At 35.4% G+C, this 67975-nt stretch overlaps 3 protein-coding genes across 3 annotated transcripts; all 3 read right to left on the bottom strand.

Moving 5' to 3' along the window:
• Window positions 1-47991: 47991 nt before the first annotated feature.
• On the bottom strand, window positions 47992-48592 carry LOC141685170 (uncharacterized). Its single transcript, XM_074490289.1, has 2 exons — window positions 48448-48592; window positions 47992-48290 (listed from the first exon to the last, which is right to left on the bottom strand). Exons 1-2 carry the CDS (start codon window positions 48590-48592, stop codon window positions 47992-47994), a joined length of 444 nt encoding a protein of 147 aa, XP_074346390.1.
• A 1103-nt stretch (window positions 48593-49695) lies between these two features.
• LOC141685168 (uncharacterized) lies at window positions 49696-51220 on the bottom strand. The gene is made up of 2 exons (XM_074490288.1): window positions 51157-51220; window positions 49696-50147 (listed from the first exon to the last, which is right to left on the bottom strand). Exons 1-2 carry the CDS (start codon window positions 51218-51220, stop codon window positions 49696-49698), a joined length of 516 nt encoding a protein of 171 aa, XP_074346389.1.
• Window positions 51221-51674: 454 nt separating this feature from the next.
• Window positions 51675-52112, bottom strand: LOC141685167 (uncharacterized). The gene has a single exon (XM_074490287.1). The coding sequence runs from the start codon at window positions 52110-52112 to the stop codon at window positions 51675-51677; it is 438 nt and encodes a 145-aa protein (XP_074346388.1).
• Between the last annotated feature and the right edge of the window lie 15863 nt (window positions 52113-67975).

Here is a 67975-nt window from a genome sequence, read left to right as displayed (position 1 = left end):
GTTTGCTCATTTATATGAGTTGCTGACTCACACCTTAAGACTCAATTTTGTACCTATTCGACATAATCCCTAACTTGAATCAGGGACTTGAACCTGTAGCTCTGATACCAACTGTGACGGCCTCAACCCCTGGGTCAGGAGTTAACGTCACTCAACACAAACACCAGAAATATAAACAACAAGATTATTATTATTATTATTATTATTATTATTATTATTATTATTATTATTATATGCTAATTCGACCCCGAACCAAGATCCGATCTAGGTTCAAGTATGATTCAGGTTCACATTATTACAACCCATTTATTCAAAAGTCTGACACATTCTAGCTTTATTCAGCAACTCATCAGACCGCATGTGGCCTGATATACACTACCTCTGAGGAGCTGGGTCCTAAAGGGGCGGGAATACGGGTCTGTCTTACTGGTCTTCTAGGCATCTGTGACATATATACATAACAGATTGCAAGGGTGAGCATTATCGCTCAGCAGTACCAACATATGAATAACAAGATAAAAATAGTAATGTAAACAATGATAGGAACATAGTTGTAATCATATGAACGACGTTATATAATGAAAAGCTTAGATAACTGGATATCACTGACTAGCATGCTTTTACAAAGCAACGTAGTAGTGTGTTATGTAAGTACCGGAGTCCAATTTTAGCATGTTATTCACATTTATAAAACCACTGTATCAAGTACCCTTATGGGAATCACAAAGCCAAATCAGATACGTAACGGATATGTGAAGATAGCTGATCAGGCTATCAACACCAGACGGCTCTAACTGCCATCCCATTTACCTGTTCTGGAATTCAGAGACTAGCCAGGTCTCTCACCTGCTGGACTAATCAGTTATAATTTGTGCGCAACCGAATTAGCCTCTTACGCCACCTCAATAGGTCTACTCTGGCCCCTACGTATCCCATATCTGATCGTTTTATCCAGTTTTCAAAACACTTGTACCTATCTCATTTCAAAATCATTCATTTTAACAGCACACATATAATAATCTAGTTCGCAAATCATTTCATTCGAGATAGGTTCCTTTCGAAGTTACTTTTCCCCATAACATATTTAAAACGGTGATTTATAACTATAGGGGATACATAACTTAAAACATTTATGTTCCATTACGAGATTAAAACATTAGCTATTCATACGTACTGAACCATAAAAGAATGGTCAGGGGTACTGCCTTACAACGCTTTCGGAAATTCTAAGTAGCTTTTATGTTGACTTCGGTCCTGGTGAGACTTGACTGGGATCTACAAATACAGAATACCCTAATCAATTATATCGACATGCTTGATATCCTCAAATCCTAATAACCCAACTGATAACCCGACTCGTATAGCAATTACACGCAATCATGTAATCACGTAATCTGAACACAAATAGGGGTAACACATATAATATAAATAAGTACATTTTTAAAGTAAATTTTTATATTTTTTTTGCAGCAACTCTTTTGTTTATAAGCCTACCTGTCGATTACAATCGACGTCAACAATCACAATAATCCACAAGTTTCGTCACAACACCAATTCCAAAATCACGTATTTATTTATGTACAATTCCAATATACGATTTATTTTCGAAAACATTTTATACAAATCATTTTATTTATTTATAAAAATTAGAACTCTGAACAATGTCATCACCGTCCACCGTCCGTTCGTAACGAGACATCACAGTACGGCGGCAAAATTCTCGGGGTACCCGATAATTCGAATTCCAACCAAAAATTTTGCTGATTAATTACTAAAATTTTCCCGCATAAATTCATTTTTATCACGAATATTACTCAATAATTCCCTGCAATAAAAGGAATTAAAAATTAAAATTAAAAATCTGCATAGTCCAAACTAACAGCACACAAGCGGCCCAACAAGGCCCAAACCAAAAGCCCAACTAAGCAGCCCAAACTGAGCAACCCAACGGAGCAATACAACAGAGCAGCCAAGTAACCACACGCGGCCACGCGGCGCCACACACACATAAACACACTAATGCGCACACACAAATATACAGAGCACACACATATATACAGGTAAATATATATATATATATATATGCATACCAACTGAACAAAACAGAAACAAACCAAACCGGAGTACAGTGGCGGCTCACCGGAAAAACAGGCCAGAAAACCGAGGAGAACAGGTGAACAAGAACCCAGGAAGGAGGAGGGAGAAATAAAAGAAACAGAGAAGAAGATCGAGAGAGAGAACCTGGGATTTCGAGAGAGAAAGAAAAAGAAATCAGTCGAAGCCGAGAATGAGAGACAAAGGAGGGGGTTATGTGTTTATTTTCCCAAATAAGGAGCTGCAGACACGTATCCTTAATTGTGATATGTGTCGCCCTATTATCTCAGCAATTTCCGGGTTCTATAATCTCATTTTATCTCGGATTTACGAAACAAAGAGCGGTTAAAAACATTTCGAAATAAATCCTAATTAGTTTTAAAATATCAGAAATATCCCGGAGTACATAAAAACATAATTTTCGAAATTTTAAAATAATTTTTAAGGTGCAATTTAAACCCGCTTTTTAATAATTAAACGAAATAAGCGGGTGAAATTAATCCCAAAAATTTCTAAAATAATTTTAAAATTACCAGAATATTATAACCTTATTAAAATATGAATTCCATGGTTTTTGAAGAATTCTGGAATTAAATATGGAATTTATAAATAAACACACTCAGAAAATCATTTAAAGATAAATAATTAGTGAAATATTGATTTCCCAATTTTATAAAATCCTAAAAAATAATGATTAAAATTATAAAATTATAAAACAGATGTTAGAGGCAATCCAAATATTTATTAAATTAAAACTGTAATAAAATCACTTTTACAAGCATAACAAAACCATATATCTCGATAATAAATCACAAAAATCAATACCATTTATCAATAGATCACAAATAATTAGTAAAAATTAACACACTACTGTAAAAAATCAATACACACATTTTATTTATTTATTTATTCAATTATTACACTTTCAAATATTGAAAATAAAAAGAAAATACACGAGTCGTTATATTAGGACAAGAAGCCCAAATGTAATTAATGTGATATTTAATGTGTCTTTAGGATGTGTATTCTATCCATATCATTTGCCCCCCAACTTTCATGAATACTACTCAAGTTTCCGTGGAAGTTAAAATGATCTTTTTCGCGACTCGGGGTACTCTCGCCCCCTTTTGAGTATCGGCCCTTCATGGGTATCATCGTTTTATCGAAAAGTATGGAGCGACCTATACGTCTACAATGACATATATAGTGTAAATCGTTGAAGGGTACTCTGATGCCATGGAAGGGTTTCGAGCACATAAATGCAACGAAAATAGCAATTAAAAATGTGAAAAACCAGAATTTTCGAAACCACCGCAGGATCCATGCGAAATATAGATATTTAATTCGTAGATCGGATTGTTTACCTTAAGAAGCTTTACAAATTGGTTGAATAATGGAAATCCAAAGATTGTGCAATCACCACGCATCCCGCTCTTGTGATCTACGCTCTATCGGTATCCACACGAATGCTTGAACTCAAGGATTGGATTTGTACTAGCACAAATTTGAATCTTCTTGTTCTCTCCATCTTCTCTCTTGGTGACTAGGGTTTTAGTAAAAGTCTTGCGCACAAAATCAGCCACACAAGAGATATTATATAGAGAGTAGAAAAAAATTATAACTCTTAACTAATTAGGAGTTATTATTAATTTGAAATTCCTATTTGTATGATAATTAAGTCACACTTAATTATTTAACAACTGAATTTCATAATTGATATTAGTAAATTCGAATATCATTATTTATCTAATTAATTAAGTTATACTTAATTAATATTATAAATAATTAGAACTACTTTAATTTAATTTAAATCCAATTTAAATTAAATAATCCTTCAAACATTTTTTGTGTGTGACCCTATAGGTTATTATTACATTGGCAACAACTTTTAAATCTAATATAAAATCGTAAATAATGAGTGACATCTAGTAATACAACATTGCTACCCAAGTAATAATAATTGCATCGGTGATCGACTAAACCTTTCTTGAATAATATATAATGTAATATAATCACTTTAACCAAATATTATAGATTAAACTAGAGGCATGTAATGTCTCATCCTCATCATAGTTTAATCCAAGTTTTCTTGATCAATGAGTAGACTATCATATCAAATCAACATTTGAGCATGGTCACGCATTTCATAGTCTAGCTCACACAAGAGGCCAATAATATCACTCCTAAAATAGGATGGTTAAATCTTATCTAGATCATTCATATTTCTCATACGATTCATAATATACCCAATGTGCACTTTTATCATTACCCGGTCAAGGATAACTTTTAATGGAATCAATGTATATTAATTCCCGTATAAAAATATATTGACCTCAGGTTTAAGGACCATTACATCATTATCATTGTGAGAATTACTTATGACACAACAGACATGTAGAATCTCACATCGGGTCTGTCCAGCACCATGTACATTTACATATGCCCGAGTTTTTGACATTAGTATCACTATACCTATGATCAATGAGATGTGATCATCGGTCAATAAACACACTAGTCTTAATGCATTATTATTGTCCCTTAATAATAATACTCGACTAGGAACTGTTAGGAATATTGATACTGTTAAGAAATGAATAACACACAGAGGGGGGGTGAATGTGTTTTACTGTTTATATGCTTTTCTTGAGATTTTTATGGTTGAACAAAGTAAATTAAATATTGTAGTGAAATGTGTTACTGCAGAAATTAAACATGCAATAATAAAGAACACATATCTTTTCAAAACTCACTTAATTTTATATTAAAATTAATAATATTTTGCTACAAAATTTCTAGGCTCTTTGTTGATAAAAAAGCTTAGCTTCTTCTAGAGAGTGTTACAATATTTTTTGTAACGCCCTCCAAACCCGGGTCAGAAGTTTGGGGCCTACAACACACACACACAATATATAAACTTGTATATAAAATATTATATACATTGACCCTTCTTTTCATAACCATGGATCACATCAGGTTCAAGTATGAAAACAAGCCATCACCTTAACTTTCATTACATCATACCAAACCCAACTAGTTCAACTTACAACTGATAATGATATCGATCTTACAGTCTTGCATAACTCGTCTACAGTATAAAGCTCCTGCTAGCTCGATCCAACTTAACCTGGAATCATAGCTCGCACACTGGACTGGGAATCCTCATTACCAATAATTTCCTTTTCAACTGTTGAAAACATAAAAAGGTTTGCAAGAGTGAGCTAACTAGCTCAGCAAGTCATAATAGCAATAACTGAGGTTAAACAATAACCAATTGAAATGATTCAGAAGAATCAAGTTTCTGAATAAGCAATGATTAGAATTGGATATTCACTTTTCATTTTTTAAAAAACCAAGGTTAGGCTGCTGATCAGTCACGCACTAGCCCCGAGCAAGGCTCCCAACTTTGCTCTTTATACTGGATCCAAGGCATGCACTGGCCTATTATGACCACGAATCTGGTCCGACCCCGAATCTGGTCCAATTCAATATGATAACCAATGTAATTCAATAAGATAAATCATAAACAACAATTATCTTAAAGCATAGGGTGATTCACAATACCATGAAGGTATAACAAGGAATTCAAAAAGATTGGCTTTCAATCAAGGAAAGAATCAGAAGGTAGAAGACCAAGGGTTCAAGGGTTACAAGAATTGGTCTTTTGTTAAACAAGGAATAAGGGTTGGTATGTCAAGCAATTCAATATCAGAAATCCGTATGTGGTAGATATGTATTTGTGGAGTAGTATCGTATGTGTTTGTCTCGTATCTGAGAATTCAACAATCAATGGTTTATGAAGAATAAGGCTTATGGCTCAAGATCAATAAGAATCAGGGTTCAAGGTTGAATAGTTTAAAGCGCTTGCAATATAAAACATGAGTTATTTTGAATAATAGCAACATGTTAAGAGAAAGTTCAAAAATATTTGCAATATATCTTGAAGAAGGTTCAGAAGTACTTGCCTTATCACCGATGATTTTCAACTTTACTTGTACACATCTAACAGTTTTACTTTTCCATCACTTTCCTTCTTTTTCTATGCCTTACTTCTATTCATCGATTACTTGCTTTCTTTTTCTACACTTCAGTTCTATTTACTAATCACTGGCTTTCTTTTCTATGCCTCGCTTACTCAGATAGGCATCACAAGTATCTATCAATACTCAATCTCATATCATTCTAATCATCACATAGACGTCATAAGTTTTTATCTACCCTTCGTTTTACCCAAATCCGATTTACGGATTGAAAGTTATGACAAAAATAGTCAAACAATAACCACATAGGCATATAACACATCAATCAGATAGCACGTAGCACATAGCATACAGGATATTCGATCAAAATAATTTTTCAAAGAAGATTCGGGCTTAAAATGATTTTCCATGTATTTAATACGAATTTTTGAAAATTTTTCAGAATTAAAACGGGTCTCCGAATCATTTTATAATTAAATAAAAGGGTTCGAACACCCAAATCTGACTTTAAAATAATTTAATACTAGTTATTGAGCTTTGGAAATAATTTAAAATAATATTTTAAAGCTCGATACTATTTTTCGGGATTTTTAAATCCAAATAAATAATTAAATCTAATTAAATAATCAATTAAAATTAATTAATATCTAATTAAATTAATTAATCAATTAATATTTAAATTAATTAACTAATTAAATAATTAATTATTAACCAAAATTAATTAATTAAATAATTAAGATTTATTTTTAAATTAAAAATAATTTTCAGAAATTAAAAAATATTGATTTTTGGAATTTAAAATAAATAAAAATATTTTCTGGAAATAATTGTAAAAAGAAAATACCATTTTTGTAAACAATTAAAACATGAATATAGTTTTTGAATTTTCTGGAAAAGCCAGGGATCAAAATGTAAAGTTTTGCAAAATAGGGGTTAAATGGTAATTTCGCCGTCCTCCCTCTTCTCCACCAGGCCGATCGGAACTCCATGGCTGCCACCATGGAGCTTTTCCGGCAGCTCCCCGATTGCCCAGAAACACACCATAACAACATGAAATGTTCCTTGGCGATCCATAAGCACAATTTTATAATTTATTTGTTCAAATCACCGACGATAAGCCCGGAAAACAGGACGGAACTCTCCGCCGCCGCCATGCCCGACTTTCCGGCCAATAGGAACCATTCACCCTCCGGTTAATTCATTTATTCCAAACTATTGCCGGTTTAACGATATATCTAATGACATGAACGAATTAAACTAATAATCCTTATTTCAAAAATACCCAAAAATCAATCAAGAACATAAACCCTAATTTAATCCCGAGAATCAAACCACAATTTGGAAATATTATTGAACTCGGTTTTTGACATATAATATACCAAAATGACCAGGAAGAAAAGATCTACATGATTATGCCATCAAATCATATCAAAAACATCAATAACGAAAATTCCTAATTTAGTCCATAAATAATTCGAATTAAAACAATTAAATAAGAAAAATACCTTGATTTTTGCACAAAAATAGATGGTTGATTCAGAAAGAGTTTTTTGCGAGCTTCGTTTTGATATATTGCATGCCCGAATCGGAGTTCGATAACGCCTTCGTTTGTGCGTTTGATTATGAAGAACACAACATTTTTAGGATTTTTCTCTGTAAATTCTATATTTTAACTGATCGATTTTGATTATACGAATAAAATGAAATAATAGAAGGGCTATATATATTTATGAAATATTGGTTCATTTTGGATCGATAAATTAGTTACTTAGCCGCTAAGTAACTACAAAACGGTTCGATTTGATACCCGTATTGGATAATTATCCAAACCGGCTTCTAATAAAATACTTTATACGAAAATAATGTAATAATATCCCGCCTTTCGAGAATACGGGTATTGTTGCTTTATCGAAATGATTATCGTATCGAATATTATGCGTTGGGACGCGCACAGGTCATACCGTAATCCGGATCGAAAAAGTCAAAACACGGAAAATGTCCGGAATTACCAAATTAGGTTAGGAAGCAGTTTTCGGAAGAGTTTCGGGTTGTAAAAAAATAAAAATGGTTGAAGTTGTATGATTCCGGCTTTATAAAATAATTTTATAATTATTCAGAAAATAATTAATAAATTCATAAATCAATATAAAATCATATAACAGTCCAAAAATTACCAGAAAAATACTGTAATTATCTATATTTTATTCTGGTCATAATAAAATTAACATACTTATACTTTACCACATATAAGCATCCACATATCCACACCGATCATTAGATAACTCACTAAAAATTACATAATAATCACATAAAAATCTTTTATTGATAAAAATAATTACATGCAATATCCCGGATATTACGGTCTTCCCCACTTAAAAGGATTCTGTCCTCAAAATCACAATAAGGATCAGATAATGATACATTCAAGTATCTCACTTTCATTTTCTCAGGTTATCCCTCAATCTTACAACTTTTCATAAATTTTACTCGCGACATCACTCATTACTTAACAGTCTCTTGCTGACATCAAATTCTATTAGTTGCTCATATAAGTCAATTCAAGTCCCCATTTTATATATAACAGAGCTCAATTATTCTTCCTGAGTATACCCGTATAAACACCATATGAACCTGCTATACGTGTGGCGGGGAAGCCAACTCACTTACACTTATCTTGCTTATTTTACTGTTTCAAAAGGATCAATATAATGCATATTAATTCTCTTTTTTTTTCTAATTTTAGTAATTCATGCTCATGAACGTTTGCAATAGTTACTGGTTGTTGAACCTCATTCCCACATATTTCTTTGTTCAATTAACCTAGTTTGAAATCGCTTCCAATCGCATTCGAGGCTCTTTAATCGTTCTCTTAATCTTTCTGTCCATCTGCGAATCATATATTGAGACCATGGCGTATTCAATTTCTAACGTTCTCAAAATATATCAGGATTAAGAATTAACGAGAAAATCTTGTCTGGATATGATTGCCGCACAAACTTATCACCATATCTTATTTTCCTTGAATCACAATCGAGTATATTTATCGAGCGAAAATCTCTTACTATTTAGAAAAAAATATACTAACCTGGAGGCACTACCAGCATATTCTAACCCATATTATCATTTATTTTGATTCTAAGAAGTTTTCATACGAAACTGACTGCAATACTTTCCTTGACATCTAGTCACATGTAACATTTATTCTTTCTTTGTGCTATACTATCAAAAAGTCTTCTTTGACATCTATGTCTCGTATCATATTCTCGGAGTAGCTTGAATCCTTTGAGTTATTGATGTTTAACCAGATTTCTATCTTTTAGTTATGCCTTACTTAATGCCCGTTCATCTAGGAGTGGTATATACTATTCTTGTTCGACATAATTCATCATATTCTGAATACTCCTGTCAAATCTCACATCAAACAATATTGATCATTTACAATAAATTTCTGGATTTGATGACGTATCACCATTTCTTCAAGCAAAAACTAACCCACTTATTGGGCGAACTATTTATAAATAAAAGAAAATGATTAGGTTTGGATAACCTATCGATAATGATGCAATAAATGCTTTCCTCACCTTTAATTCTCAGGCGATTTCACTACGAAGTCTCCTAGCGAAATGTATCCATCTAGCCTTTGATGCTCCGTCCTAATTCTTGGGTAGGTATAACATTTACTTACATGTTTCTCCCATTTTCTCTTCATGTCTGGTCACTAGATATTTTCTTTCAGCCTTCGGTATTTAATCGTACTTCTGAGATGCACTCCATATCTCAATTTACAATTTTTTCCTCAAACTCTTCACTTTACTCTTGTCCCACATAATATCCATATCTTACCTATATCCTGGCATCTTATAAAGTTTCTTTATCATCCTTTTGATTTCACTTCCTTTCCTATTTTCGTTCTTCATTCTCATAGCTTATTCAAAATCGAACTCTTGACATTAATACTCATTTTGATGTCATATCAAATTAGATATCAATACGAACTTTGATGCTCACAACGTCCCATTCTGAAGTAAACATCAATCATCTATATTAATACCACTTTTGATATTTAACAATAGCTTAAGTATCACATAAATCAGAAACTGAATTAAAATTGTATCTCACACTTTATCCAAAACAGAAATTCTTGGTAAATCATTTATTATATGATAATAAAAAAAATTAGAGACAAGACGTCTTTTAATAAACTTTATTGCAGATGATAAAATCTCTTTAGTTGTCTAATAAAATCCGTATTGGTGTAGTTATTAACCTCTTCTTTATTCCACCTCCCTTCTTCCTTTCCTTCTTTCCTTCTCTTTGCTCTATCTTCAATCTTTAGCTCTTGAAAATATTTTTCCCACTTGTCCATACCAATAACTTTTTACTTCTTTTGTTCATTATAAAGGGCATATTCATCCAAGTAAAAACTCACACATTTGCAGCAATTTCTGAATTCTACCGGCATCCTTACTTTTCCCCAATTCCTCATTACTTTGATTTTGGATTTGAAAGTCACATCCAAAATTTGACTTAATCTAATTGGAATCGATTTCCATCTAACTGACCATTAATTGGTAAAATTAACAAATTAACTCACTTAAATGATCAATTGCACCAAGTGATGACTAGCTAAATGAAATCAAAGACCAATTATATATAGTAGAATTGGATGTAACAACCTTTTTCAAGAACCGAGATCACCACTATTAGGAGTATCAACATGAATATCAATAACAAACGGAAATATACTTTCTATTTTTAAGAGTAGGGTATTTTCTGAAAAATTTGAGCAGCATCTCTTTATATTATCGACTACCAGTCGGGCTCAAGCTGACACCAACAATCAATCAAATAACCAACAATCCACCCTCACATATACCAATCCACTGCCACTTTCTAAACTCACCATTTCACCACCTCATGTAATATTAATCAGTACATCACATGTCTCTAGTTTAGCTTAAGATTATAGCGAACAATTCTTATTATACCATACATTTTTCTCATATTTTCTGATTATAACAGAATATCACTACTAAGTACAATTACAAATTAAAAATTCTTTTAGTTCGTGTTTCAATTCAAGCTCTCTAATTAACAATTTATCCATCCTTGAAAACATACACTTATTCTTATTAGTCAACTTGTTCAACTTCTGATAACCAACACCTAGTCACAACCAACATTATCATAACCTTGTGAAAGAATTTATTTGGTTTTAAAGCATCACTTCGTAAAAATTATAGCAGTCAAACCACCATACCATCATCTCCCCTTATATCTTTCCATACTAAACCTTTTTCACTGGCTCATTTATACGTATCGAACTTACCATAACTCACTTACTTGAGTGGGAAAGCCCAACCATTCTTTGATGAACACACTCAAAGTTTGTTCGTAACTAGCATTTCTTCGATCTTGAATCTTCATGACATATATCTCCCACCTGATTGAGGTATGCTTCATATTCACAATGTTTTAATCGAGTATATGGGTATTATTAAGAATTTCTTCATTCACTTCCATTGTCCAGTCAATCATTTGCCTTATCCGATATACGCATCTTTACTTTCTTATCCCTATAGTTAATTTACTTCATACGGTTCGCTAACCATTCCAATCCATGCCAAGATCTCATACTTGTAACATATCGTGAATACAGATTTCCACCTCTGATGTGATGTCCTCGTAAAAATCCCGTTACCGGCATAATGGTTCTTCTCTGAACGTAAATGTCCACCATTTATTGGCTTGCAATTGTCCATACTCATCCTATAACTCCATCTGCTACACGGGTTCATTTCACTTCCTTTTAAAAATATTCACAAGATAGACCTTACACAAGAAGGAATTTGTGTAAATGATTCTGATTGGAAACCTTTTATAAGGGATAAGAGTACAAGGAAATAATCGGAAGGATCCATAAATCAACAAATCATGATTGAAGAAGAAAGAATGAATAATGATTTAGATATGAATGAGACAACCATATATGTACTCAAGATGGTCAGTCTTTCATACTATATGGTATACAATACATGATTAGGTGGCGTCCCACCAGACTTTTTATCATTTCGATAAAGCGTCACATCCTAACACTATTTGTCCCAATCAGAAAACAATATTTTGGAGAAGGAATAATTTGAAAGGGATTCAACAATTTTCTTACCGCCTTATAGAGCTGATCATGAAAGAAATTCATACTTTACTCGAGATTTATAAGAATATATAGGATTATTGGGAAGAATGATATCATTGGTCGCCATATACATTTCATCTGTTTATAGCTTTAATGCTTTAGGTCTTGTATCTTTAGCATCACGCTTCCATATTTATAATTCGACTTTATTTACAGTCTTACGAGATTTATACCCATAACTTCAGATTTCACTTATGCTGCTGATCGTTCAACATATCGCCTCTTTTGCTAATAATGTTCTTCCTTTAGGAAATTTTGGAAATTTCTCAATCTTCTTTGATCCTAATCAACTTCTTTTAGATCGACGTACCCTTTGAACTCTAATAGTCTCAAAAATTGGATGAATAGTTTCTCCGTACATTGATTCTGTCATTAAACTTATCAAACAACATTTGCATTCTTCTGCTAGGAACAATCAAATCTTTCCTGTAATAGCGGGTCCACTTGGCCTTCTAAATGAACCATACTAACTTCTAGAACCAGCATTCTTCTCGGTAATCCAAATCTTGTAACAATCGATAAACTCAAGGAGTAATTGGACAACCAAGTTTTAAAACTTGTTTTGTTTAAAGGACTTTTTAGAAAAAAATTGTTAAGAAAATCTCTTTTGAAAACTGGTTTAAAATTTTGAAAATCATACACCTGGCCGTCATTACTATATGAGTTGGTTGTCGTCCTTCTTAACTATCACAAGGAATTCCATTAGGAAAACAATCAGATAAGAGCCCATTCATTTCCGTATATCTTCTACCCCTTATTGGGTCCATTTTACTTTCATTGATCGTCAAAAATTTCAGTTACCATTGCATATTATCTTATTCATAGCTTCTCTTCAAATCTTTCATAGTGGTAACACTCCCATCATCATTTCTTACGATTAATAATTATAACAAGTCTATCCAGTAATCATCAGATCTATTTTATAACACAAAGTCAATTTATATCACGTTACTTCTATACGTATCATGTTTGGTTATTACATCATCATCTAATTCCAAGAAAACTCTCGATCTCCAATCCTCTCAGATTTCTTTTTAAAAATACATCTAGCTTACTCCATAAGATAATCGTGGGTGGCATACTCATTATTAGCTCCATATAACCTGGTAGCAGCTATCCTTCAGAATAATTAAATTCTTTCTCTAGGTTTCTTCTTACCCCTCTTAATATCTCGTGTATTCACCATATGTTGTAGCTCTCGAATCCATCCTCCTAGGTACTATTACTTCATAAGACGAGTTTGAAACGGATGTTATAGAACAGGGTGAAGAGTAGACAGTAAAGATGCACTCACAGTTGAGTATCTGATAGAACCAGAATCAGCATCTAGTAATACATCATTTGTACCCAAGTTATAATAATTGAATCGGTGATCGATTAAACCTTTCGTGAATAATGTATAATGTAATATAATCCCTTTAACCAAATATTATATATTAAACTAGAGGCATGTAATGTGTCATCATCATCATAGTTTAATCCAAGTTTCCTTGATCAATGTGTAGACTATCATATCAAATCAACATTTGAGCGTGGTCACGCATTTCATAGTCTAGCTCACACAAGAGGCCATAATATCACTCCTAAAATAGGAGGGTTAAATCTCATCTAGATCATTCATATTTCTCATACGATTCATAATATACCCAATGTGCACTTTTATCATTACCCGGTCAAGGATAACTTTTAATGGAATCAATGTATATTAATTCTCGTATAAAAATATAATGACTTCAGTTTAAGGACCATTACATCATTATCATTGTGAGAATTACTTATGATACAACAGACATGTAGAATCTCACATCGGGTCTGTCCAGCACCATGTACATTTACATATGCCTGTGTTTTTGACTTTAGTATCACTAGACCTACGATCAATGAGATGTGATCATCAGTCAACAAACACACTAGTCTTAATACATTATTATTGTCCCTTAATAATAATACTCGACTAGGGACCTTTAGGAATATTGATACTGTTAAGAAATGAATAACACACGGGGGTGAATATGTTTTACTGTTTATATGCTTTTCTTGAGCTTTTTATGGTTGAACAAAGTAAATTAAATCTTGTAGTGAAATGTGTTATTGCAGAAATTAAACATGCAATAATAAAGAACACAGATCTTTTCAAAACTCACCTAATTTTATATTAAAATTAAGAATGTTTTGCTATAAAATTTCTAGGCTCTTTGTTGATAAAGAGCTTAGCTTCTTCTTGAGAGTGTTACAAGAGTTTTTGTAACGCCCTCCAAACCCGGGTCAGAAGTTTGGGACTCACAACACACACACAATATATAAACCTGTATATAAAATATTATATACATTGACCTTTCTTTTCACAACGATGGATCACATCAGGTTCAAGTATGAAAACAAGCCATCACCTTAACTTTCATTACATCATACCAAACCCAACTAGTTCAACTTACAACCGATAATGATATCGATCTTACAATCTTGCATAACTCGTCTACAGTATAAAGCTCCTGCTAGCTCGATCCAACTTAACCTAGAATTTTAGCTCGCACACTAGACTGAGAATCCTCGTTACAAATAATTTTCTTTTCAACTGTTGAAAACATAAAAAGGTTTGCAAGAGTGAGCTAACTAGCTCAGCAAGTCATAATAGAAATAACTGAGGTTAAACAATAACCAATTGAAATGATTCAGAAGAATCAAGTTTCTGGATAAGCAATGATTAGAATTGGATATTCACTTTTCATTTTAAAAAAAACCAAGGTTAGGCTGCTGATCAGTCATACACTAACCCCGAGCAAGGCTCCCAGCTTTGCTCTTTATACTGGATCCAAGGCACGCATTGGCCTATTATGACCACAAATCTGGCCCGACCACGAATCTGGTCCATATTTATAAAACCATCCAATTTTAAAATAATTCAATATGATAACCAATGTAATTCAATAAGCTGAATCACAAACAACATTTATCTTGAAGCATAGGGTGATTCACAATACCATGAAGGTATAACAAGGAATTCAAAAAGATTGGCTTTCAATCAAGGAAAGAATCAGAAGGTAGAAGACCAAGGGTTCAAGGGTTACAAGGATTGGTCTTCTCTTAAACAAGGAATAAGGGTTGGTATGTCAAGCAATTCAATATCAGAAATCAGTATGTGGTAGATATGTATTTGTGGAGTAGTATCGTATGTGTTTGGCTCGTATCTGAGAATTCAATAATTAATGGTTTATGAAGAATAAGGCTTATGGCTCAAGATCAATAAGAATCAGGGTTCAAGGTTGAATAGTTTAAAGCGTTTGCAATATAAAACATGAGTTATTTTGAATAATAGAAACATGTTATGAGAAAGTTCAAAATATTTGCAATATATCTTGAAGAAGGTTCAGAAGTACTTGCCTTATCACCGATGATTTCCAACTTTACTTGTACCCATCTAACAGTTTTACGTTTCCATCATTTTTCTTCTTTTTCTATGTCTTGCTTCTATTCATCGATCACTTGCTTTCTTTTTCTACACTTCAGTTCTATTTACTGATCACTGGATTTCTTTTCTATGCCTTACTTACTCAGATAGGCATCACAAGTATCTTTCAATACTCAATCTCATATCATTCTAATCGTCATATAGACGTCATAAGCTTTTATCTACCCTTCGTTTTACCCAAATCCGATTTACGGATTGAAAGTTATGACTAAAACAGTCAAACAATAACCACATAGGCATATAACACAACAATCAGATAGCACGTAGCACATAGCATACATGATATTCGATCAAAATAATTTTTCAAAGAAGATTCGGGGTTAAAATGATTTTCCATGTATTTAATACGAATTTTTGAACATTTTTCGGAATTAAAATGGGTCTCCGAATTATTTTATAATTAAATAACAGGGTTCGAACACCCGAATCTGACTTTAAAATAATTTAATACTAGTTATCCAGCTTTGGAAATAATTTAAAATAATATTTTAAAGCTCGATACTATTTTTCGGAATTTTTAAATCCAAATAAATAATTAAATCTAATTAAATAATCAATTAAAATTAATTAATAACTAATTACATTAATTAATAAATTAATATTTAAATTAATTGACTAATAAATAATTATTATCAACTAAAATTAATTAATTAAATAATTAAGATTTATTTTTAAATTAAAAATAATTTTCAAAAACTAAAAATATTGATTTTTGGAATTTAAAATAAATAAAAACATATTCTGAAATAATTATAAAAGGAGAATACCATTTTGCAAATAATTAAAACAGGAATATAATTTTTGAATTTTCTGGAAAAGCCAGGGATCAAAATGTAAAGTTTTGCAAAATAGGGGGATTAAATGGTAATTTCACCATCCCCCCTCTTCTCCACCAGGCGATCGGAACTCCATGGCTGCCGCCATGGAGCTTTTCTGGCAGCTACCCGATTGCCCAAAAACACACCATAACAACAGGAAATGTTCCTTGGCGATCCAGAAGCACAATTCTACAATTTATTCGTTCAAATCAGTGACAATAAGCCCGGAAAACGGGCCGGAACTCTCCGCCGCCGCCATGCCCGACTTTCCGGTCGACAGGAACCATTCACCCTCCGGTTAATTCATTTATACTAATCAATTGCTGGTTCAACGATCTATCTAATAACATGAACGAATTAAACTAATAATCCTTATTTCAAAAATACCCAAAAATCAATCAAGAACATAAACCCTAGTTTTTAATCCCGAGAATCAAACCACAATTTGGACATGTTATTGAACTCGGTTTTTGACATATAATATACCAAAATGACCAGGAAGAAAAGATCTAGATGATTATACTATCAAATCATATCAAAAATATCAAGAACGAAAATTCCTAATTTAATCCATAAATAATTCGAATTAAAACAATTAAATAAGAGAAATACCTTAATTTCTGCACAAAAATAGATGGTTGATTCAAAGAGTTTTTCGAGAGCTTCGTTTTGATATATTGCACGCACGAATCAGAGTTCTTTAATGTCTTTGTTTCTGCGTTTGATTATGAAGAACGCAACATTTTTAGGGTTTTCTCCGTAAATTCTATATTTTTACTGATCGATTATACGAATAAAATGAAATAATAAAAGGTCTATATATATTTATGGAATATTGGTTCATTTTGGATCGATAAATTAGTTACTTAGCCGCTAAGTAACTGCAAAAACGATCCGATTTGATACCCATATTGGATAATTATCCAAACCGGCTTCTAATAAAATTCATAAATTCATAAATCAATATAAAATCATATACCGTAAAATAATTTATCGAAAATAATCATAATTATTCAGAAAATAATTCCCGGCTTTATAAAATTAATAAATTCATAAATCATAAATATTCAGAAACAATTCAGAAAATAGTCCAAAAATTACCAGAAAAATACCGTAATTATCTATATTTTATTCTGGTCATAATAAAATTAACATGCTTATACTTTACCATATATAAGCATCCACATATCCACACCGATCATCAGATAATTCACCAAAAATCACATAAAAATCACATAAAAATCATTTATTGATAAAAATAATTACACGCAATATCCCGGATATTACATTTTTGATCTAAATTGTTACAACTGACTAAAGGACCAGTGTTAACTTTATAATTTAGTTAATTGCTGGTTTATACAGTGTACAATATGACATGCTATTAACTTTAGTAAACTGTCACTTGTCATTTCCATTTTAGGAAAGGTGTATCTTACATTTCTGGCTTAGCATATCTTAGCATCCTGTGTTTACTTTGATCTTCCTTTGTCAGTTAATCTTCACCATTGATCTTGCACATCCTTCAAGCTGCTTTTTGTAGACTTGTCAATCCAGCTGTTTGGATTGTTTATTTATTGTAGATCTAGGATATTGAACTGGTATGCAATTTTGTACTTTGAGATTTTACCTCGAGATCTCCATTTGGTCTATAGAGAACTTGACATCTCGATAAGTATATTGGCTTATCGAGATCTCTAATACTCCATATTAAATTTGACTTGTAGAGGTCTCTGAGTTCTCTATAAGAGAATTTGGCTTGTCGAGATCTCTAGTCTTCATATCTTCACTTTGACTTATCGATATCTCTGAGTTCTCTAGTGGCTTATTGACTTATCGATAACTCATAGTTCTCTAGTCAAATTTGACTTATCGATAAGTCAGAGTTCTCTAGTGAATTTTGGCTTATCGATATCTCTGAGTTCTCTAGTGGAATTTGACTAATCGATAACTCAGAGTTCTCTAATTAATGTTGACTTGTCGATAACTATGAGTTCTCTAGTGAAGAAATGACTTGTCGATATCTCCAATCTTCATGTCTTCAATTTGGCTTGTCGATATCTCTGTGAGTTCTCTATAAGCTTTTCTGACTTCTCGATAAGTCATTTGGAGTTCTCGAGTGACTTCTCTATAACACTAAATCTGTGACTTGTAGAGATCTTGACTTATAATATTTTTATCCAAACAGATTTATTTAACTCCAAGCTTCTTCAAAATTCTTCAGAGGTATGATCTTGTTGATCTTCTTCCAAATAGAATCATTAGGCTTGATAGTGTTTAAACAAAAAGACTCCAGTCTGCTCTTTTACATTTTTACAGACTTTAAATATAAGTACAAATGCAAACTAAGATTACAATACAACTTACTTAGGGTTGTCAATTTGACTTAGTCTTGTTAAAGTACAGGCATGTATTGCATAACAATCTCCCCCAATTTATGAGAAGATTGCTTAACACAAATTCATGCTTGTTAACAAGACTAACCCCAAGTTAAAAAAAATATGGAAAATGAAATCATTACATAAAGCTTGATAGAATTACAACTTTTATACAACATGAGATTTACAAAGTTCAATGGTTACAAGTATCAGGTAAAGACAGTTTTTGTATCTGCTTCTTCCCTAAGAACATCCTTCAAGTGATCAAGAATTTATAGTTCTTCTACAATAGGTGTTCCACTTAGAGCTTCTACAAGTTTTTGTCTTGCAACCTTTGGATAACCACTGTCTAGTAAATCAATCCTAAATTTTGAGAATCCACCAGCTTTGATGTTTAGAAATTTCCCATCCTTAGAGATTCTACTCATTCCTTTGGCCTTGAGCTCTTCTGATCTTTTTATGAACATCTCAATTTCTTCATCATACTTCCTCCTTATCTCTTCAGATTCAGCCTCATTTCTTTTTCTTGTTTCTTCCCTTTCAATCAACCATTCAGCTATAACTGATCTCCATGCCCTTGTAGCAGTATCCTTGTCCTTTAGCAAACTTATTATTCTATTTATTTCCGTGAAAGAAAAAGAATCCATTAAATCATTACCAAGAAAGGTGAAGTACCCATCCTCATAGAAAATTCTAACTTCCCTAAGAGATACAATCCAGACTCTGACTATTTCCCCAACAAGTTGTTGAAAATGATCTTCATCTGAGATGCACCAATTCAAAGGTAGAAAGTCAGATTGCTTGAAACAGTTCCAGATGGCCCTTTCAGTGACTTCTCATTTCTTTGTAAGCTTTGCTTTCTTAGGCTTTCTTCCAACAGATTTGAGATTGACTTTTAGTGAAGGCTTGGCTAATGGCAGAGTTGTAATTTTCTTGAGACTTGTCTGGCTTGTGGTGATTGGAATTTTTAGGAAAGAGTTCGCAGTAAGCTTGGCTTTGAGGTTTGAGGTGGTTTGATGGTTAAGATATTTAATTTTGTAGGTTGAGCTGAGGTTTGATCTAGTTGTGTTTGGATTTTTAGGGTTAGGTGTGATTCTGAGCCATCATGAATCTTTTTGGTTCTCCTCTCACTTCCTCTTTTCTTTTCATCATTCTTTTTCTCTTCCTGCTTTTTGTCCTTGCTACTTGTTGCCTTAGAGGATTGACTTGGATTTAAGCCGGAAGGTTTTTGATCATCTTTCTGCTCATCATCATCCTCATCTTTCCTTGGATTGTACTTAGTAGTTGGCAACATGTTATTATAATCAACAATATATCTGTCCAAGATCTTTATCATCTCCACATCCACATCCTCATGCTTTTTGCTCTTCTTGATCTTTAAATCAGACTGAAGAGTCATGAACAGCCTTAAGTTTGATCTGACATAATATTTGGGAATGTAGAGATGCTTGGCATGCTTGGTTGAAGGGCAGACATAAACCATTCCCTTGTTTGAAGATAGATAGGCTTCTGGAAAAGCTGCTATCTGTGCCTTTTTAAGCTCATGTAGAAGTTGAGTGTCTTCAGGAATTACTTGGTGTACTTTGTCAATCATAACATCCAATTTAGATGCTCTCAATGTTTGGAGATTTTCCAAGGTAATCTGAAGACACCTGTCCAACCCACCATCATTTATATTCATCACAATTCTTTTCTCTAGGAAGTTGTTGATCTTTATCACCACTGCTCTTACAAAATTGATGTTCTTGCCTAAAGCTTTCTTGCAACTCATATAGTTGTGTTGAAGAGACACTCTTAGTGCTGCAAGAAGGTCATTGGATTCTTGATCTTGATGAGGTGTTTCTGCAGCCCTTAGTAGTCTTTCTTTTCCAACATTAACTTGAGTATTTGAGCTTTGTCCCAAAGAACAGGCTTTTGAGATTGTGTCTTAGCATCCCTAGATTGTGCAATCCTAGCCTCAATCTCCCCCTTAGTCTTGGAAACAGGCATGATCAGGGGAGTTGGAAGTTCTAGCCTAATTTGTTCAGGTAAGGCAGGCAGTGAAATATTGAGCTTTCCCATGATGGCTCCCAAAGCAACATAATTCTGCATTTGAAGATGCTTATGAGAGTCCACCAGGGTCCGGATGTCAGTTTGTTGACTTTTGAAGGCTTGAACTTGTGCAGTGAGAGATGCATTGGAGTCTTGCAGTGCTGTGACTTGAGTTTGAAGAGATTGGATTTGCAGATTTGTAGAAGTGGATCCAGGCTGATAAGAGCTAGTAGATGTTGAGGTTCCAAAAGTTTCTTCTACATCCTGTTTGATGCCTTCCATTAGCAAAGCTGAAGGCTCATATCTAGTCTGGTGAAGCTGGTCCAACTTGACCTTTGAGTCATTTGCATTTGTGATTTGTTGTTGGACCACTTCATGAAGAACAATGAAGGACTATTTCAGATTCTTGACTTCATTTTCCATAGTGGTCAAATCTAAAATTTTCATTTGATCAGCAAAGTGTTAAAACCTTGAGGTGATCTTGACCTGAGAAGGTATAATTTCATCCATCTTTTCATTTACCAGCTTCCTGATTTTGTCTTCATGACCAGTTATCTTGACTTCAAGAGCTTTACCAAAAAGATGAAATGCTTTGAGCTGAGCTTTGTACACTTCTGTAATTGCATCATATATATTTTGTGGAGTCAAGGCCTTTGCATTGCTTCCCAGAATAGTGATGTATTCTTCCCTAAATCTGGCCAGGACTTGATCCATCTCCAATACAAAGTCCCGAGAAAGCCATGCATCCACATTCCCATCTTGTTCTGCATCATTGACAATTTTCTCTTTTTACTTCTCAACTTCTTCATTGTATGTAAGCATGATAGCTTGATAATCTTGATTGCTCATGTTGTAAGTCAATAGATGTTGGGAAATGTTTGCCAGTCCAGAAATTTTCTCTACTAGTAGATCATCTACAGATGTGGGTTGAGATCCAGATTCTTGTAGCTAGTGAGAGAGAATGTGTGGTTGTTGAGGTCGTGAAGTTTAGGGTTCAAAAACATCTGTGACTAAAGTCACAGTCTTACTCACATATTGCTCTGTGGTTATGGCTAGTTGTTGTTCCATACTAGTTGTGGGAACCTCCAATTGAATTAGAAGGGATTTGACTGGGTTACTACCATGTGCACCAGTCTCAAACCCTTGCATGTCTTGCACTACACTGTCATCTGAATGTGTTATACTTGCCTCCCCTAGGACATGATCACTGTCAATTGTACTCATAGCATTAACTGCCAAAGCAATTTCTGCTAGGGTTTTGAGGGGAGTTGTTCCTACATGAGGAACCTCTAATTGAATTGGAGAGAATTTAGATAGCTCCCCCTCGAGAGTACTACCCTCAAACCTAATAGTCTGTGAAGACTGATTTGCACAAGAAGGTGCATTTAGAGTTTCCATGGGGACTTTAGTATAAACTGATGAATCCCCCATATTTTTTATGGTGTCATCAAGGTCTACCCCAGCTAGTAGCCTCTCACCATCTAAATGTAGTGTCTGGGTGGTGAGAAAGGTTTCTTGAACCAAGTCACTTGATTTTTCTTGCACTTGAGAATTAGATTCAAGTGTAGTTGGAAGAGAAGAAATTTGAGAGATTAAGGAGTATTGCTCAGATGTGAGTGTTGGCAGCTCCCCCTGAATGGATGAGGGAGCTTTAAGAGATGTTCCCTCACAGTGTGTGCCATCCTTATTCCTCCTACCATGCACTTGAATTGCTTCATGTGCAGGTTGTGCAGACTCAATAAAAGGTGTTTTTACAACTGCATCATGTTGGGAGGATACAGGGGTGACTTGAGTGGTCAGCTCAGATTTCTTAATCTTCTTTGGTCTTTTGAGCAAGGATGACTCAGCTTCAATTTGATCCTCACCACTCTCTTGCAAAACTATAATGGTCACCCCCTTTCTCTTCTTTTTATTCACCTCATCCTTTTGAGAGGATGAGGTGGTTGGTTTCCTAGCTTCTACAGGTTTTGAAGGAACAGTCTTAACATGGGTAGGTTCCTGTGAGTGTGCCTGTATTTGTGCTTCCACAGGCTCATGAACCATTGTTGTACTGGGTTGATTTCCACTACTTATCATGTCATGCATAGAATAAAGGTAAGTCTTAAATCTTTCAATCATAAAAGGTGTTAACTTAAGACTTACTGGAACCTTATTCTTAGTAAAAAGTGATCCAAATAAAATTTGGATACTTGCTTACAGTTGCCAATTAATGTCCAGTTTACACCTTCTAGCATATGTATGTCATTAACTTTATAATTTAAAGCTGACATAATAAATCTAGGTAAAAAAATCTCCTTACCTCTTGACTCCAATGGCATTGTGAGTCTGGTGCTCAGCTCCGCCAGAATGTAGTGTCCTATATTTATTTGTTTATTGAAGGCCATTAAGTAGAACAGCTTCTGGACAACACTTAAAATGTTGTCAAATCCTGACTTTCTGCAAGTGAATGCTCTTATCACAGAATCAAACAGGAATGACCATTCCCTCCTCAGATACTTCTTGTTCATGCTGGCCAGATTGATCCTCTCAGAGTAATTGATGAAGTCAATGAACTCATACAGCTCATCCTGAGTTGGAGCATCCACCAACTTGTTAGTAGGAATTCCCAAAGCCTTATTGACATCATCCTCAAGAATCTCCACATGTTGTCCCTTAATTGTGCAGTTTATCACTATGGTTGCAGCTCGATTCTCATGCACGATTATCCTTGTTGTTGCTGTGTTCCAGAAATCCCCTAACACATCCAAATACAACACAGGATTAGCAGTAAGAGCACCTACAAAGTAGGTCTCATAGAGAAACTTGACAAAGCACTGAGAAGCTTCAGGTGCTTGGTTTGCATCTGGAAAAGCAAGAAAGTTGGTCTCCTTTGGGATGAAGGGTACAATAGTGTTTGCTGCCATTGATATAAGTATGAAGTATAGTGGGTAAAAGAGATTTGTGAGAAAGGAGGAAAAACGAGAGATAAATCGGTTTTAGATTGAAAGCTTGGTCACTTGAGATCTCGAAAGTTGTAAGTATGTATATGTATCGAGAAGTCTGGGTATTTATAGTAAGAGCAAATGAGTTGTCGAGAACTAAAAAATAGACGTTTGGAATTTGTCTATCGAGAAGTCATTTTAAGAAATGAAAGAAATATCGAGAAGTCATTTTAAATTACTCTTATAGAGAACTAAAAATTGACTTATCGAGATGTCAAATAAATACCCAGTTTATCTAAAAATGGATTGAATTAATTCCAACTTTCATTTAAATAAATTCAAAATAAATTTAGAATAAATTTGCCAAAAGTATTTTACCAAAATAATTTATTAAGTTAAATTATTTCAGTTCTGAGTTATTGAGAAGTCTAAAAATTATACTTGTAGAGAACTCTGTGAATTAACACTACTAGAGAACTCTACAGGGACTTATCGATAAGTCATAATAAAACTTATCGAGAAGTCACTCGAGAAGTCAGTGAATTGACTTATCGAGAACTCACTCGAGAAGTCAATTAGACTTATCGAGAACTCAGTTCTTTATATACTTTTGAACAACTCAATTATGCCTTGTGTTAATTTTATATATTAAGAATGTGAATTAACAACTGAGCAGTTTACTTAGAATTTGAAAAATTCCAAGCTAAAATTTTGTTTTGAAAAATAAATATGCAGAGATTTCTGAAATATTTATAATTCATATTTCAGTTAATTTCCAATTAAATCAAATTAATCTCGATTTACTAGAAATTAATCTTCTGCAAAACATTAGTCGGGTTCTTACCTTAGTAGGATGAAGAATTAAGTATTCCAATTTCACCTACAAGTCTAGTGAAAGTTGTTTCATCCAAATGTTTAGTAAAAACGTCAGCTAATTGTTTTTCTGTTGGAACAAAAATGAGCTCAATGGTACCATTTGTAGCATGTTCTCTAATAAAATGGTACCTTACATCAATGTGCTTTGTTCTAAAATGATTAACTGGATTAGCCACTATAGATATAACACTAGTATTGTCACATATGACAGGAATTTTGTGTAATACTAGGCCTAATCCATTAGCTGATTTCTAATCCAAAGCACTTGAGCACAAAAACTTCATGTAGCTATGTATTCAGCCTCTGCTGTAGAAGTTGATACAGATTTTTGTTTCTTGCTATACCAGGATACAAGTCTTTGGCCAAGAAATTGACAGCTTCCACTAGTACTCTTTCTGTCAACCCTGTATCCAGCAAAATCTGTATCCGTGTAGCCAACAGCTTCAAAACCAGTTCCCTTAAGATACTATAATCCTAAGTTTGGAGTCCCCTTCAAATATCTGAAAATCCTCTTCACAGCCATCAAGCGTGATTCTTTTAGATTTGCTTGAAATCTTGCACATAGACATGTTGCAAACATGATATTTGGTCTACTTGCAGTTAAGTAAAGCAGTGATCCAATCATTCCTCTATAGCTTGAAATATCTACACTCTTGCCTTTTCTATCTTCATCCAACTTTGTTGCTGTAGACATAGGTGAAAAAGCAGGTGAATAATCAATCATACCAAACTTTTTCAATAAGTCCTAGACATACTTAGTTTGGCTGATGAAGATCCCATCACTTCTTTGACTGACTTATAGTCCAAGAAAGTAACTTAATTCCCCCATCATACTCATTTCATATTCACTCTGCATAAGCTTAGAAAATCTTTGGAAATCTTTTCATTTGTAGAACCAAAAATTATATCATCCACATAGATATGAACTAGGATCATATCTTCTCCATGTTTCTTGTAGAATAGAGTCTTGTCTATAGTTCCTCTAGTAAAACCATGCTTAATAGAAATTCTGACAATGTATCATACCAAGCTCTAGGTGCCTGTTTCAGTCCATATAGAGCCTTGAGTAACTTGTACACAAAATTTGGAAATTCTGGATCTTCAAAGCCAGGTGGTTGTTGCACATAAATTTCTTCTTCTATCTCACCATTTAGGAAGGCACTCTTGATATCCATTTGATACACTTTAAAGTTTGAATGTGCAGCAAATACTAGAAAAATCCTTTTAGCTTCAAGTATTGCAACTGGAGCAGAAGTTTCATCATAATCAATTCCTTCTCCTCTTGAGTAGCCTTTTACAACCAACCTTGCTTTGTTTCTGGTAACTATACCATTTTCATCCATCTTGTTCCTGAATACCCATTTTGTTCCAATAATGCTTCTATTCTTTGGTGCAGGAAACTAATTTATAAACTTTATTTCTTTCAAATTGATTAAGCTCCTCTTGCCTAATAAATATCCAATCAGGTTCCATTAGAGCTTCTTCAGTTTTCTTGGAGAAATCTGAGACAGAAAGCATGCATGTAGGCACTCATTAGTAGTTGCACTTCTAGTCCTCACACCAGCAGTAGGATCACCAATAATTGCTTCTCTAGTGTGACTTCCATCCCACTTCCTTGTATGAGTTTGTTGACTTGTGCCTTCATCATTCTCTTCATTATTGGTGTAACACCCCCAAATCCGGGGTCGGGGATCCGGGTTGTCACGAGTTCCATTTCCCTTAATAACACCCAATCTTAATAAACAATCAACTACTCTGTACTGTGACCCCACAATAAACACACACACCACAAGTTATAGTCTCAGAGATGAATATCCAAAAGTAACACGAGTCATTTTATTCCAAAATTATATGCCATTACACCTAAAAAGGGTTTCTGAATAGATTTACATTTCTTTGCCATTATTACAATTGATAAAGATACATAAGTCTGGTACATCAAAAGTTGAAAGCCTAGCCTATTGGTAGTTCCTACCTCAGCTACAGCGACATCAACGCCTATAGGAAACTGAGGAACGTTTCCTATCCACTCGTGAATTGGGAGCTTGGTCCTGTTCATCTTTTCTATCTGTTGTTGTGTGATGAAAGAAGAAAGCAAGGGTGAGCAGCAAGCCCACCAAAATAATATGTATAATGATTAACAATATATGAGCCTTCTCATAATACTCATGAAAGTCTTGGTCAAAAGAAATGGACCAAGTTTGATATCTTAATGCACTGAAGTAGCAAAATATTCAGTATATATACATATATACTTTTCAAAATCTTGGAAGTCCTCTTCCATGCATAATATACACAGAGTTCCAGTTTATAACTGTATAAAACTATCGTTGCAAGGTGATCTCATATATCTAACCTTGTCTCAACGTTTTTCTGAAAATCTTTGACATGCATAAGATAATCATTTGCTAGATATAATTTTAAAAGATGAAGTTACAAGATACTCCAATATACTTATATCTTTTCCAAATACTACTTGAACTACCACCGTTCAAGTTATAATTAGTTTCAAAAGTTCATCACATAGATGAGACTACAAGACAAGATTTGAATAGATTCAATCTTTGAACATCATTATAAATAATGAAGTTACGAGATACTTCATTAAGTCCCGATATATATATACACCTATATATATATACATTTCATACACTCCTCGAAAACCTCTGTTATGAAAATTATAAATAGAGTTGCAATATCCAATGAATTTGGAAAGGAGAAAACCTTGGCATAAACCTGATATCTTGCTGATCAGGCAAAGATACCAATAAGTAACCTTTTCTACTAGTAGATGGATGAATCCCCCACCGGTCATCACCCTGGCCACATAAGGACCTTGTGCTGGACCGCCACCCGGCCTCTTACGCGTTGATGGACTGCCACCCAGCCACTTACACTTTGATAGACCGTACCCCGGCCTGTCGCTTATGCCGACTCAATTAGATGGACTTACTTCCCGAACGTTGGGCAAGTAATCAAATTGTTTTCTCAAAACAGCAACCACGTTGCGAATGTAAAATATACCACAGAGCCGGATCCCCCAGGTTTTGAGCGAGTATTTAAATCTCCTTTGAAAGGAAGATCTTAAATATAAAAATGAGTTTTGGGGTCCACTCTAACTTTAAAAATCATTTTGAAAACTCGAAAACATTTTTAAGAATGTTTGGAGTACTGCTGATTTATTAAAATAAATTAGTCCCGATATATTAGAATTATCTGAATATTATTATTTAAATAATATTCTCATAAAGATAATCCTTATAAAAATATTCGAAGTAGAAGTTTTAAAACTCATACTTGAAATGGATATTAAATAACCAAAGATATACTTATATGAAAGTACTGTCTTTATTTGAATAATCGAAAATAAGTTTAGTTATCGAAACATTATTCTTTAATAAAATAAAGAATATTATTAAATAATAAGCGGAGTCATAATACCTCGAATGAATATTATAAATAATATTCATTAAATAAAATAAACGGAGTCATAAATCCTCAAATGAATATCCAATTAATACTCATTAAATAGAATAAACAGAGTCATAAGTCCTCGAATGAATATTCAAATAATAATCATTACATAAAATAAAGTTATCGAATAAACCTTATTCGATCAATAGTTTTGAAAACTACATCCATATATATATAAATATATATATATATATATAATATACTCGGGACCATCGACTCCCGGTTTAGAAATATGTTCACCTTTTGATCCCCTATACTAAGGGTAAACTCAAATACCGCTTATCTCTAGCATAGGTATTATGCAACTGAATCAACAGATATATGTATCAAGATTACGAACCAAGCATGCATATATACCATATCACATGCTACAATATATCGCACGAATTTGCTAATTAACTAACATGCATTTATCACAAGACAATGCATATACATATATACATCACAACAACAGTATAGCGGGTAGAAAACTTGCCTGAGTGCTCCCGGATAGACTTAAGCTTAGAGTGGGTCCGATAACCTATGAACAACAACATAAGTCGGAATTAAACCCCGGTCGCTTAAGAAACAAGACTTTAACCATTTAGAGTCCTAACGTTCGCTTTCGCGCTTAATGATTCACTTAAGTCGCTCGAGTACTCTCGGCTCCACCATTTTTAATAAATTAACCATTAAGGATTTTAAGGCGATTCTTTCGCGAGTACCTTACCAACTGCCTAATACAATTTACATAAATGTTTCATACCCCAACTAGTCATTTAAAGTCCTTAACCAAGGTTTCAAAGTAAGGCGAGGGATAATGGTTCGGTCGCAAAACGCCGTTACTTAAAACGGTCGTTTCTCCTAAACCGTACATCGGATTCAAACGAACCACATATCAAAACGAAGCTCGTAACATGAACTATCTAATCATGGCAATGGTCAAAATCTAACAGGGAGTTCTCGGGTCCTGATGTTAAGAGCAAAAACAGTCTAAAGTAAATTGGACATTACGACGGCTATGTTTACGCGATTTCCCAAATTTTTACCATTCCAAATCATATCAATCCAACTACCAATCAACAACAACTCAAGATACACATCAATGCTACTGATTTCAGTCATAATAAGCTCAAGGATCTCAATCCAATCATATATTATAACATCTCCAAATTCAACTAAACTACTTAACAATTAAGCTCGAATCATGCTTATCATTCAAATTACTACTCATCCATCCAAACCATCTCCAAAATTCAACATTCAAACTTATTACTAAAGGGTGTGAAGATTTATACCTTTCTTGGAGGGTGGAAAGTTACTAGGAAGCCTTATGAAGCCTCCTACAAGCTTGATCTTTCCAAAGAAATCAAGAACACAAAGTTAGGCTTTAAAGTTTCTAAAAGTCCGATTGAAAGAACTGTAAAAATTAGGGTCTTACCATGCTTATTTGGATGAGACTTGTGAACAAGAGTTGTAGGACATATCAATACCTTTCCAACGAGCTATAGAACACAATATTTGAGTGAGTATTGAAGGAGATATGGCAGTTTGAAGTTACTGTGTTTATTTTGGCCGAGAGCTTGATGAAGAAAAGGGAAGAGCTTTTGTGTTTTTTTTGAGATTTGTTTTGATTTGCCTTGGTTGGTTGACTTTGTTTTGTTTTAATCATTTTTAACCATGAAAAATTGTGTGGTTATAAATCAACCACACTTCTTTCCCTTATGTCATGCTTTGGTCATCATGTGATGTCACCCTCCACACTTGTCCTCTTCTTGTTGGTTTGATGACATCATCATCCCTAACCTCCTTGATTAACTCTTAATTGCTTGCCTAATGACCGCTGATCTGTTATACGGTTCGCTTAACTTTCGTTTTCGTTTATCGTTTGAGGGATCATACCCGGGATCTTATTACTTAGGTTTCTTTAACCTTTCTCAATACATTATATTCCTTTCATGATCCTCTCTTTTAATCCTTGAATTTAAATCCTTTTTATTCTGTTATCTTATACTCAATTCTTTCTGTATCTGGTAGATTTTCGGGAAAAATCAAAGTGTTCGAATTTGGATTCTGACGATCTTTACATACACTTATTTATCATATAGAGTACTAATAATATCCCAGAAGATCAATAAAAGAGCCCTTACATAGTGTGGCATGAAAAGTTTTCTTATTCAGCATAATCAGCAAAACACTATTCATAAGGGTTTCAAAAATTCTAAAAATTGGGGTTATTACAGTCTCCCCTCCTTAAAAGGATTCCGTCCCGGAGTCAGATAGAAAATGAATAGGGATACTTTCTTAACATTGCACTTTCTAATTCTCAAGTAAATTTTCCCACATTGTGGTTCTTCCATCAAACTCTAAATAGTTTGATAACCCTTCTCCTAAGCACTTGTTCCTTTTTCAATCTATAACCCTTCCTGGTTGCTCCATATAGGTTACGTCGTGTTGCATGTCTATGCGCTCATATGCCCTTATTTTTCTGGCATCCGAATTATACTTCCTTAATATTGATACGTGGAACACGTTATGAACTTGCTACATGTTCGGGGGTAGGGATAGCTCATATGCTAACTTCCCAGTACGTCTTAATACCTCAAAGGGTCCAACAATTCGTGGGCTTAGCTTTCTTTTCTTTCCGAACCTCATCCATCCTTTCCAAGGGAATACCTATAACAACACTAGGTCCCCTACTTCCTATTCCTTGTCCTTTCATATCAAATCAACATACTTTGTGTGCCCATCTTGGGCTACTACCAGCCGTCCTCTAATTAAATCTATTATATCCTTGGTCCTTTGGACCACTGCCAGTCTAAGCATCTTGCGCTCTGCAACATCATCATATCATAAGGGAGATCGACATTGTCTTCCCTCAAGGATCTTATAAGGTGACATCTCGATAATGACATATGATCTATTTTCATAAGAAAACTCAATCCGCATTAAGTGATCATTCTAAATTTATTCAAGTCTATTGCACAGACTCTCATCATAGCTTCTAGCACTATGGCTTTTGCTTCTCAATACCCATTCCAATACAACTCTCACGGTTGTAATTAATCGGCTCATTACTCGCAGAATCATTGCTGCATTACTATGGTCCACCACTGACCTACTGTCGTCATTCACTTTCCATGAAATCTTAATATCTAACCATACGGAGTCCATACATGTCGTATAGAATACTTCTAAGGAGTTAACATAATCACCAATCATAATTCATGAAGAACACTCCAAACTCTGACGTACTTTCATGACATGAAGTAGATAAAATTGCAGAAGAGTTTCAATCAAAACAACGATACCAGGTTAATACCCTTCTTAATTATATGCCTTCAATAGAAGACTTAACTCAAAGGTTCGTTTAGTCCTTCTTGAAACATGGTCCTAGCTTATCTCAAGATAGTACCTTCTAAGATAGATAGCCCGCTCATGGCGATTACACGAATTAAACCTTTACCCAACTACTATTACGGTTGAGTATTGCACAGTCATCAGAAGGAATGTCAATCTTCTGAACCGTAATACAACCTTCCCGGCTTCAACCATCATCACTGCATTCCTCTCGCATGAGCGCCTATAATTATCCTCTTACATTTAAAGTGTCGGCCACCTCTTTGGCCTTTCCTGATAGTAAAATTTCCTTACAATCAATGTCATTTTAACCACCTCCAACTAAATTTTCTACCTCATTTCAATCACTGCTTATGTGAAAATGTTTTTCTTAAATCCTGGTGAGAGAAAAAAAAATTACCATTTTTCCATAAGTTATTGCCTTAGTCTTTAGAGGTTAATCACTGTCATGACTGACTCTCAATCATACTTAGAACATCTTTTATCTTAGGTCCTAATTGCCCTGAACAATTTCGACCTTTACTGGTTCGATCCATACTTTCTCGTGGTTTAACACGTGCCCCACTTGGCATCATTATAATTACGTCACATTTCCTTTATCAAAATTTCTATTCTTGAGAATTTTGAATATTACCTTTCTCCTTGTAAACCCTCTAAGGTTATCCTTGAATCATTCCTCCAGTATTCCCTAGATACAGGGCATATCAAAATACCCTATACTAATACTAGAACCATTGTCTATATGTTTCTGAAAAATTTTCTCCACTGATACTTAAAGGTTGTTATTACCTTAATCTTTTCCAATTCATACTGTCAAAACTCATACTATCCCTATTAAGGGTGAAATGCCAACCTTTATGCATTCCCCTAGGATTTATTTTAAGTTACCGATGTTCTATCTTTAATTCCACCTTTAAAAAGGTACATGCATCCTTTCATGTATAAATCAAGTCATATATCCCAGATAAGGGTGCCTTATTCAATCCTTCCCACCTCGATAGTATATGCCTAATTTCACAATAACATCTGTATTCAAAATGAGGTCAATCAATATGGCCTTCAAAAGATAACAATGTTTACCCGCTTTTCTTTCCTAATTTGGTAATGACAACAGGGATGTTCTGGAAGATATTGGTCGTGTTCAACGTGAACTTTTTCTTAATAATTCCTCATTTACTTTTGTTGTTTATCTCAACAGTCATATCAATATTGGGATATCTTTCATACCGGGCATCTCCCTTTCTGGGTATCATGCCACCGGTCTTACACTTCACATTCTTGAAGGTCACTTCCTTCATCCAATTTTCCTAATTTCTTACTTCCTTGTCTCCTCAGTCTATCCGCGTCTCATTATTTATCCTTCGAATTATCTCAAGGTTTCCTCGAATCCTCCCAACTTACAGGGGATAAAATATATGTATCTCTTATGCCTTCAACCATCAATTTACTCATGGTGAATCACCCTCATCCTGACGATTATATACTTTTCTATTTCTATTGCTATGAGGCTTTAGGGTTTCCTCATACCCAACTCCCTTATCATTCCTAAAACTCTATTGCCTTTATATTCCTTTCCACTTCAATTTCTTTTTATTTTCCTTTCTCTTATCATTATTTCATAAACCAACACAACATAAGCATTGATTTCAAACATCCCGTCATTCTGGATTCGTGCCCTCAGAACGAATCTTGACAAATTTTACAACTTAGATTCATAATTCATCATACTCTTCTGCCTTTGTTCTGGCTCTAAAGCTTCTATACTATCTCCATAACCTTGGGAAGTACTTTCCTGAAAACAATTGACTGAACTTTAATCAGTTTATTATAATCTCTTGCTTCGTGCCTTCCTTGGCCTTTCACCGGTGGGTGGCCTCTCTCTTAGGAGGGTAAGTGACAAAAACAATCTTTTGTGATTCGTCAATCATTTAGAATCTCAATTGATTCCTATATTTCTTTTAACCAAGCTCTTGCCTCGACTGGGTCAGCTTGTTCCTTGGAACTCTAAGAGCTTAGTGACTTAAAGAACCTGAAAGAATTTCTCACCGCATTGTTTCCTCAAGGTGGTGGTTGGGAATAAAAGTATAAGTTCTGTTTAGACAGGTCCATGAATTATCGTATAGGAGTACCGTCTCGGGTCTCCTTTCCTTACTCGACTTTCTGTTTCCTTAGTATGAAATGTTTCATCCTTCTCCCATACTTGGGGTTATCTTATACGTTAAAATCCTCATTTTCCACTTCATTATGTTATGGGTTCCTTCTATCTTGATGGCGTCCTCCCTGACTATCACATTCAGGGTTTGCCCTTAATCTTATTCCTTGAACTATGACTTTCATCTAAGATCTCATCTTTAAGCTTTTGAACATTTGGAACCCAAATTCTATAGGATTACCTCATTATTCCCTTATCATCTTTCTCGGTATTAATCTCATATCTATTTGTTGGCTCTCTGCCTTCATTCATCACTTTTTCTGGCACAATATATTCTTTTCCAATAATTCGGTCTGTATTGCAATCTCAAACAGCTTTTCGGTACCGGCCCCGGTTACCTTCACTTCTATTTCCATTTTCTCAAAATCTCTTATAAACTCTCCCAAAGGCATTATTATCTTGAGTCTCTCCTTTTTACTAAGGGCATCAGCCACCACATTGGCTTTCCCCGAATGATAAAGAATCTCCCAATCATAATTCTTGATTAGCTCTAACCGCCTTCTCTGGCGTATGTTGAGCTCTTTCTGCGTGAAAATGCACTAGAGCACTTATGGCTTGTGTAAATCTCGCACTTCTCTCCATACAAGTAGTGCCTCCAATATTTAGGGCAAAACTATTGCCACGAACCCAAGCTCATGGGTGGGGATATCGAATTTTATATTCCCTTAATTGTCTTGACGCGTACGCGATTACCTTGTTGTGCTGTATAAGAAGCACCCTAATTCCTTATGCTAAGCGTCACTATACATCACAAAATCTCCTTTTCCATCCGGCAACGCCATCATAGGGGCCGTCACCAATCTTTGCTTCAGTTCTTGAAATTTGTTCTCGTATTTATCTGTCCATTCAAACTTCTCAGTCTTACGAGTAAGCCGCGTTAAAGGGGGCTACTATCTTTACAAACTTAAACGAACCTACGGTAGTGACCGACCAATCCTACCTCTGGTAGTTGACCTAACCATGGTCATCAATTCATCAGTGGTCCTTTATTCATTCTTGTCAGGATCCTCCATGGGATCCTCCTCAGCAACTATCCCTTCTAGGACAACATCCTCAACCGCTACATCCTCAATATGAACATCATCCGATCTCGCGTTAGGACACTCTATCGGATCCATAATCTGATCTCCAATAAGTAATAAAACATCATCGCGTTGTTACTCCTCAACCTCAGGGTTCGGAGTCCCGCTACCATATACGATAACGAACTACGCTTCTATCACGATATTTATAAGGGTTCCCATAAGGGTTTTAACTGTCAGTACTACGTTAGGTAGCCCAACTATGAACTTGGCAAGAGTTCTTATTATCTTAGTGAACTTATTATCTTAACGTCACATCATCTCTGAGGTTTATAACGCTTAGCTCTGATACCATTTCTGTAACACCCCCAAATCCGGGGTCGGGGATCCGGGTTGTCACGAGTTCCATTTCCCTTAATAACACCCAATCTTAATAAACAATCAACTACTCTGTACTGTGACCCCACAATAAACACACACACCACAAGTTATAGTCTCAGAGATGAATATCCAAAAGTAACACGAGTCATTTTATTCCAAAATTATATGCCATTACACCTAAAAAGGGTTTCTGAATAGATTTACATTTCTTTGCCATTATTACAATTGATAAAGATACATAAGTCTGGTACATCAAAAGTTGAAAGCCTAGCATATTGGTAGTTCCTACCTCAGCTACAACGACATCAATGCCTATAGGAAACTGCGGAACGTTTCCTATCCGCTCGTGAATTGGGAGCTTGATCCTGTTCATCTTTTCTATCTGTTGTTGTGTGATGAAAGAAGAAAGCAAGGGTGAGCAGCAAGCCCACCAAAATAATATGTATAATGATTAACAATATATGAGCCTTCTCATAGTACTGATGAAAGTCTTGGTCAAAAGAAATGGACCAAGTTTGATATCTTAATGCGCTGAAGTCGCAAAATATTCAGTATATATACATATATACTTTTCAAAATCTTGGAAGTCTTCTTCCATGCATAATATACACAGAGTTCCAGTTTATAACTGTATAAAACTATCGTTGCAAGGTGATCTTATATATCTAACCTTGTCTCAACGTTTTTCTGAAAATCTTTGACATGCATAAGATAATCATTTGCTAGATATAATTTTAAAAGATGAAGTTACAAGATACTCCAATATACTTATATCTTTTCCAAATACTACTTGAACTACCACCGTTCAAGTTATAATTAGTTTCAAAAGTTCATCACATAGATGAGACTACAAGACAAGATTTGAATAGATTCAATCTTTGAACATCATTATAAATAATGAAGTTACGAGATACTTCATTAAGTCCCGATATATATATACACCTATATATATACATTTCATACACTCCTCGAAAACCTCTGTTATGAAAATTATAAATAGAGTTGCAATATCCAATGAATTTGGAAAGGAGAAAACCTTGGCATAAACCTGATATCTTGCTGATCAGGCAAAGATACCAATAAGTAACCTTTTCTACTAGTAGATGGATGAATCCCCCACCGGTCATCACCCTGGCCACATAAGGACCTTGTGCTGGACCGCCACCCGGCCTCTTACGCGTTGATGGACTGCCACCCAGCCACTTACACTTTGATAGACCGTACCCCGGCCTGTCGCTTATGCCGACTCAATTAGATGGACTTACTTCCCGAATGTTGGGCAAGTAATCAAATTGTTTTCTCAAAACAGCAACCACGTTGCGAATGTAAAATACACCACAGAGCCGGATCCCCCAGGTTTTGAGCGAGTATTTAAATCCCCTTTGAAAGGAAGATCTTAAATATAAAAATGAGTTTTGGGGTCCACTCTAACTTTAAAAATCATTTTGAAAACTCGAAAACATTTTTAAGAATGTTTGGAGTACTGCTGATTTATTAAAATAAATTAGTCCCGATATATTAGAATTATCTGAATATTATTATTTAAATAATATTCTCATAAAGATAATCCTTATAAAAATATTCGAAGTAGAAGTTTTAAAACTCATACTTGAAATGGATATTAAATAACCAAAGATATACTTATATGAAAGTACTGTCTTTATTTGAATAATCGAAAATAAGTTTGGTTATCGAAACATTATTCTTTAATAAAATAAAGAATATTATTAAATAATAAGCGGAGTCATAATACCTCGAATGAATATTATAAATAATATTCATTAAATAAAATAAATGGAGTCATACATCCTCAAATGAATATCCAATTAATACTCATTAAATAGAATAAACAGAGTCATAAATCCTCGAATGAATATTCAAATAATATTCATTAAATAAAATAAAGTTATCGAATAAACCTTATTCGATCAATAGTTTTGAAAACTACATCCATATATATATATATATATATATATATAATATACTCGGGACCATCGACTCCCGGTTTAGAAATATGTTCACCTTTTGATCCCCTATACTAAGGGTAAACTCAAATACCGCTTATCTCTAGCATAGGTATTATGCAACTGAATCAACAGATATATGTATCAAGATTACGAACCAAGCATGCATATATACCATATCACATGCTACAATATATCGCACGAATTTGCTAATTAACCAACATGCATTTATCACAAGACAATGCATATACATATATACATCACAACAACAGTATAGCGGGTAGAAAACTTGCCTGAGTGCTCCCGGATAGACTTAAGCTTAGAGTGGGTCCGATAACCTATGAACAACAACATAAGTCGGAATTAAACCCCGGTCGCTTAAGAAACAAGACTTTAACCATTTAGAGTCCTAACGTTCGCTTTCGCGCTTAATGATTCACTTAAGTCGCTCCAGTACTCTCGGCTCCACCATTTTTAATAAATTAACCATTAAGGGTTTTAAGGCGATTCTTTCGCGAGTACCTTACCAACTGCCTAATCCAATTTACATAAATGTTTCATATCCCAACTAGTCATTTAAGGTCCTTAACCAAGGTTTCAAAGTAAGGCGAGGGGTAATGGTTCGGTCGCAAAACGCCGTTACTTAAAACGGTCGTTTCTCCTAAACCGTACATCGGATTCAAACGAACCACATATCAAAACGAAGCTCGTAACATGAACTATCTAATCATGGCAATGGTCAAAATCTAACAGGGAGTTCTCGGGTCCTGATGTTAAGAGCAAAAACAGTCTAAAGTAAATTGGACATTACGACGGCTATGTTTACGCGATTTCCCAAATTTTTACCATTCCAAATCATATCAATCCAACTACCAATCAACAACAACTCAATATACACATCAATGCTACTGATTTCAGTCATAATAATCTCAAGGATCTCAATCCAATCATATATTATAACATCTCCAAATTCAACTAAACTACTTAACAATTAAGCTCGAATCATGCTTATCATTCAAATTACTACTCATCCATCCAAACCATCTCCAAAATTCAACATTCAAACTTATTACTAAAGGGTGTGAAGATTTATACCTTTCTTGGAGGGTGGAAAGTTACTAGGAAGCCTTATGGAGCCTCCTACAAGCTTGATCTTTCCAAAGAAATCAAGAACACAAAGTTAGGCTTTAAAGTTTCTAAAAGTCCGATTGAAAGAACTGTAAAAATGAGGGTCTTACCATGCTTATTTGGACAAGACTTGTGAACAAGAGTTGTAGGCCATATCAATACCTTTCCAACGAGCTATAGAACACAACATTTGAGTGAGTATTGAAGGAGATATGGCAGTTTGAAGTTGCTGTATTTATTTTGGCCGAGAGCTTGATGAAGAAAAGGGAAGAGCTTTTGTGTTTTTTTTGAGATTTGTTTTGATTTGCCTTGGTTGGTTGACTTTGTTTTGTTTTAATCATTTTTAACCATGAAAAATTGTGTGGTTATAAATCAACCACACTTCTTTCCCTTATGTCATGCTTTGGTCATCATGTGATGTCACCCTCCACACTTGTCCTCTTCTTGTTGGTTTGATGACATCATCATCCCTAACCTCCTTGATTAACTCTTAATTGCTTGCCTAATGACCGCTGATCTGTTATACGGTTCGCTTAACTTTCGTTTTTGTTTATCGTTTGAGGGATCATACTCGGGACCTTATTACTTAGGTTTCTTTAACCTTTCTCAATACATTATATTTCTTTCATGATCCTCTCTTTTAATCCTTGAATTTAAATCCTTTTTATTATGTTACCTTATACTCAATTCTTTCTGTATCTGGTAGATTTTCGGGAAAAATCAAAGTGTTCGAATTTGGATTCTGACGATCTTTACATACACTTATTTATCATATAGAGTACTAATAATATCCCAGAAGATCAATAAAAGAGCCCCTACATAGTGTGGCATGAAAAGTTTTCTTATTCAGCATAATCAGCAAAACACTATTCATAAGGGTTTCAAAAATTCCAAAAATTGGGGTTATTACAATTGGTATGACTGCTAGATCCTTCTTCTCTTTCTCCCCATGAGTTTATGCTATCAAATTCAGGTGTTTGAGATGAGCTTCCATTCCCATGATTTATTTGTTCAGTAATCTCTTCATTCAACATCTGGTATGCATTGACTTCATCTTCACCATCAGAATCACTATCAATGTTGAGGTTTTCAAATGCAAGGGCTTCAGCTTCATTTTCGTCAAGGCATTCCAAGCCTGGACACTTGTCATCATCAAAAGTCACATCTGTGCTTTCCATTATCTTCTTTTGATTTATCACATAGACCTTGTAAGCAATTCTCTCCAATGAATATCCCAGAAAAATTGCTTCAAAGACCTTTGAGCCAAATTTTCCCACATATTCAGAGTTGTCTTTCAAAATGTAACACTTGCTTCCAAACACATGAAGATGTTTTACAGTACGCTTTCTTTTAGACATGATTGAGTATGGTGATTTTCCATGTTCCTTGTTTATGAGATATCTGTTCTGAGTGTAACATGCAGTGTTGAAAGCCTCTTCCCAGAAACTTATTGGCAACTTGGCATCTTGCACAATTGTTCTAGCAGCTTCAACTAATGTTCTATTCTTTCTTTCAACTACTACATTTTGTTGAGGTATTCTAGCAGCTGAGAATTCTTGAACAATGCCTTTGCTTTTGCAGAATTCACTCAATATTACATTTCTGAATTTTGTTCCATTATCACTTCTCAATCTTTTTATACAATTGTGATCTTCAGCCTATTTTTCTATCTTCTTGATGTGCTCAATTATGATGTGTGGAGTTTTAACCTTAGAGTGCATGAACTCTACCCAAGTGTATCTTGAGAAATCATCCACCATCACAAGTGCATATTTTTTCCTTAAAATTGATAAGCCATTTACTGGCCCTAACAAGTCCATGTGAATAAGTTGCAATGGTGCACTTATAGAATTTACAGTTTTTGACTTGTAACTTGATCTTTTCATTTTTCCTTTCTGACAAGCTTCACAAACTTCAACTTGAGAAAACTCTAGTTTAGGCATGTCTCTTACTAACTCCTTTTTTACCAAGGTGTTAATTGCCTTGAAATTCAAGTGAGACAACTTCTTATGCCATAGCTTGCTTTGTTCTTCTGATGCCTTGGTTTAGAAGCAACAAATTCCATCCTTTTTGTTGAGTCCAATTCTGCACAAACAAGCTTCCTTTCCTTGCTCCTTTCAGAGCAACTTCACCAGTTTTCTTGCTGATAAAAGTGCATTCTTCTTTGTTGAATAAGACTTCAAAGCCTTTGTCTGCAAATTGGCTAACATTGAGAAGATTCATTTCAAGACCAGCTACCAGTGCTACATCATCAATGACAATATTTTCAGAAACAATCTTGCCATATCTCATTGTGAAACCTTTGTTGTTGTCTCCAAAGGTTACCAAAGGGCTAGCCTTCTCCTCAAACTGTATTAGCAGGGCTTTATCACCTGTCATATGTCTGGAACACCCACTGTCAATGATCCATATGACTTTCTTCACTTTGTCCTGCACACAATGAGTTTTAAGTGTGTTTAGCAACCCAAGCAGTGTTGGGTAATTTCTTCTTGTTAACTGATTTAGCAGGAGTAGATTGAGTTATTTCAGATAAAATAGAATTCAATGACCGGTGTGCATTTTATCTATCTGATGTAGACCCAATTTTTGTTTCTTTAATTTATAGTTTCAGTTTGTGGCAACTTTTCATCACTTTCAAGTTGCAAGGGATACAGTCAAACTTATCACAAAATGATTAGGAATCATTTGCATCTGCTTCATTGTACTTGCATGCTCCTTTAGTTGGCTTTCTAACAATCTTTTTATAAAATTGAGTTAGATGATTTACAGAGCCAATTTTCACACTTCTTTCTTGGAGCATCTGCAACATAAGCAAAATTATTACTTTTATTTATCCCAATTTCCCATTTCTATTTTTCTTCTTCTTTCTTGCATCTTCAGTCTTGGTCTCTTTGACAGGTGTCTTGGAACTTTGTTTGTCCATGAGCTTCTCTTCAGCTTTGGAAGATGGAGTTATTTCTGCATTTTTCTTCTCTTTATCTTCATCAACAATGTCTTGCTTGATAATCAACTCTTCTTCACTGAAATTAACTTCACATGCCTTGAACATAGGTGAAACAACCTTTTTCAGCATTGCTGGAATATTTTCATTTTCTGTTGCTTTTCTCTTGTCACCTATATCTTTCTTTTTATTGTTCAAGGCATCATAGTCAAGACCAATATCAATGTTTGCACATGGCTTATTTTTCTCATGATACTATCCAATTAACTCAGATGCATTCTTGAAGGATTTCAATTTAACTTCATTCTTTTCCAGTTTCTCCCTTAACACTGCTTCAATTTCACTTGCACACTTGAGCTTGTTCTTCAGATAAACATTTTCTTGTTTTACAGTTTCAAGCTCCACCAACAATACTCAATGATTTTCTTTTATCATTTCTAGTTCATATATTTTAAGAATTCCATATAGAACTTCCAGTGTTATTCTGCTCAAGTCTCTCCCTTCCCTGATTGCTAAGATTTTCTATTCCAAATGATCAGGGAGAGTAAGAAAGAACTTTAAGTTCACTTCTTCAGCTTCATAGTATTTGTCATGGAGCTGCAAGTCATTTATCAACTTATTGAATCTTTCAAACACATCAGTTATACTTTCCTTTGGCTTGGCCATGAAACCCTCATATTGTGAAATCAGTATCCTTCTTTGGTTAGATCTAACTTCCTCAGTTCCTTCACAGAGTATTTCAATATTTTCCCAGATTTGCTTGGCAGTGTCACAGTTGACAATGTTGGTGTACATCACATTATCAAATGACTCTATCAATATCAATTGCAAGCCAATATCCAGGGAAACTTTCTCATTTTCAGGCGCAGTATACTCAGAAGGGTCTTTTGCAGCATAATGAACTGGAATGACCATATCACCATCTGTTGATTCTTCAACTCTAACCATAGGAGTGAAGGGCCCATTTTTGAGTATCTGAATATAGAGTGGATTGGCCATCCTGATAAACAACAACATTTTCTTTTTCCAAAGAGTGTAGTTAGCTTTGTCAAAGGTAGGAATTTGATGCTATTGATTTTCTGTGTATTTATTCTTCCAAGATCTTGAATATGTTTACTTTCAGATTTTGCTCTGATACCACTTGTTAGGAAATGAATAACACACAGAGGGGGGTGAATGTGTTTTACTGTTTATATGTTTTTCTTAAGCTTTTTATGGTTGACCAAAGTAAATTAAATCTTGTAGTGAAATGTGTTACTGCAGAAATTAAACATGCAATAATAAAGAACACAGATCTTTTCAAAACTCACTTAATTTAATATTAAAATTAAGAATGTTTTGTTACAAAAATTTTAGGCTCTTTGTTGATAAAGAGCTTAGCTTCTTCTTGAGAGTGTTACAAGATTTTTGATCTAAATTGTTACAACTGACTAAAGGACCAGTGTTAACTTTATAATTTAGTTAACTACTGGTTTACACAGTGTACAATATGACATGCTATTAACTTTAGTAAACTGTCACTTGTCATTTCCATTTTAGAAAAAGTGTATCTTCCATTTATGGCTTAGCATATTTTAGGATCATGTGTTTACTTTGATCTTCCTTTGTCAGTTAATCTTCACCATTGATCTTGCACATCCTTCAAGCTGCTTTTTGTGGACTTGTCAATCCGGCTGTTTGGATCATTTGTTGATTATAGATCTTGGATATTGAACTGGTCTGCAATTTTATACTTTGAGATTTTACCTCGAGATCTCCATATGGTCTATAGAGAACTTGACATCTCGATAAGTATATTGGCTTATCGAGATCTCTAATACTCCATAGTAAATCTGACTTGTAGAGGTCTCTGAGTTCTCTATAAGAGAATTTGGCTTGTCGAGATCTCTAGTCTTCATATCTTCACATTGACTTATCGATATTTCTGAGTTCTCTAGTGGCTTATTGACTTATTGATGACTCAGAGTTCTCTAGTCAAATTTGACTTGTCGATAACTCAGATTTCTCTAGTAAATTTTGGCTTATCGATATCTCTGAGTTTTCTAGTGAAATTTGACTTATCGATAAATCAGAGTTCTCTAATGAATATTGACTTGTCGATAACTCTGAGTTCTCTAGTGAAGAAATGACTTGTCGATATCTCCAATCTTCATGTCTTCAATTGGCTTGTCGATATCTCTGTGAGTTCTCTATAAGCTTTTCTGAGTTCTCGATAAGTCATTTGGAGTTCTCGAGTGATTTCTCTATAAAATTAAATCGGTGACTTGTAGAGATCTTGACTTAGAATATTTTTATCCAAACAGATTTATTCAACTCCAAGCTTCTTCAAAATTCTTCTGAGGCATGATCTTCTTGATCTTCTTCCAGATGGAATCCTTAGGCTTGATACTGTTTAAACAAAAAGACTACAGTATGCTCTTTTACATTTTTACAGAATTTAAATGTTACAAGTACAAATGCAAACTAAGATTACAATACAACTTATTTAGGGTTTAGGGTTGTCAATTTGACTTAGTCTTGTTAAAGTACAGGCATGTCTTGCACAATAGATACTATTCTCATAATCTCATTTCTAAGTCACGTACTTAGAGATATAGAAATTACATATCATATTCCAAGGACATTTATTAATCTAACATTTATATCACGGTAAATTAAGAATTAATAAATTATAAAGGGAATAATTGATAGAACATAAACATCAATAATCCAAATGTCTTAAACTAAAATATCATAGTGTTGTCTCTAGGGCACAAACACTAACGGAGAGGACTTACAACCTCAACCCCCAGAGACTATTTATGTACAAGGAAGCCCTGAAGTCCGGGTTAAGGTTTCCTCTGCACCCTTTTATCCCGAGACTCCTTGCCGAGCTGAAGATCTATCTGTGTCAGCTTTACCCCAACAGGTGGGCTTTCATCATCATCTTCATAGTGAGGTGCAATGGCATGGGCATCTTACTGAGCGTAACAATGTTTCGAAGCATCTTTATGATGAAGGCATTTCCTTTGAACATGGTTGGCTAGGTTGTTATACAACATAGGCCTCATGTTCCTCACACGGTGAAAACATGCTCTCTTCATGAATCAATTCATCGCTGGAATAAAAAATTTATGGTCTTGGAATGGAAAGAGGGAGACTGGGGGGTATACTTCAGACGCAACTTCAGCAGTCCTGTTGACAGCTCTCACTACATCCTTCATCTTTCAGATGTTGAGCTTTATGGCCGTGATCTCCTTATTGAGGATGATGGGAGAACCCCCTATTGGGAGTTCGTCATAGAGACCAAACTTGTCGAGGCTGGCATTAGCAGTATCTCTAAAGAGGGTATTTATTTTTATTCTATTTCAACTTTGTACAAGTTTATTCTTATATCGGTTTTTTTTTCATCTTGTTTCCGCTGCTGAGGCTCTTGATGCCATGGTCGACAAAAGTAACGTGGTTACCGGGAGGATGGCAAGAGATGCAGTCAAGCAGACTAACCGCATCCCCAAGGTTCCGGCTTTCCTTGAAGCTTCCGACTCCCGTAAAAAGAGGGCCAAAGACTTTGATGGAAGTGCGAAAATCTCATGGAAACCTTCATGGGGAATTTCCATCAATGATTCGGTGCTTGCGAGTCCAGACCTAGCTCTTGAGTGGTTGAAGAACTGTGTTACTCTTCCTGACCTTCTGTTCATCTCTTCGGGAGAGAAGTTGCTTGAAGATGAGATGCTGGGGGCTCAAGCCTTGTATCAGGAACATTACAACTTATATAAATTTTATGTTTTCCTTTCCAGGCCAATGCTTACTTCTCTGCGTCTTCTACTTAGAGTATAAAGATGAAAAGCGACTATGCAACGCTGTAGACCTCTGTGAATAAAATGAAGATCTCCTCGGATGAGTGGGAGTCCAAGGCTCACTAGGCAGAAGACCAGGTTGCTATCTTGGAGAGAAAATGCATCAAGGAGACGCAGAAGAGGAAGAAGGAGTGGAAGGATTTTGTGGACTCGTATCATAGATCCTCATCGTTTACTTAGATAATGGACGATGATGACGACCAGATGCGCCCCGTGAACTTGGCCTTGGGATGACGAAGGGGTGTTAAGGATGTTCATAGCTTATATCCAGACATGGTCAATCCGAGTCTCTTCACTTACCCCTGGGAGTTACCTATTATGGACCCATCCCGGCAGGCCTCCGGGTCTGTGCCCGAGATTCCCCGTATGCGATCTCAATCTAGTTCAAGCCGTGGGGGTTCTGGTTCCAAGGGTAAGGCCCCTTCAGGTAGCCCCAGCTCTAAAGCGACCCTTTATGGAAAGATCAGGGAGCTGATTGCAGGGAGCAACGGCTCCTCTTCTGAGGCAGGTTCGGATGAGAAAGAGGATAAGCAGGGAGCGGGAATAGCGAGGAGGAGGACTCTTCTGAGGAGTAATTGTTATAGCCTTGCATGGCTTTGGTTGCCACATATGGCTATATTTTCAGACTTTATTTATTCGGATTATATTAACTTGTAAACTATTGGTCCTTCATAACTTAACTTATGATCCTTCAGGATCTTTATCTATGCCTTTTGTTTGATTTTGTTTCATACATGTCTTTTATTTGCGGCTTTTGGTCCTTCGGGACTTGTATATTTTAGATGCTCGTACTTAAATAAATTGGTAGATAATATGATAATAATAAACTTGCATAAATAGATAATATCTCTAAAAAACGGGTTTAACCCTTACATAAGATGGTTTCGTCAACCTCGTTCATAACTTAATACTAAGTACTAGGGACATATCACAAATATCCTAAACATAATAAACCTTCTGGTTTGAAGCGTGGCAAGTGTGGGGCACTTCATCACCGTTCAGGGTGTTCAACTTCTAAATTCCTCGTCATAATGTCTTCCTGATTTTATAAGGCCCTTCCCAGTTGGAGGCTAGCTTTCCTCTCTCCCCGACCCCCGATGCCTCAATCTTTCTTAAAACCAAGTCTCATTGTTGAAATAACCTTTCCTTAACCCTTTTATTATAATTTATAATAGAGGGAGTCTCTTCGTTGATGCTCTGCATTACGGGAATTGGCCTCATCTCTGACCTCGTCAACAAGATCGAGTGCGAGCCTTATGATGGATTTTAATCGTAGCGGAGGCATAGTAAAACACTTTTTACACATATAAAATCCAAATAAAAGCATATAAATCGTGATTAAAACATATGAATCGATTACTAACCTTTAATAACGATCCAAAAGCAACGATCGGAGATCCTTAGCAGCTGCTCCTCAAACGTGAAGCACTCCACCGGTATCCACCAAGAAAACGACGTTAAGGAGGAGGAGGAGGTGGAGAGAATTAGGTTTTTCTAAAATTTTTGGGTTGGAATCAAAATAGAGTTTATAATAGTATATTTATAGGCAAAATTTTCAGCTGAAATTTTCTCATAAAATATTATTATTATTAACCCATTTATTATTCTCATTAATAATTAAAACACCTTTTAATTATTAATCCTTCTTCTAAATACTTTAGAAATAATTCTCTCTCTTGATTTAATTTCCAAAAATTAAATTCTTAATTAATAATATTAAGAACTTTTCTTAATTAATTTATAATCAATTAAATCTATTTTAATCAATTATTAAATTTGCCAATTATTTATTTATTTCATAAATAAATAATTATCAGCCATTATTAATTAATTCCTCCACCATTAAATCATTCTCTTTTTATGGTGTGACCCTGTAGGTTCAATATTAAGCCGGTAGTAGAAATAAATAATAATAAAACTATTTTATCATTATTTATATAAATTCTCTAATTTATTAAATATGATTAATTAATTAATCATATTTATTCTACATCGTGAGGGATACTTCTCAGCATATCGTGACTATCCGGATAATATGAATTCACTGCTTAGAATATCAAGAACCTATTCAGTGAATAGTTACCGTACAATAAACTCCTTCTACCCTACAATGTCCTGATTAAATACAAGGCATGGATCTCGTGTCAAGCCTATCTAATTTAATCACTTGCTTTCCATTTACTATGCTTAGTTCTATGCAAATTAGAAACTCCTTTCTAATTTCATTCACTCTGGCCAGAGATTCCTGAACTAGCATAAGTGGATCAACTTTGAACATTCTCTTCCTTCACTGGAAGGGGTAGATCCTTTATTGATCATACACTATCTTCGTGTACAAATTCCTATACCCAGTAGAGCCCTAATAATTGTCCCTGGAGACTAAGAACTAAACCAAAGCATAGTTCAGTGTACACAAGATGACTATGATGACCTCAAGTCTAAGGATACTTGTACAACTATCACTCTGTGAACAACTGCTGACACGTGAGTGAACTCCATCAGTTGTTCAGCTGTGCGAGTCATGTTCCGTGAACTTATTCTATAAAAAGCACCTACATACTAGCTATAGTATCACCACACAAATGTCTATGAGAATAGACATCCTTCATAATGAAGCAAGCATAGTATGTACCGATCTTTGCGGATTATTAATTACCAGTTAGTAATCCTATGATCAGGAACTATTTAAGTTTAGAGTTATCATCTTTTAGGTCTCACTATTATGATCTCATCATAATCCATAAAAAGCTTTACTCTAAACTATGGTATATCTTATTTAAACACTTAAATAGATAGAGCCCGTAATAAAAACAAAACATGTCTTTTATTAATATCAATGAAATCAAAACAGATTACATAAAAAGTTATTCCTAAATCCTAATACATGATTGGACTTAGGACATATTCCTTTCACCTCATGCCCTATTCATTGGTTTATGGTTCATAAGCTTCAATCTTAGGTGTACCATGGGTGATCTTAAGGGGCACCACAACCTCGGCTCCGTAAGCCAGCATGAATGGGGTAGCTTTAGTAGTCACTTTGCATGTGGTACGATATGCCCATAGTATAGGCAACAACTTATATGCCCAAGTATTCCTTGAGTGTTCAACCCTTTTCTTAAGTCCATTAAAGATGATTCTGTTAGCAACCTCTTCCTGCCCGTTTGCCTGGGGATGTGCAACGGAGGTAAAGCGGAGCTCTATGCTATTATCGTCGTAATACTCTCTAAATTCTGCATTATCAAATTGTCGCCCATTATCCGTGACAAGGATTCGTGGGATCCCAAATCGGCATATCACATTCTCCCAGAAGAATTGGGCAATTTGCTTGGTGGTTATCTTGGTCAGTGCCTTGGCCTCAATCCACTTTGTAAAGTAGTCTATGGCTACCACAATGAACTTTATTTATCTCGATGCCACAGGAAATGATCCAAGGATATCCATTCCCCACATCACAAAAGGGATGGGTGTGATGATATCCATTCTTCCTGTCAGCTTCTGAAAGTCCTTGTGGACTCGTATCATAGATCCTCATCGTTTACTTAGATAATGGATGATCATGACGACCAGATGCGCCCCGTGAACTTGGCCTTGGGATGACGAAGGGGTGTTAAGGATGTTCATAGCTTATATCCGGACATGGTCAATCCGAGTCTCTTCACTTACCCCCGGGAGTTACCTATTATAAACCCATCCCGGAAGGCCTCCGGGTCTGTGCCCGAGATTCCCCGTATGCGGTCTCAATCTAGTTCAAGCCATGGGGGTTCCAGTTTCAAGGGTAAGGCCCTTTCAGGTAGCCCCAGCTCTAAAACGACCCTTTATGGAAAGATCAGGGAGCCGATTGCAGGGAGCAACAGCTCCTCTTCTGAGGCAGGTTCGGATGAGAAAGAGGATAAGCAGGGAGCGGGAATTGCGAGGAGGAGGACTCTTCTGAGGAGTAATTGTTATAGCCTTGCATGGCTTTGGTTGTCACATGTGGCTATATTTTCAGACTTTGTTTATTCGGATTATATTAACTTGTAAACTATTGGTCCTTCAGAACTTAACTTATGATCCTTCGGGATCTTTATCTATGCCTTTTGTTTGATTTTGTTTTAGACATGTCTTTTATTTGCGGCTTTTGGTCCTTCGGGACTTGTATTTTTTAGATGCTCGTACTTAAATAAATTGGTAGATAATATGATAATAATAAACTTGCATAAATAGATAATATCTCTAAAAACGGGTTCAACCCTTACATAAGATGGTTTCGTCAACCTCGTTCATAACTTAATACTAAGTACTAGGGACATATCACAAATATCCTAAACATAATAAACCTTCTGGTTTGAAGCGTGGCAAGTGTGGGGCACTTCATCACCATTCAGGGTGTTCAACTTCTAAATTCCTCATCATAATGTCTTCCTGACCTTATAAGGCCCTTCCCAGTTGGAGGCTAGCTTTCCTCTCTCCCCGACTCCCGATGCCTCAATCTTTCTTAAAACCAAGTCTCATTGTTGAAATAACCTTTCCTTAACCCTTTTATTATAATTTATAATAGAGGGAGTCTCTTCGTTGATGCTCTGCTTTACGGGAATTGGCCTCATCTCTGACCCCGTCAACGAGATCGAGTGCGAGCCTCATGCCCTATTCATTGGTTTATGGTTCATAAGCTTCGATCTTAGGTGTACCATGGGTGATCTTAAGGGGCACCACAACCTCGGCTCCGTAAGCCAGCATGAATGGGGTAGGTTTAGTAGTCACTTTGCATGTGGTACGATATGCCCATACTATAGGCAACAACTCATATGCCCAAGTATTTCTTGAGTGTTCAACCCTTTTCTTAAGTCCATCAAAGATGATTTTGTTAGCAACCTCTTCCTGCCCGTTTGCCTGTGGATGTACAACGGAGGTAAAGCGGAGCTCTATGCTATTATCGTCGCAATACTCTCTAAATTCTGCATTATCAAATTGTCGCCCATTATCCGTGACAAGGATTCGTGGGATCCCAAATCGGCATATCACATTCTCCCAGAAGAATTGGGCAATTTGCTTGGTGGTTATCTTGGTCAGTGCCTTGGCCTCAATCCACTTTGTGAAGTAGTCTATGGCTACCACAATGAACTTTATTTATCCCGATGCCACAGGAAATGATCCAAGGATATCCATTCCCCACATCACAAAAGGCATGGGTGTGATGATATCTATTCTTCCTGTTAGCTTCTGAAAGTCCTTGATGTAGCGTGGTGGTTCCATGTCCAGGATGGCTTTGATCTTTTCTGGGTTGGTCTCTATTCCCCTCTTTGAGACCATGTGACCCAAAAAATTTCCAGACCCAACACCAAAAGCACACTTGGTCGGGTTTAACATCATCTTGTGCTCCCTCAACACTTCAAATTCCTCTATGAGGTGACTAATATGATCGACCTTGCTTAGGTTTATAAATAAGAGTAATTCCAATGGTAGATACAAAATGGTTATAGCCATTGCTATAATTTGTCACCAAAAATTATTTTTTGGTGCTAAAATAAAAGTTACACTCCAATGCTAGTTTCATAACTAGTTTCAAATTTTCATATATCTTTTTTAACTTCTACTTAATTTAACATTATTTTGGTACTTTAAGATGTACAAGAAAATAATTATTTAACTATTCCCCTTCATTTGTAGTAATAGATGATGTGGTAAGAATGCATCCTTGGTTTCAAATATAGAACCAATGATGCATATATGCATATTTGCATCCAAGTATGTCACCCCTTTGGAGTTGAGTATTTTTGCATTTAGTGCTATAATATAGCAGTAGCACCAAAGATAGCATTGCATTGGACTTGCTCTAACATGTCATCAACATAGACCTTCATGGTTTTCCCAATTATATGGGAAAATATCTTATTTACCAACCTTTGGTAAGTAGATCCTGCATTCTTAAGTCCAAAAGCCATAACAAGATAACAAAAGACACCAAAGTTAGTTATGAAAGATACCTTCGGGGTGTCATCCTTGTTTATTTTAATCTGATTATAACCGTTGAAGCCATCCATAAAACTTAGCATCTTGTGTCCAGCGGTGGCATTGATCAGGCTATCAATCTTTAGTAGGGGTATCAATCCTTAGGACAAGCATCATTATAGTCAGTGAAGTCGATGCACATCCTCCACTTCCCATTAGCTTTCTTGACCATTATGGGGTTGGCCAACCACTCAGGGAATTGCACCTCCTCAATGAATCCAGCTTCTAGAAGTTTTTCGACCTCCTGTTAATGGCTTCCATCCTGTCAGGGGCATAAGTTCTCTTCTTCTGCTTTACGGCCTTCCAAGTTGGATCAACGTTCAACTTATGAGTTATGAGGTTCGGGTCAATCCCAGGCATATCAGCTACCGTCCAAGCAAACACATCACTGTTCTTTTGTAGGAAAGTTGTCATATGGCCCTTTAAGGGCTTGTATAAAGATGCTCCAATATATGTGACCTTCTCCGGGTCTAAGGAGTCTAGGGGAATTAGGACCAAGTCCTCTGCTGACTTCCCCCGAAGTTCTTCATTCTCACGGACATCCATGTCTTCTATGGGGAGGACCTGCCCCCCAGTCCCATTGGGCCTAAGTGCTACAATATAGCAACTGCGGGCCATTTTTTGATCTACTTTCGCCTTTCTAACACCGTTCTAGTTGGGAACTTTAGTAACATGTGGTAGGTTGAAGGCACGGCCTTAAACGCATGGATCCCTTTTCTACCCATGATGGTATTATAAATAAAGGCTGCATTAACAACCTGAAAGTTTAACATCTGCATGGCCTCCCTGGGATCTTCCCCAATAGTTACGGGAAGTTGTATTGCTTCTTTTACTTTACATTCCATATGGTTAAACCCGTAGATGGGTGCGCCGAATAGAATTAGTTGAGAATCATTGTAGTTCATCCTTATGAATGTGTCATGGAAAAGAATATCCACGAAAGCTCTATTTTCTACTAGGACCCTCATAACATGATAATTTTTAATTACCGGGGTGATAACCAGAGGATCGTCCTGAGGAAATTTCAAACCTTCAAGGTCCTGGTCACCAAATTCAAGCGTCATCTATGACTTAAAACTCTTAGACGGTTCTCCGACTATGCTTATGACCTCTCTTGCATAAGATTTTCAAGAGTTCCTTATAGTCCCAGCTACTGTAGGACCTCCTGAGATCATATTGATTACTGGCCCTCGGGGCTGTGGGTTGCGATCTCTGTCATTACCCCTTCGAGCATCGTCTCTTCATTCATTGTCCATTTTTTGGCCTCTAGCCTCTTCACCTATGGTGAAATGTCCAAACTTTCCTCTTCGGATTAAATATTCAATCTCATCCTTGAGTTTCCTATAATCATCAGTATCATGACCAACATATTTGTGGAACCTGCAGTATCGACCCTTGTCTCTTTTCTCAGGGTCTCCCCTTAGTGGCTTCGGCCATTTGAACTCCTTGTCCTTCTCAATTTCCATAAGAATCTAGCTCCTTGGAGCGTTCAACCTTGCACATCCATTGAACCTTGGTTTCTGATTCTTCTTAGAAGAGGAGTCAGAGCCTTTTCCAATTCGAGGATACTTGTCCTTGGAATCGTACTCTTGATCCGTCTTTCACTTCTTGTTTCCAGCGAGCTCATTACTCATTGTTGTCTTCTTCATACTTTCTTCCATATTGATTGGAAAGCCCTATCCTGGAGCTGTAGCATGCTTTCAGGAGGGCGTTGGCCAGGGACATCTTAAAGAACTCATCTTTAGTCCCTTGCTGTAGGGCTATCATAGCTACCTTTTTGTCAAGATCAGGGACCTTCAAAGCCTCCTTCGTGAATCAGTTCAGGTGGTCTCTCGGGGACTCCTTTGCTCCTTGGACTATGCCCATGTGAGAAGACAAACTCTTCTCGTGTACTCTACCACTGATAAATTGCTTGATAAAAGCTTGGCTCAAGTCTGTGGAAGATCCAATAGAGTTTTGTGGGCAGACGACTGTACCACCTTTGAGCTCTACCCGATAGGGTTTGAGTAAAGGCATGACACTTGATAGCATTGTTCACGGGCTATATCAACAGGGTGTTAGAGAACGTCCTGACATGATTAGCAAGATCGCCAGCACCATCGTATGCTTTGATGGTGGGAATCTTGAACTTCCTTGAGATACGGGCATTTATTATCCCTTTAGTGAATGGTGGGTTTGGATCATCAGGATCTCTTAGGGGCATCAAATGACTTGGATCAGCCCTTGGGGCGACAACCCTTCTTGGTACTGTTGGACCATCCAGGTCTATGATTGGAGGAAAATCTCTTTTCCTCGCAGCCAGTGGAGGTCTTAGGGTCAGGTGCGCCTCCAGGTCGTGCTTCAGCCTTTAGATCTCAGCTTCATGAGACCTGGTCCTCTCCTACACATCTTGGGTAATCATCCTTTGAGTGCTCATGGGCCGCTGGTTAGTACTAGGCATCGGCTCTTTACCAGCACGCCTCCTCCTTGGAGCGACCTCGTTGTCCGATGATCCGGAGTCTATATTAGAATAGGGTCCAGAGAATTCTCGATCATGTGGGATGAGAGCCAAGCCATGTATGTATTGGGGTGTTCACCATTGTGCTTCGCTCTGATTAGAGTGTCCACTTCCTCCAACCTCGGGGGTATAAAGGCATCTCGTAAGGGGTTTAGTGGTCAAGATCGTTGAGTACTCATACCCAATTGGTTGAGGGTTCACAGGTGCAGAGGGGATTCGTCCCTTGTGGTTGAGCCTTGGTTTCCCCTACCAGGGTTCCTCCTTGGGTGGAGGCATAGGTTGAGTGCGGTGGTATCTCTACCACAGATGCGATTGTTCGCGATGGGATAGGAGTGTTTGTTTCACTATTATTTCTGCTCTGTGTGTTCATCATGGTTGTTGTAGTCTTCCCGCAGACGGCGCCAAATGTTATGAAATAAAAATAAAGGTGCGTTAGTAATTAATACTAGGGTTTGTGAGCTTCGAGCTTAATGGTTGTTCTCACGTTTGGGACTATCGATCCTCGCAAGGTACCTACGTGTCTCTGTATGGTAGAGAAGCAAGCCAAAAACTTAGTTCTAGGTTGGGGGTAGAGCCCTTTATATAGAGATGAGTCTAGAGTTTTTGGGAGACTTGGTGGACAAGTTTCCCACTTAGATAGGAATTAGGAGTCCTGTATGTGAATGAATTCCAGAACCTTCTTCGTAGGACTTTGAGCCTGTTTTGGACACATGTCTCTGCTCTTCCAGCCGTATTGGGCCTAGTCCGTGAACAGCTCATGTTCGTGGACCTTGACAACCTCTGCTGGTGGGTTTCGACCACTTAGGATGTCTTGAGTCTGCTACAAGCTTGGACCAGACAGGTCTGTGCTGGGCTTAGGACAAGAAGCCCAAATGTAATTAATGCGACATTTAATGTGTCTTTATGATGTGTTTTGTAACACCCCCGACTTAAAAATAAATATTAGATGGAATGAATTGGAATAAATATTCTAATTATGTGTTACTTGACATTTGTGTTATTAGATGGAATTTTAATTTTTATATATCTAAAATAAAGTATAGATAATTTTGATATTTTTCTAGAAATTTATATGTCATTATATGATTTTATAAATGATTTATAGATTTAATTACTTATTTTTCAAATTAGATATTAACTATTTTGAATAATCAGGAATCGTCCAACTTCAACGTTTTACGTTTTTACAACCCAGAAGTTTCGGGAAAACTCATTTCTATCTTAATTTGATTATTTCGAACATTTTCTGTGTTTTGACTTTTTCAATCTAGATTACGGTTTTACCCATATGGTTCCCGGTACAAATTTTACGATATTATATTCGTTTCGGTAAATCGATAAACCAGATATTTTTGATATACGGGATATTTTGATTAGAATCCTATCTTATCTTTTTGTAGTACGTGCAATCTTATCTTATCTTTTCGTAGTACAGGCAATCCTATATTATCTTTCTGTAGTACGTGCAATCCTATCTTATCTTTTCGTAGTATGTGCAATCATATCTTATCTTTCCATAAATATAAGTAGCCCTTTCAGTACCTTGTTCAGAGAAAGAAAAACAAAAAGAAAAATCTTATAATTACCCATAGAAAATACATATATTCATAGTGTTCTTCATAATCAAATGAGGATTCGAAGGCGTTATCGAACTCCGATTTTAGCGTGCAAGTAGTTGAATCGAAGCTCATAACAAGTAGAATCAAGTGTTAGCAACCATAGCACTGTAGATTCAGATGAACGAAAGATCGATAGTAAAATTAATTCGAAGTTCGGGATTTATTGAGAATAAATTAAGCGGTGCACAGTAAGTATATAATGTACTATTTCACTGTTGATATTTTGATCTTTAAATGATGATTGATTTGATTTTACTGATGACTCACTGATGAAAAATGAGTATTCTTGCACTGATACTTGATGAACTGATGATGATGCTTCCTTTTTGGAAGTAAGCTAAACCAATTGTTTAGCTGGCCGGGATCCCAACTTGATGAATTGACGAATTGACGAATTGATGAACCTATCGTGCTTGAATACTCTGTTTTAATCTTGTGAGAATTATTTTGATGAACTCTTAATGATTGTGATGAAACTCTGATTATCGTATTTATTTGATGATTTGAAGAACTCTGCTCGGATAAATCAGTTGAATTAATACGATATATGTGTACTGAGCTTTATGAGCTCATCCCTTTTTATGTTACTAACTCTACAGGAAAGAATTTTGGAGAAGGATGTTCAGGAAAGGATAAAAATGTGATGAACTGAGGTTTTAGTGGACACCGAGAAGTATGTAGTTTTATAATGAATCAAGGTTGTATAATAGACTTATGTTTGTACCCGGTTAGAATCTTAGGATGTATCATACCTTTTTGGGAAATTCGAGATTGTTGTACGAACTTTATGTTATTAAATAAGTTTTAGATTTGTAAGCATTTATTGAGTTGTTAAGTTTATTTGGTGCATTTATTGAGTTGTCTAGTTTATTTGGTGTTCCCCGGTCGGGGTTCTGAGGACATCCCGAGGTTGAGAGCGTCACATGTTTTCTATCCATATCAATTATCGACTTTGAAAATTTTAAAACAATTTCTTAGTTTCTTTGTAAGTTTTAGTTTAAAATGACGTGTAAGATATCCAATATTTTTATAATTACCGACTTTCTCGATCTTATGGAGATGATGTACTACCAAGATGACTCGTAAAATTGTTAAATAGTTGAAGTTTGTCATTAAGTTTTTATGGTTGTTAAATATTACGAAAAAAGACTTTTGGGATAAATCATCATCAGAGGACCTAATAAATCATGTTATTAAGTTCTTTCCCAAGTTATCCACAGAGTTCAAAAAACATAAATCATTTTATGGTTGCGATGTAAGGAAGGTATATTTACTGTGAAAAATTCATGATTTTTTTCCATAAATGTCCGTCCCTATACTGGAATGCTAAGATTATAATATTTCAGAGGTGCACCGATTTAAAATGAAAAATATTTTATATATTTTTATTTCATATTCTATCAATACTTTATAATTTTTTTAATACGAATCTATTTCAAGCACATATATAAAATCGAGTTTGAATCGCTCAAATCAAATAATAATCAGTGTGATCACCCTTGTCAACTAATTCCCTAGAAAATCATAGCGGGAAATGAGAACTTCGTCCTATTTTTAAAAATAAGATACTATTAGCCGACTAATATTTGTAACCTCTAGCATAGGATGCACTAAGCTAGTGAAAGGATTTTATTCACTCCGCAACCAAGGTTGATTCAAAATTTTAGAAGTGGAACCTTTCACATGACTCCATATATAGTGTTCCCTTACAAATGATTGAGCTTCCATAATTGACCTTCATACATAACTCGGGTTGTGACCCATAGATTCACTTAGAAAACCATTATGATATTATTTTACTTTAAAAATATGAGCACAAGTGTTAGGAATATATGTATTAGTTTGATGAAAAGTTAAACAAAACACTTAAGTAGAAATCTAGTGTTTGTAGCCTCAACGGATAAGACCACTTTGGCTATCCGTTGATGGAGTAGCTTTACTTAGAAATAAGTTTAGTATTGTAGCACATTTCAGTCTCTGTATTTATCTTAGAAGTTGTGGGAAATTATAAGTCATGTTGACTACTAGTGGATATGCAAATAGGAGGGCTAATTATAAATATTTCATGCCTTGTAATTTTGTATAAATGAAGTAGTATCAACTGATAGATTAAAAGCCTTCAACGGATGAGAAACAAAGCTTCAACGGATGTCTCTAAAGCATCAATGGATAACATCCATCAACGGATGAGTGCATCAACGGATAAAGCTTCAACTGGTAAAGCATCAACGGATGTCACTAAAGTATCAACGGATAAAGCCATCAACGGATGAAAGCTTCAACGGATGCTTAGTTCCATAGCAGTTGATAGTGACAATTCATAAGCTGATAGAGGCACATGGGTTGAAAGAGACAATTGGAGTGTAGTAGCCTCTTGGAGGAATCAAGAAAAAGCAGCATTTCCATACTGGTGCAAACAAGGAAGTATTCAAAGATTCACAGATTATCTTAGATTGTATTGGATAGAGAAATGAAGAAGAAACATGTGAAGAACTATTTATGATTGTATTTTATCTTTGTCTTCACTTGTAAACTTGGTGATATATATAAATCAAGTTGCAGCTAGTAATTAGATGTGAATTTTCCAGAGTTGTTTAGAAAAACATAGAGAGAAAATCATCTAGTTTGTACTAGGAAGCGGCTGTGAACAATTCTTTGTATCACAGATTTTCTGAAATACACATCTCTGGTGGAACAAAAAATCCACCAGAAAAGTTTTTAAAGCCTTTGTGTTCTTTACATTTGTGTCTTGAATATACATCTGTATGCACCTGCTCAAAGCAATTCACACACATCGGTTCATCATACACTTAGCTTTTGAAATTGCTCAAAACTTGAAAAAGTTTTGAGATTTACATTCAACCCCCCTTCTGTAAATCTCATTGTTAGTTCCTTGAGAATAATAATTGGTATCAGAGCAAGCTCTTAACATACACAGAGTTTAAAGATCTATTCTACTAACATCATGAGTAAGAAGGATAGTGGAGTGAAGATTCCAATCCTGGAAAGAGATAATTATCATCACTGGAAAGTGAAGATGCATCTACATCTTCTCTCTCAAGATGAAAGCTACATAAACTGCATTAAGAATGGTCCTCACATCCCTCACAAAGTGGCCACAGCTGCCACTGCCACAGTTGCTGTTGGACAGTCTATTCCCAAGCCAAAAGCAGAATGGACTGATGAAGATATTGAAGAGGTTCACAAGGACAAGAAGGCCATGAACATTCTGTTTAATGGTCTAGACAAAGATATGTTTGATAATGTCATTAACAGCCAAACTGCTAAGGAAATTTGGGAGACTGTACAACTTATTTGTGAAGGTACTGAACAAGTTAGAGAAAACAAAATGCAGCTTCTCATTCAACAATATGAATATTTTCATTCTGAAGAAGGAGAATCATTGAATGATACCTTCAATAGATTTCAGAAACTATTGAATGGATTGAAGCTATATGGAAGAGTGTACCAAGTCAAGGATTCCAACTTAAAATTTCTGAGGTCTCTACCAAAGGAATGGAAGCCTATGACTGTTTCACTAAGGAATTCTCAAGATTATAAGGACTTCACACTTGAAAGATTATATGGAATTTTGAAGACCTATGAACTTGAGATGGAGCAAGATGAGCTGTTGGAGAAGGGAAAGAGTAAAGGTGGATCAGTTGCACTTGTAGCTGAAAATGAGAGAACTGAAGCCAAGAATGGAGAAAAGACAATGCCAAGTCTCAAAATTGGCACAAGCAAATCAGAATCAAGCAAGGGAAAGGAGCAAGCAGCTGAGGTTGAAGACAATTCCAGTCAAGATGACTCTGATGATGTTGATGAACATCTGGCTTATCTGTCCAGAAGGTTTGCAAAGATGAAATTCAAGAAAAACACTAGAGCCACTAAGCCAAACAAGAACATGGTGGACAAGTCTAAGTTCAAGTGTTATAACTGTGGTACAAGTGGACACTTTGCAAGTGAGTGCAGAAAGCCAACTTCTGAAAAGAAGAATTTTGAGCAAGTGGATTACAAAAAGAAATATTTTGAATTGCTCAAACAAAAAGAAAGGGCTTTTCTGACTCAGGAAAATGACTGGGCAGCTGATGGAGCCAATGAAGATGATGATATGGAGTATGTCAAGTTAGCCCTGATGGCTAATTCTGATGAAAATGAAACTAGTTCATCAAGCAACCAGGTAATCACCACTGACCTCTCTCGGCTTTCTAAAAATGAATGCAATGAAGCTATAAATGATATGTCCAATGAATTATATCATTTACGTGTTTCCCTTAAATCACTGACTAAAGAGAACATGAGAATTAAAGAGAATAATTTATTTTTAAGTGATATGAATGCTGTGCTAGAGGGTAAGGTAATTGAGCTTGAAAAGATTAAAATCAAATGCTTATCTGTTGAGAGTGAACTAGAAGTGTCTGTTAAGAAAGTAGAAATTCTTTCTAAACAACTAGAACGTGAGCAAGAGGTAATCAAGGCCTGGAAAACATCTAGGAATGTTGGTGCTCAAATTGTCAAGGTTCAAGGAATTGAATCACTCTGTGAGAATGCCTGGAAGAAAAACAAAAAGGAAATGGAATTAATTGATGGACTGTCAACAGATGTGGAATCAACGGATGATGAGAGTCATCCGTTGAAGGAAGAAAAGGAGCATCCGTTGAAGGTTGATCAGTTGAAACAGGCAAATGACTCTAAAAAGGATAATTTGAAAAATCTCAGTAGGAAGTTTGGTTCAACTTCCATGAACTTTGTCAAAGAAGAAGCTAGCATATCCAAATATGCCAGTAAGGTGAATATTGGACACATGACTTTAGATCAGTTGAAAAATAGGCTTAAGTTGGTTAAGGATAAAAAGGAAACTAAAAGAAAATCTAATAGAAATGGGAAGGTAGGGATCAACAAACACAACAACTACACACCTAATAAGTATGCTCCTAGAAAAAGTTGTGTACATTGTAGTAGTGTTAATCATCTATCTGCTAACTGCAAATCTATTAAAAATGCTCCCATGCCTTTAACTCCTTCCATGCCTAACATGTCTATGTCACCACTGCATGCTATGCCTGTTATGTCTCAACAGAATCCACATGCACATTTTTCAAACATGCCATATGTTAATAATCCTTATTTTGCTGCGTTTAGTATGCCTCAAATGCCATACAACATGCCTATGTGGAATAATATTTTGCACAATCTATGCCTTATCAAATTCAACCAAATGTGCTAAATGATTTTGTGACTAACCCTACACTTCAACCAACTACATCTGAGACCAAGGTTGACTCAAAGTTACCTAAGTCAAAAGGTGCAGGAAGTGTGAAGTCTAGGAAAAAGACTAACAAGGCTGGACCCAAGGAAACTTGGGTACCAAAATCAACTTGATTTGATTTGATATAATATTTTATTAAGTATTTTAGAGGATATCCCAGGCGATCCCAAGGTCAGGCTATATCCCAAAGCAAGGAAGCGAGAAGGGAAGGAGAGCCAAGACAGGTTGACAGCCATAGGTGATCTAGGATACTTATAAGGTATTATTCTGAATTTATGATTGCTAAATTATGATATTAGTAGAATGTTTATGGAACAGATCACAATATGAGTATTGTTATGAGGTTGTAGATATTTAAATGAAATATGCTGATATTTGGATATAATCATGTATATAATTGTTTATTATATATCTGTGTGCCTTCCCTCTTTAGGGTTATCAGATATAAAAAACGATCCCCGCGAATCCCAGATATATAATAAACAATTATATACATGATTATATCCAAATATCAGCATATTTCATTTAAATGTCTACAACCTCATAACAATACTCATATTGTGATCTGTTCCATAAACATTCTACTAATATCATAATTTAGCAATCATAAATTCAGAATAATACCTTATAAGTATCCTAGATCACCTATGGCTGTCAACCTGTCTTGGCTCTCCTTCCCTTCTCGCTTCCTTGCTTTGGGATATAGCCTGACCTTGGGATCGCCTGGGATATCCTCTAAAATACTTAATAAAATATTATATCTGTCTTAACAATTACTAAACATAGACATAGTATAATATTTACTTCGATCTCACAATATTTTCTTGTATAGAGATTGTAGAGAGAAAGGTTTAGCTACTCATAGAAAATTTATAAACAGCTATTTCCATTGATGAAATTTTTTGATATCTCTTAATGATTTACAAGATGGCTTTTATAGAGTTTTCCAATCTCTGTTGATTCTACTAATTTCTATTTCTAAGATTCCCTTTTAATTTCCTCCGTTCTTTTTCTTTCCTCTTTTTCAAAAGCTGAATCCACTTTCTGTAATTTGTCTGCCATTCCACCTTCTTTTTGACTTTAGAGATAAAATTTCTGGTAAATGTCCTTGTCTTTTCTGCTGCTGTCTTTTTCTTCTAGTAACCTTTCTTCTTTGTTGCTGCTGTGCTCACAGAATTCAATGAGAGAGCTGGCCCTAGCATAACCTTTGGAGATGACATCAAAGGGTTCACTATGGGATATGGCTTGATTTCAAAGGAAAATGTCATCATTGATGAAGTTGCATTAGTTGATGGTCTCAAACATAATCTATTGAGCATCAGTCAACTATGTGACAGAGGGAATATTGTTTCCTTCAATTCTGAAGCCTGTGTTGTTACCAGTAAGAAGGACAACAAAGTGGTTCTAACTAGAGTTACAAAAGGGAATGTGTACTTGGCTGACTTCAACTCTACAGATACAGAATCAATTACTTATTTTTCAGCAAAGCAAGTCCAGATGAAAGTTGCCTATGGCACAAGAAGCTGTCCCATTTGAATTTCAAGACAATGAATGATCTAGTCAAAAAGGACTTAGTTAGAGGAATGCCTCTAGTGGAATTCTCAAGGGATGGACTGTGTGATGCTTGTCAGAAAGGAAAGCAAAAGAGAGCATCATTCAGTAAGAAGCTTGAATCAGCAATTGATGAACCATTACAACTGCTACACATGGATCTTTTTGGACCAGTCAATGTATTGTCAATTTCAAGGAAAAGATATTGCCTAGTGATTGTAGATGATTTCTCAAAGTTTTCATGGACTTATTTTCTTGGATCAAAGGATGAAGATAGTGAAATCATTATCAATCATATCAAGCAAGTCAACAACCATCCAGATTTCAAAGTAAGGAATATCAAGAGTGACAATGGAACTGAGTTCAGGAATTCTACCATGAGTTTGTTCTGTGAAGAAAATGGGATCATGCATGAGTTCTCAGCTCCAAGGACTCCATAACAAAATGGTGTGGTGGAAAGGAAGAACAGATCACTAATTGAAGCTACAAGAACAATGCTTGAAGAGTCAAAACTCCCAACATATTTTTGGACTGAGGCTGTTAACTGTGCATGTTACACTCAGAATATTTCTCTAATCAATCAGGCAAAAGGCATGACTCCCTATCAATTGTTCGAGAGAAGAAAACCAACCTTAAACTTTCTTCATGTCTTTGGTTGCAAATGCTACATTCTGAGGAACCAACCTGATCACAAAGGCAAGTTTGATGCAAAGGCTGATGAAGGGATATTTGTTGGTTATTCTGCTAGAAAATCATATAGAGTCTACAATCTAAGAACCAACATTGTTATGGAATCTGTGCATGTTGCGTTTGATGATAAAAAGATTGATGGATTAACAGATGAGGGACATTATGAACGACTCAAATTTGATAATATTGAGATATATTGTGATGATGGTGAAGATGAGAATGATGGAGAAGACACTTCAAAAAGGATTCAAAATTTGCCTTTGGATAATGCATAAAATTCTGCATCAGTTGAAAGTCATAACTCAGCATCCGTTGAAAGACAAAGTGCATCATCCGTTGAAGTACATAATGAAGCATCAGTTGATCATAGTTCATCAACGGATAATCAATTTACATCATCAGTTGATAGAACTCCCAGTTCCTTGCAAAGGACCAATAACTCAGGGGGAGTTTCAACCAATCAACACTCTATCTTACATAATGACAACACTGAGGCCACCTCATCTAGAGCTAATCTACCACCTCAAAGGAAATGGACCAAGAATCATCCCTTTGAACTAATCATTGGTGATGCAACATCTAAGGTGCAAACTAGAAGGGCTACTCAAGATGAATGTCTATACAGTAGTTTTCTATCACAGAGGAACCTAAGAGAGTGGAAGAAGCTCTATTGGATCCAGATTGGATTTTAGCAATGCAAGAGGAGCTAAACCAATTTGAGAGGAACACAGTATGAAAGCTGGTACCCAAGCCAAAGAACAAGAGTTGTAACACCCCCAAATCCGGGGTTGGGGATCCGGGTTGTCACGAGTTCCATTTCCTTTAATAACACCCAATCTTAATAATTAATCAACTACTCTGTACTGTGACCCCACAATAAACACACACACCACACGTTATAGTCTCAGAGATGAACATCCAAAAATAATCACAAGTCATTTTATTCCACAATTATATGCCAATACACCTTAAAAAGGTTTCTGAATAAATTTACATTTCTTTGCCATTATTACAATTCATAATTATACATAAGTCTGGTACATCATAAGTTGAAAACCTAGCCTATTGGTAGTTCCTACCTCAGCTACAGCGACATCCACGCCTACAGGAAACTGCGAAATGTTTCCTATCCGCCTGCGAATTGGGAGCTTAGTCCTATTCATCTTTTCTATCTGTTGTTGTGTGATGAAAGAAGAAAGCAAGGGTGAGCAGCAAGCCCACCAAAATAATATGTATAATGATTAACAATATATGAGCCTTCTCATAGTACTCATGAAAGTCTTGGTCAAAAGAAATGAACCAAGTTTGATATATGCAATGAAGTCGCAAAATATTCAGTATATATACATATATACTTTTCAAAATATGGGAAGTCCTCTTCCATGCATAATACACACAGAGTTCCAGTGTATAACTGTATAAAAATACCGTTGCAAGGTGATCTCATATATCTAACCTTGTCTCAACATTTTTCTGAAAATCTTTGTCATGCATAAGATAATCATTTACTAGATATAAGTTTAAAAGATGAAGTTACAAGATACTCCAATATACTTATATCTTTTCCAAATACTACTTGAACTACCACCGTTCAAGTTATAATTAGTTCAAAAGTTCATCACATAGATGAGACTACAAGATAATACTTGAATAGATTCAATCTTTGAAATATTATTGAATGAAATGAAGTTACGAGATACTTCATTAAGTCCCGATATATATATACACCTATATATATCTCTCATACATGTCTTGAAAACCTCTGTCATGTAAAGTATGAACAGAGTTGCAATATCCAATGAATTTGGAAAGAAAAGAAATTTTGGCATAAACCTGATATCTTGCTGATCAGGCAAAGATACCAATAAGTAACCTTTTCTACTAGTAGATGGATGAATCCCCCACCGGTCATCACCCTGGCCACATAAGGACCTTGTGCTGGACCGCCACCCGGCCTCTTACGCGTTGATGGACTGCCACCCAGCCACTTACACATTGATAGACCGTACCCCGGCCTGTCGCTTATGCCGACTCAATTAGATGGGCTTACTTCCCGAACGTTGGGTAAGTAATCAATTCATTTGTTTTCCCAAAACAGCAACCACGCTGCGAATGTAAAATACACCACAGAGCTGGATCCCCCAGGTTTTGAGCGAGTATTTAAATCCCCTTTGAAAGGAAGATCTTAAATATAAAAATGAGTTTTGGGATCCGCTCTAACTTTTAAAAATCATTTTGAAGACTCGCAAAACATTTTTAAGAATGTTTGGAGTGATGCTGATTTAACAAAATAAATCAGTCCCAATATATTAGAAAATATCTGAATATTATTATTTAAATAATATTTCCATAAAGAATAATCTTTATAAAAATAATTGAAGTAGAAGTTTTGAAACTTATACTTGAAATGAATATTAAATATCCAAAGATATACCTATACGAAAGTACTATCTTTATTTGAATAATCAAAAGTGAGTTTGATTATCGACACCTTATTCTTTAATAAAATAAAGAATATATCTCAACAAATAATCGGAGTCATAGATCCTCAAATGAATATTCAAATAACATTCAATAAATAAAATAAGCTGAGTCATAAGCCCTCGAATGAATATTCGAAATAATATTCAATAAATAAATAAGCTGAGTCATAAGCCCTCGAATGAATATTCGAAATAATATTCATTAAATAAATAAGCTGAGTCATAAGCCCTCGAATGAATATTCGAAATAATTCATTAAATAATAAGCTGAGTCATAATACCTCGAATGAATATTATAAATAATATTCATTAAATAAAATAAAGGAGTCATACATCCTCAAATGAATATCCAAGTAATATTCAATAAATAATATAAAGGAGTCATAAGTCCTCGAATGAATATTCAAGATAATATTCATTAATAAAATAAAGTTATCGAATAAACCTTATCCGATTAATAGTTTTGAAAACTATAACCATATATATATAAATATATATATATAAAATCTACTCGGGATCCTCGACTCCCGGTTTTAGAAAATATTTTCACCTTTGGGTCCCTATACTAAGGGTATATGCAAATTACCGCTATTCTCTAGCATAGGTATTATCAACTGAACCAACAGATATATATGGCAAGAATACGAAACAGGCATACATATATATACCATATCAGCATGCTTCAATATATCGCAAAATTTGCTAATTAACCAACATGCATCTATCACAAGATAATGCATATACATATATACATCACAACAACAGTATAACGGGTAGAAAAGTTGCCTGAGCGACTGGGGTGATAAAAGGCTCGGGACGAGTCTGGTAACCTATAAACAACAAGTAAGTTGGAATTAAACCAAAGTCACTTGTAAATCTATACTTTAACTAACTTAGACTCTAACGCTTGTTTTGCGCTTACTGATTCTCTTAAGTCACTCGAGTACCCTCGGCTCCACCATTTTTAATAATTTAACCATTACGAGTTTTAAGGCGTTTCCTTCGCGAGTGTCTTACCAACTGCCTAACACTCTTACCATAATTGTTTCATACACTAATTAATCCTTTTTGGTCTTTAACATATGTTTCAAAGTAAGGCGAGGGGAAAAGTTTCGTTCGTGAAACGCCGTTACTTAAAATGGTCGTTTCTCCTAAACCGTATATCGGAATCAAACGAACTACATATCAAAACGAAGCTTGTAACACGAACTATCTAAACATGGCAATGGTCAACATCTAGCAGGGGGTTCTCGGGTCCTAATGTTATGAACAAAAGCAGTCTAAAGTAAATCGGATATTACGACGGCTATGTTTACGCGATTTCCCAATTTTAAACCATTCAAAAACTATCACAATTCAACCTCAACCCATTCATACAACCAAAGTCCATCCTTATCACATCATAACAGCCCCAATCAATTCAATATTAACATTTATACTTATGCCTAAGATTGAATTTAACTATACTTAAGTTCTTTTAACCAAAACAACAAGATTCACCATTCCATTTCACTACCACTCCAACCCAAACTCTAAACCACAAGCATTAAGCTACTTTATCACCATAATAATCAAAATCATCTTATTATACAAAGGAATCTAGGGTTTGGAGATGATATACCTTCCTTGAAGTGGTGGGAGTAGCTATGAAGCCTTAAGAAGCCTTGAGGAGTCTTAGGAATGCTTGGATCTTAAAGGAAAAGTAAGAAAATCAAGTTAAAAACTTTGAAATCACTATTCATTGTCTTCTTCATTGATTTATTGGAGAAGATTGAGAATGAATTAGAGGCTTAAACTCATAAGGTAGCCATAACTATGCATAAGGAAGACTAGAGAATTAACTCACCAATTTAGGAAGCTTGGATCTTGGATTTTTGAAATTCTTCTCTTTGAAAACAAGAAAAGCCGAGAGCAAAGGCTTGAAGAAGATGAAATGATTTTTGTGTTTTGCTTTTGGTTGGTTGTTTTTGTTTAGATTTTGGTTAATTACTTTATTAACCTTGCAAATTGTGTGGTTAATAGCCAACCACACTTCCTTCCCTCCTATGTCATGCTTATGTCATCATGTGGTGTCATCCTTCCCTCTTTGTCCTCTTCCCATTGGTTGGATGACATCATCCCCTCTGATCTCTTTGATTAACTTCCTAATTGTTTTCCTAATGACCGCTGATCTGTTATACGGTTCGCTTAACTTTCGTTTTCATTTATCGTTTGAGGGATCATACCCGGGATCTTATTACTTAGGTTCCCGTAACCTTTCTCAATATATTATATTCCTTTTATGATCCTCTCTTATAATCCTTTAATTTAAATCCTTCTTATCTTGTTACCTTATACTCAATTCTTTTCGTATCTAGTGGATTTCCGGGAAAAATCAAAGTGTTCGGAATTGGATTCTGACAATCTTTACATACACTTATATACCATATAGAGTACTAATAAAATCTCAGAATATCCATAACAGAACCCCTACATAGTGTGGCATGAAAAGTTTTCTCATTCAGCAAAAACACTATTCATAAGGGTTTCAAAATTTTCCAAAAATTGGGGTTATTACAAGAGTTCTATTGACACAAAATGGGTATTCAGAAAAAAATGGATGAAAATGGCATTGTCATAAGGAATAAAGCTAGATTGGTTGCCAAGGGCTACTCTCAACAAGAGGGAATATATTTTGATGAGACATTTTCTCATGTTGCAAGACTTGAAGCCATCAGAATTTTTCTAGCCTATGTAGCCCATGCCAATTGCAAAGTCTATCAAATGGATGTCAAGAGTGCATTTGTGAATGGAGAATTGAAGGAAGAAGTCTATGTGA

This window comes from Apium graveolens, chromosome 9, assembly GCF_009905375.1.
Source record: "Apium graveolens cultivar Ventura chromosome 9, ASM990537v1, whole genome shotgun sequence".
NCBI lineage: Eukaryota > Viridiplantae > Streptophyta > Magnoliopsida > Apiales > Apiaceae > Apium > Apium graveolens.
Note: the sequence above shows the minus strand (reverse complement) of the source record. Positions and strands in the feature narration are given on the sequence as shown.

Excerpts from the sequence above, each read along its gene's own strand:
- LOC141685170 (XM_074490289.1), bottom strand. The coding sequence starts at position 48,592 with ATGAGGATCTATGATACGAGTCCACAAGGACTTTCAGAAGCTGACAGG. Across the intron at positions 48,291-48,447 it reads GATAAATAAAGTTCATTGTG|AATTTAGAGAGTATTACGAC; the intron begins GTAGCCATAGAC and ends TTGATAATGCAG.
- LOC141685168 (XM_074490288.1), bottom strand. The coding sequence starts at position 51,220 with ATGGTCAAGAAAGCTAATGGGAAGTGGAGGATGTGCATCGACTTCACT. Across the intron at positions 50,148-51,156 it reads CACTGACTATAATGATGCTT|CCATAGACTACTTCACAAAG; the intron begins GTCCTAAGGATT and ends TCATTGTGGTAG.
- LOC141685167 (XM_074490287.1), bottom strand. The coding sequence starts at position 52,112 with ATGACGCTTGAATTTGGTGACCAGGACCTTGAAGGTTTGAAATTTCCT.